The 69,926-nt window shown below is 50.8% G+C and overlaps 4 protein-coding genes across 5 annotated transcripts in view; 2 read left to right on the top strand and 2 right to left on the bottom strand.

Annotated features, from left to right (window-relative positions):
* CST3 (cystatin C) overlaps positions 1-1,241 on the top strand; it is a 3,810-nt gene extending 2,569 nt beyond the window's left edge. The window contains exons 2-3 of the mRNA XM_019927563.3: positions 240-353; positions 902-1,241. Coding sequence (XP_019783122.2) covers positions 240-353; positions 902-1,012 — 225 coding nt within the window. The 3' untranslated portion in view covers positions 1,013-1,241. The remainder of the gene's footprint in view (positions 1-239; positions 354-901) is intronic.
* A 27,772-nt stretch (positions 1,242-29,013) lies between these two features.
* On the top strand, positions 29,014-31,504 carry LOC117308180 (cystatin-9-like). The gene is made up of 3 exons (XM_033840244.2): positions 29,014-29,284; positions 30,479-30,605; positions 31,364-31,504. The coding sequence occupies exons 1-3, from the start codon at positions 29,043-29,045 to the stop codon at positions 31,454-31,456; spliced, it is 462 nt and encodes a 153-aa protein (XP_033696135.1). The 5' UTR covers positions 29,014-29,042; the 3' UTR covers positions 31,457-31,504.
* A 3,549-nt stretch (positions 31,505-35,053) lies between these two features.
* Positions 35,054-48,031, bottom strand: LOC117308179 (cystatin-13). Of its 2 annotated transcripts, none has more exons than XM_073793300.1 (4): positions 47,860-48,031; positions 46,565-46,885; positions 36,963-37,076; positions 35,054-35,224 (listed from the first exon to the last, which is right to left on the bottom strand). In XM_073793300.1, exons 2-4 carry the CDS (start codon positions 46,790-46,792, stop codon positions 35,141-35,143), a joined length of 426 nt encoding a protein of 141 aa, XP_073649401.1. In that variant the 5' UTR covers positions 46,793-46,885; positions 47,860-48,031; the 3' UTR covers positions 35,054-35,140. The 2 variants fall into 2 exon arrangements, with proteins under 2 accessions (XP_073649401.1, XP_033696134.1); XM_033840243.2 differs by having other exon boundaries at positions 46,565-46,882.
* Positions 48,032-57,784: 9,753 nt separating this feature from the next.
* CST8 (cystatin 8) lies at positions 57,785-69,692 on the bottom strand. The gene is given in 7 exon segments (XM_073793244.1): positions 57,785-57,868; positions 61,699-61,765; positions 61,767-61,807; positions 65,120-65,160; positions 65,163-65,186; positions 65,189-65,325; positions 69,673-69,692. Coding segments are annotated over 7 exon segments (414 nt in total).
* Positions 69,693-69,926: the final 234 nt, after the last annotated feature.

The raw sequence follows: 69,926 nt of genomic DNA, 5'->3' as shown, positions 1-69,926 counted from the left end.
ACCCAGTTAGAGCGTTGGTCCCTGGCTTCCCCCTCTGTGTCCCTGTGGGAGATGCCTTGTTGGAGCAGCTGGTAAACAAGTTCCGGGGAGGGCCTGGGGCACAGCGGCCGTCAGGAGGCGGCTGTGCTTCCTGGGTGTGGCTCTGGCAGCCTGTGAACGCGGGGAGCGGTGGGAAGAAGGTAACCACGTGTGTGCAGCCGGCAGGTGTTGGTAAGGGTGTGTGCTCTCTCCGTGTCCAGGTTGTGTCCGGGATGAACTACTTCTTGGACGTGGAGATTGGCCGAACCACGTGTACAAAGTCCCAGGACAACTTGGACAACTGTCCCTTCCATGACCAGCCACAACTGAAAAAGGTTCGTGCCTGATGGGAGCAGGGGTTGGGGTGCCCATGGGGGCGCATCGCGGGTGCCTGCCGGGGCTGTGAGGGGAAGGGTATGTGTGTGCACGTGACTGCTCTGGCTTTATGGGGTTTTAGCTGGGGAATTGGGGCACCGTCTGCTTTGGGGATTGTTGCCTGCGGGATGGAGGACCCAGCTGCGGGTGTTTGCTGGGAAGGGAGAAAGGGCCCTTTAATCCCAGCCTCGCGCCCCCATCCCCGGGCAGATTAGAGGGAATTGGAGGCCTGTAACCGGCCCACCATGCCACCTGCTCACCAAAGGCCAGACTCTCCCAGGGGCTTGGCTGGTTCTCAGGGGTCTCGGCCCCAGGGAGGGCTGCACTCCTTTGTCACCCCTCCCGGGCCCCACCTCTGCAGGGGCTTTCCTGGACCTGGGTCCCAGCCCCTGGGTCCTCCCCTCTGGTCCTGTCTCAGTGCCAGCCTGCTGGGGGTGGGGGCTGGGGCCAGTGCACTTGCCTCTTTAAGTGTAACCCTGACCAACCATCCCTCTCTTCCCTTTCGCAGCAAAAGCTTTGCAACTTCCACGTTCACGTCGTCCCCTGGTTGAACACCATCTCCCTGATGAATTTCAGCTGCCAGGATGAATCGGGGACTGGGCATCAGGCAGGCCGCTGACTGCCTCTCACTCACGCCCCCCCAGAGCGCTCACACCTCCCTCCGATGGGTGACCCGCCTGGTGGATGTGCCCTCCGTGTGCCGTCCCAGCAGACACGCAGAGAAGGCTCCTTGGGCATTTTTGGTACGGCTAAGGGGCTCTAACTCATTTCTTTCTTCTAATTGCTTTCCAAGTGAACCAAATGCCCTCGCTCTGCTATTTTACTCAATAAAAAAGTAACAGCAGCTACTCCTCGAGTTGCTCACTGTCTCGGGCGGTGCAGCGGGAAGGATCTAGGCAGTTACTTTATGAAGGCACCCCGTCTCGCTGGCTCTGAGGGCAGGCAATGGGGAGGGGCGGGGAGCGGGCGTGGCAGGCGAGCTGGGCCTTCAGCTCTCGTACTCCTGATAATCGGACAAGGGAGAGGAGGGGGGACCTAAGCTGCTGACCCCAGAGACTCAGCTGCTGTGTCTGCAAATGAGTCAGACTGTGTGCTGGGGCTGGACAGGAGGCTGGGGAGGTGATGGAGCCTGAGACCTGAGTCACCCTCCGAGGGGCTGCACGTGTGCTGAGCTGATCAGACTCCTGGGATGACTCTCACTGGTCACGTTCCCTAGAAGCAAAATAATGATTTAACGTCTACCTCTTTCCACAAACAACTTCGGGTACCTACGAAAAAACAAAGACCAAAAGTATGTGTAACTGATGGAGTGAGGGAATACGGGTCAGAATCAAGGTCAAACAAGGTCGGAATTGGGAATTCAATAGCGTGAGAGCAGGCCTTCTCTGATACATTTCGGGAGCCGTGGAATCCACAAGGATTTTGCCGATTTACACCCCTCCTTCTGTTCTCTGGGCTCCTAGATAAAACGGGTCTTAGCGCAGAACTCCACGTAAGGGGTGTAGAACTTGAGACACATAGTGGGCCTTCTTCTTTCCCTAAGGACTGTATAATTAATAGGCAATGTCCCCTCTTAGTGTCACCATCGTTCTGCAGCAGAGTGGATATTTAGTGCCCCAAGCTGGGAACAACGCCGCTCCCTGCACTGTCCTCAACGTTGACCGTTCACTACCGAGGGTGACGCTTCCTCTGTTCCCAGATGCCCACCATGCTCATGTCAGCGTTGCCCAGCCCTCCTGTCGTGTTGCAGTGACCACAGAAGGCGAAGGGACAAAGGGAGCTCACCTAGATGACTCCAAGGCTGGCACCTCAGGTGCCACAGCTGCACCTGCAGAGCTAGAACCGGGACACCAGGAAGAGGGTGGGGACCGTCCCCTTCCACCTGCCGCCCCCTGACTCACCGGGCCCCAAGGACTTCCCCCCCCGCCCCGCCGCCCCCCATCTCTGTCTTCACCGAGCGCACAGCAGAGCCTTCTCACCCCAGACTTGACTTAACAGAAGGGCTTTGGGATTCAAGGAGTGAGGCGCTGTCTGCAGGCCTGGCACTGGCCAGGTTTGGGCCTGGGGCTGGGCCCTGCAGGGGATCCTGGGACTTGTGGACACAGAAGTGGTGGCCTGGGGCAAAGGCCTCCCTGCAGAGACTCTCCTCCTGGGTGGAACATCTTGCCTTTCCACAAGCAGCCAGCAGCTAGGCCGATTTCCCATAAAGTCATCCCTTTGTGACGCTTCCAATGCCCTGTTCGTCGTGGAAGTCTGGGCAGCGGCGTCGGGGTGTGCTCTTCTTGGCTCACCTGCTTCTCCCACCACCTAGCCCCCGCTTCCGCAGCCCACACTGCAGGGTTCAGGCCGGTGCCACCCCAGGTGGGACAGGGGGTGGGACAGTGTGACTGGGAGGCCTCACTGACCAGGAGGTCACCCAGACCGGTGTGTCTAGGTAGGAAGCACAGACCCTGAAACTTTCATCTGCACAGTTGTACTTTGTTTTTTTTTTTCTTTTTGCGGTACGCGGGCCTCTCACTGTTGTGGCCTCTCCCGTTGCGGAGCACAGGCTCCGGACGCGCAGACATTGCGCAGCAATGGCTCACGGGCCCAGCCGCTCCGCGGCATGTGGGATCTTCCCGGACCGGGGCACGAACCCGCGTCCCCTGCATCGGCAGGCGGACTCTCAACCACTGCGCCACCAGGGAAGCCCTGCACAGTTGTACTTTTATGCTTGTTTATTTTAAACGTAAATATAAGTGTGGTTAAAAAGCAGAATTCAACTGAGTGAGTTTGAAGGTCTTGGCTTTATCCAATGGCTCATGAATGTGGCAGGATCGCATAGAGCAACCTGAAGGGCACGCAGAGGAGCCCTAGAGCATGCAAGCTGCTATAGAACGGAGGGTGGGTGAGGAGGTCAGCCAAAGAAAAGGGCTATTCTGGGCCTAGACATCTTTGGGAGGAAGGGGAGCAGGAAAGGCATGGGTTTTACCGTGCAGGCTGCCTCTTCTTCCTCCGGGGATGGGGAGGCCCCACGTGACAGGTGACCTCATCGTGCTGAGCAGAAAATCCCATGCTGTTCAGATGACATTTCTGGGGAAGGTCAAGACTGCACTTAGGTGAGGTGTTAAATCTAGGTTTTGTATCCTGGGTTTAGCACATGTGACGCCACCGGGGGGCTGTGGGTTTTCTCTTTGTGTATAATTGAAGTGAAACTATTCATGTAAGTAGATTTAGCACAGGGCGTGGCTCTGGATGAAGCTCATTGATCTAACTACATTTTATAGTGGTTTAAAACGTTGACACTCCTTGCATTGAGAGGTGGGGTCCGTAAGCTGCCTCTTCACTCTAGGTGGGCTTGTGACTCCTTCAACCGAAAACTGCAGAAGAAGTGGCCCTGTGACCTTCAAGCTGCAGAGGAAGCTTCCTTCCCCCAGCTCCCTCAGACACTTGCCTTGGGGGAAGCCATGGGGAGAGGTCCCCGGGGTGCCCACCGGACGGCCCCAGAGGAGCTCCCAGCCAAAGCCGGCATCACCGGCCGCCACGTGAGTGGGCCACCATGGATGTCCAGCCCACCTGGACATCCAGCCCTGGTTGTCACCTGATTGCAGTCACGAGACAGCCCCAAGCAAGAGAAAATGGTTCTTATACCGCACCTAGTGTTCAAGGGATGTGTCACATGGCGGTGGGTCCGGGGCAGGTGCGTGTGGAGAGCACACAGGCACAGAAGGGGTGATGCCCAGGGAGGCTGGGTGAATGTCCCACTGGCCACATGGCCTCCAGCTCCCGCTGTGTTGAGCCTCAGGTGTCATTCTGGGGTGGAGGGAGGGGCAGTAGAGCTCCTTCCTCGTGGGGTCGCGGGAATCCCGTGTGTTCATGTCTGTAAACACCTAGAACAGTGCACAACACACAAAGCCACTGAAGTTTGTCACATTAATGCATCTCAGGTCTCCAGTCAGAATGTCAACAGACTTTAGTTTTAGGTGGTGTCTTACAAGAGTCTAATGTCATTTTTTCAAATGAGGTGATTAGCCTTTTTTTTTCCTGTGAATTTTCCAAGAACTGCTTCAAAAGATGAGGTTTTTCGTTCCCACAGCATAGGGGGTCACTTTCTGTATCTCAGTGCTAAATCTAGCTGGTTCATTTTTCTGTGCCAACTACTGCATTTTAATACAATGTTTTCATATCCACTGGGTAAGAGCCATCCTCTTTATTCTTTTCTAAATTTGATTTCCAAATATGTTGTATTTATTTATTTCTAAATATGTTGTATTTATTTTTTTTAATTTTCAAACAGGTTCTGATCCTCTCTCGTGACTCTGGGCAGTGGCCACAGCTCCCCGTCAGTCCCGTGGACACAAGGGTGAACAACCGACACACTTACAACCATTCTGGACCCAGACAACCACTCTGTTTTTCACTTTCAGTACCGTATTCAATACATTACATGAGAGAGTCAACACTTCATTATAAAATAGGCTTTGTGTTAGATGGTTTTGCCCAACTGCAGGCTAATGTGAGTATTCTGAGCACATTTAAGGTGGGCTAGGCTAAACTCCAATGTTTGGTAGGTTAGGCGTATTAGATGCAGTTTTGACTTATGATATTTCAACTTACGATGAGTTTATCAGGCTGTAAGCCCGCTGTAGGTTGAGAAGGTCTGTATCCCCTTTCTGTGGATCATTTCTTGACTTATTTGATTCTAGCTGGTTTGGGTCGTGGAGACTCCGGCTCAGGCATGCTCTCCAAACCATGGGCATTGTTTTGTTTCTAATAATAATTTTTGTCTCCCTAATTCACTGTGTTCTCTTGGAAGTTTTAAATGCATGTGGGCAGCCATTGACCAGGCGATAGTTGGTCTCTTGCGGACTAAAAGACGAAAGAGAACAGGGGACATGACCGGCTCCAAGAATACGAGCTTGACATCCTCTCCTGTGAGCACCACACTGAGACCCAAGGAGGCAATGGTAACTGAGTCACACTAAGGCCAGTGGGGTTTTTTTTGTTTTGTTTTTTTTGTGGTACGCTGGCCTCTCCCTGTTGTGGCCTCTCCCGTTGCGGAGCACAGGCTCCGGACGTGCAGGCTCAGCAGCCATGGCTCACGGGTCCAGCCGCTCCTCGGCATGTGGGATCTTCCCGGACCGGGGCACGAAACTGCGTCCCCTGCATCGGCAGGCGGACTCTCAACCACTGCGCCACCAGGGAAGCCCAGGCCAGTGGTTTTGATCAAACCTCTGGAGTGGCCAAGAGGATGACCGGTGGCGGGGGGGGGGGGGGGGGACTGTGGAAATAAATATCTAGGCCCAAGACAGGGCTGTTCCTGCTGAAGATGCCACATCAGCAAACTGAACTTCAGGGTTCTTGTAAGTGCTTCACTTGACCAGAAACGCAGAATATCCAGTCAGCCAATCCGCAAATTCCAAGCCAACTCTGGCTCCACGTTTATTTCCTTGTTCCTTGATCTTTCTAAACAAGATCAGATATGCAGCCCTCGCCAATCATGCCCTGTCTCCACGTTGCTGCTTCCGACGCTCTATAAACTCGCTCTTGACCAAAATCCCTTGAGAAGAATGTGCCACTGTATTCCCCCAACCCATGGATTATTTTCCCCTGAATAAAGGGCATCAAACTTGTTCCTAAATTGTTTTAATTTTGTCATTTGACAATCTTGTCAAGAAATAGGAAAGACAACCCAAAGAATGGAAGAAAACATTTGGAAATCATCTATCTGATATGGAACGTGTATCCAGAATTCATAAGGAACTCTTACAACTCAATAAGAAGACAACTAACCCATTGTTAAATAAACAAATAAACCCCAATTTTAAAAATTAAAAAATAACACAATGAAATTTTTACTAAAACAAATAACTCAATTTAAAGATCCCAGAGGATCTGAACAGACATGTCTCCAAAGAAGACATGCAAATGGCCAATAAGCACATGAAAAATGCTCATCGTTAGCCACTAGGGAAACGCAAATCAAAATCAAACTGAGAGACCACTTCATACCCACTACATGGTTATAAGAAGAAAGACAAACAATAACAAATTAGAATCCTCACATATTGCTGGTGGGGATTAAAATGGTGCAACTGCAAAAGGTTAAATGTAGAGTTACCACATCACCCAGCAATTCTACTTCTCTGTTGATACTGATATAAATGAAAACGTGACCATAAAAAACTTATACATGAATTCTTATAGCAGCATTATTCACAGTTTCAAAAAATAGAAATAAAACCCCCAAATGTCTGTCAATTGATGAACGAGTAAACAAAATGTAATACATCTACACAACAGAACATGTTGGGCAATAAAAAGAAGGATGTACTGATCCATGCTACCACATGGATGAACCCTGAAAACATTATGCTATTTGAAAAAACTCAGCAAAAAAAAGACCACATATTGTATAATTCTGTTTATGTTAAACGGCCAAAAGAGGCAAATTTATGGAGACAGAATGTAGACTAGTGGTTGCCCAGGGTTGGGGGTGGCAGAGGGGTGGGAAGTGACTTACAGGTAGGGCGCGGCGTTGGGGGAATAATGAAAATGTTCTAAAATTAGATTGTGGAGATAGTCGCACAATTCTGTGACTATACTAAGAACCACTAAACTGTACACATTAAATGGCTGAATTGTGTGGTTTGTGAATTATGCTTGAATAAAGTTGTTTTTAGAAAATTCATCCCAAAGCTACAATTGACCCAAACCAAATGTTTTCTGCCCGTTCTCTTTCCCATCCCAAATAATTTCCGGCCACACTTCCAAGCCTCCACAAAATTAAATGAGTACAGTCAAACAACTGTACTCTAATGACCAGTCAACATAGACATTTCCAGCCCACCTGACCCCCATTATCTCATTCACAGGAAAAATCATATTCAAGATTAACTCCTCTTGCAAGATGAAGTCCTAAGAAATTAGAGTCCAAAGGGTTTAAAACCCCAACTAGAATGCCCTTGTTCTTGTGTGAGTTAGAGACCCAAATTCTTAAGTTAAAGTTCACCAAGGATCCTCCCCAAATTTTTATTTGGTTCAGGCTCAGCCAGGATCTCAGCCATTGAGGCTCCTGGTCTTGGTGCCTGGGTGAAGTCCAATTTCCTGAGCAACTAGAGCCCATTTCTCACTCTGATTGGGTGTAGGGGTTTTAAAGCAGCAATTCCCAACATGTAGTCCTTGCACCAGTAGCAGTAGCAACGCCAGCCGGGAATCTGTTAGGAATAAACATTCCTGGGCTCCAGCCCAGCCCTGCTGAGTCAGAGTCTGGGGTGGAGCCCAATAATCCATGTTAAGAAACTGTGGCAGGGCTTCCCTGGTGGCGCAGTGGTTGAGAGTCCGCCTGCCGATGCAGGGGACGCGGGTTCGTGCCCCGGTCTGGGAAGATCCCACATGCCACGGAACGGCTGGGCCCGTGAGCCATGGCCGCTGAGCCTGCGCATCCGGAGCCTGTGCTCCGCAACGGGAGAGGCCACAACAGTGAGAGGCCCGCATACCGCAAAAAAAAAAAAAAAAAGAAACTGTGGCAGGCAGCCCCCTGGCTGGTCCCCCTGATCTCCGTCTCCTGGGATTCATGCCCTTGTGTAATCCCTTTCCCCTGAGTATGGGCTGGACTCAGTGACTAGTTTTTAATGAAAGGACCACAGCAGAAGTGATGAGGCATCACTGACCAATCTTTCCATAACATCTGTAGACTGTGGCTTCCGCCTCGGGCACTCGATGGCTCACTGTGACCACGGGACACTCAGGCAGCCCCTGGAGAGACTCACAGACGAGGAGCCAAGACATGCCAGCAGCCACATGGAGGGGCTTGGAATCAGCCCCCCACCAGCCAAAGCAGTCAAGCCTCCATCTGAGACACATCTATGCTGACGGCCTGATGTAACCTCATGGTACCTTGGGCTGGAGGCAACCAGTTTGGCTGCACCTGGATTCCTGGGGCACAGAAACTGTGAGACAATCAATGCTCACTGTTTGAAGTTGCTAATTTGTTGCACAGCAACGGGTAACTAACTCACCAGCCCTGAGGGGATTCTGAAGCAGGCTAAAGTTGAGAACCACTGCTTCCCTGAAGGAATTGTCAGAGACCAACTGAATCAGATTTCTCACTCCTCCCCTTGCCCTTCAGCAAGGATCAGGAAAGTTGTTTTATTTTTCTTTGTTTTTTTTTTTTTGTGGTATGTGGGCCTCTCACTGTTGTGGCCTCTCCCGTGTGCTCCGGACGCGCAGGCTCAGCGGCCATGGCTCATGGGCCCAGCCGCTCCGCGGCATGTGGGATCTTCCCGGACCGGGGCACGAACCCGTGTCCCCTGCATCGGCAAGCGGACTCTCAACCACTGCGCCACCAGGGAAGCCCAGGAAAGTTTTTGATGGTCTTCTGCCCTTTCATTAAGGAGTCCTCTGGTTGCTTGTGGTTTTTTGTTTGGTTGGTTGCGCTTTTTAGTGCCAGAATAAGTCAACACGGCTGTGAATTTAGTTTTTCCCAAGCAATCTTGCAATCTCATGAGGTGCAAACTATGAGGAGGGATGTCGGGGAAAGAGGGCGGGGCACAGAGAAAAGAGGGCGGGGCACAGAGACGGGGTCGGTGGGAAGCCTGAGGGCAAGGCAACCACTTTAGGATTGGACTGCTAGGGATTTGAGCTCTCTCCCGTGCTTATCTTAGACCGTTCAGACTGAAAGTCTAAAGGCAAGTGCCACAGATCACTCCCCAAGTGAGCCCTGGCTATTGCTGGCTCCGTCCCCCTGCCCCGTCCCCATACTCACATCACTCTGTGGGGTCTCACAGCTTCTTTGCATTCCCAGGGATGCAAAAAGCTGAGAACCATTCTTTTCTTTTTTCAAATTAACGTCAACACACGAGCAACCCCTTCACGCTCCCTGCCACTGTCCAGGCCCCAGGAGCAGGTCACTGTGTCCCAGTTTTCCCAGGGCCTCCCTGTGGCTGGTCTGGTCACAGGTTTACATCACTGCCCTGAACCGGCCAGTATCAGGCTACCTGTCTGATCTCTGATGTGACAGGGGCAGCGGACACACGCAGGCATTGCCCCACCTCTGGTATCTGATGCTCGCTGCTCGCGTTTCAGTACTGCTAGAGGTCACCTTTTGACTTGAACCACTGTGCATGGATGCTGGACAGGTAGAGCCAAGTCTAGTTCTTTAGCCTGTGTTCACGTGGGTGGTGGGAGGCTTAAGAAAGAGGTTCACTTAGTTGAGAACAGCTGACCGGCCTGAAAATGTAAAGAAGGTGGAAAATGGATGGGATCAGTTTTCTGTTCCCCCAAAGGGAATGTTATCTCTGCACTGACTTTCCTGTGTGATGTTTCCAAAGTGCCAGTGCTGGGCATCTGTGGTTGATCCCCGAACAACACGAATTAAAGAAGTGGAAATTTGGCCGAGTTGACGGAACTGCCGCAGGAGACCCCAAACCGACTCTGAATGGACTCGTTTCAAGGAAAAGCAGCTGGCGTCTCCACCAGGGTAGCCGTGAAGGCAAAAAAGACACACTTGTCAGATTGGCAGCGTCTAAAGAGACTGTTTTGAAAAGAGCAGCGGTAAACACTGCCCAGAGCTGTCAAAATGAAAAGTCTGCAGGTTTCCACACAGCGTGAGAAAGTGGCCCGGGGGGGACAGCCCCAAAGGCCCAGGCAGAGGGGTTCCGGCCACGAGGGAGAAAGGGAGGCGCTTGGCTGGCGGACGATCACACGGATCTTCTCCCTGATTTCATCCCAGGATAGAACAAGAGCCCAGGGCTGCTGACTTGGGCGTGGAGCGGGGACGGTGGGGTTCCGGGAGCCCCAGTTCAGCGGGGCTGAGAGGCCACACAGCACAGCTGCCCACGCCCCTCATGGGAACCTGACCCCAAGCCACGTGCAGGAAGAGGGGAGGGGCTGGGAAAGCTGAGTACCTGCTGCGGGGTCAGAACACAGGGACTGTATCCCCCGAGCTCCCCAACACGTGGAATTGGAAGCTGGGAGGGCGAGTTTGGCTGTCAAAGCCTTTCAAAGAGGCAACCATCCTACTCGATTCTCCAGGATGAGTTTTCTTGAGCTCTGATCCCAGCGTGAATCAGACCAAGGCCAAGTAGCAACACCCCTAACCTGCATCCACCCCATCCCAGGGACCTGACAGGCAGTGACGGAGCCTGCAAAGCCCTCCTAGATAATAGTATTGGATGCACATTTCCCGAGTTGTTTTGCAGATGTAACCCCCTGTCCCGCAACAAATGGAAGATGTTCACTGCTTGATGACCAAGAGCACATAGCCCTAGGCCTCCTGGAGCCTAAGGACTGATCATGTTAACCCCTGTGACACCGCCCTGCTACCTCACCATCAGCCAATCAGAGAACTGCGCACAAGCTGATCACAGACCTGCAAGCCCCCTCCCTCACCCGGCTTTTAAAAGTGCTTTGCTGAAACCCTTCCGGGGAGCTCGAGGCTTTTTTAGGGCGTGAGCCACCTGGTCTCCTTGCCTGGCCCTGCAGTAAACCTTTCTCTGCTCCAAATTCTGACATTTCGGTTTGTTTGGCCTCACTGTGCGTAGGGCACACGAACGTGCATTGACAACCTTATACCCCGTCGCACAGCCCAGAACCCCAGTGCTCACAGCTGGTGACGAGGGTGGTCAGGACCATGCCTGGCTCCCAAGGGACTCTTGTCCCATGACCAGGGAGAAGCATGGGCGGCACAGAATAGCTTGTCAGCGCCTGGCTCTGCCAGGGTCTCTGCAGTGTCATCCACACATTACCTTGTTCATCTCATAACCAGCCTCCAGGCGGGTGCCGGGTGATTCGAAATCTGTGGTCATGGAAACAGAAGCTGACTTGAATCAGAAATGTGTCCCGGGCGGCGAGTAGGAAGAAGTGTAAATGAGGCCCCAGCTCAGAGGTGTCAGCCCCAGGGCCTCCACCACCACCACCACCACCACCACCACCACCACCCCCCCGCCCCGGCCTCCACCTCCCCCTGCCGGCTGGACCAGTGGAGGAGGTCTCACATCCTTTGTGGTAACATTTGTATTTTTCTTTCTTTTTGTCATTTTCAGATGCTGTTGTAGCTCTTCCTTTTCAGTTTAAATTTGCTGGAAGTCTAAATGGCATTCCTTAAGTGAACAAAACTCAGTCACGTGATACCTGCGCTAAGCAGGGCAGGGTGGGGCTGGGCCCCTGCAGAGGGGCTGTCCTGGCCCTGCTCCAGCTCATCCTGATACCGTCAAGGGCTCTTGGCCTTCCCCAATCAAAAGAAAGTGATCAGAGGCCAGAGAAGACATTCAGGCTGGCTTTGTTGGGGCCCCCGCTGCAGCAGGGGGGAGTGAAGACAAACAGGTTCCCTTGCTTGCCTGCTCCCTGAGCGGGGGCGAGCTTGTTCCTTATATGGCGTGAGGGTACGGGTGTGTCCAGGGGTCGGGCTGGAGGAGGTGTGGCCCGGGTGGTATGCCCACCCCTTAGGTGGTGGTGTGTGCTGGGGGCATGCGCAGTACCCTGCTTGTGCTCCAGGCTCTTCAAAAGTGGCAGTTGGGTTTTTTGGTCTCTGTATCTTTTGTCCAGAATTTGTCCCAAGTTCACAAGCATGCAGTTATTTTTAGTCCCATACAGTTTCTTTGTATTTTGTTGCTGGAGGACAGGTGTGTCCAGGTGCAAGCGCTGCAGCACTGCAGCGAAGGGTCCCGGGACCCAGCCTGTCTCATTCTCTCCTGAGAGACCCTACACCCTTATTCTTAAGGGTAAGGGGCTAACGGCTTCTTCTTCTGAAACTTCTTCGTGCTGGGCAGGGGCCGCAGACCCTAGCCTACCCAGAGGTGTAGAAGTCCCTTGCTGACTCTTCCAAGGACCTGTAGGGACCTGAGCCACTTTCCACTGCAATGGGCTGAACTCCTCGAGCCATCATGAGCCTTACTTCAAACTGCTGCAGCCTAGAAGACACAACTCAAACGAAAGGTTAAATAAGGGCCATAAAGGAGAAGAACGACAGCCGCCATTAAAGGGCCTAGAAAGGGAAGGAACCCGGTTAACTCCGGGAGGGCTTCCTTAACTGTTGACCAGACAGGGGAGATGTCACCCCTGCCAAGAAGCCATTCTGCTTGGGTGTATGTTTTTGTTAATCTCAGGGTTAATGTTTAACATGTTTCTCTATTTTTAGAACGGAAGGTCTGGACCTGTTGGTCCCAGGTCTCCTTCTTGGACTGTAAAGTCTGAGTCACAGGTTTACAACAGTAGGGAAGACAACTGAGCACTAGACGAAATACAGCATAAATAGTACGACTGAAAGGAAAAGGTTATAAGAAAAGGAAAATCTCCTGCCAGAAGGTTTTTAAACCTTGTGGGATCCAAGAGAACAAACTAGAGAACCCGTTTTTAACTTCCCCACCCATATTGAAGAGCGAGGATTGGTGGTTAATTGTCTGCTGAAGCCAGGTGGCTTTTTGTCGAATTTTCTCAATGTTCTTTGCTACATGGTATGGGCCTCAGGGCTGCTTTCTTTGCCTCCCGATCTGCCCTGTGGTTCCCTTGGGTAATCTGAGAATTTTCCTTTTGATGCCCATGGAGGTGAATGACTGCTACTAGTTTTGGTTTCTTTGAGCCGCTTCTGTGAGATGTAAAATCTTAGCCCCATCTTCTACAGGGGAATTTTTTGCGTTTAAAAGTCCTCTTTCTTTCCAGATAGCTGCGTGGGCATGTAAAACAAGGAAGGCATATTTTGAGTCTGTATATATATTTATAATTTCTTTCCCCTAAGTTTAAGCCTCGAGTTAGGGCTATTAGCTCAGCCTTATGGGCTGAAGTGGTAGGTGGCAAAGGTTTTGCTTCTGTAACACTATAAGCACTCACAAGGGCACACCCTGCCCTCCTGACTCCATCGTTAATGCAACTATTGCCATCAGTAAACCATTCTTCCTCAAGGTTTTCTATGTCCTGGTCTGTTAGATCAAGCCTACAGGCATAAACCTGGTCAAAGATTTCAAGGCAAGAATGTGTTAGCTCTGGGCTTTCCGCAGGCATTAGTATGGCTGGGTCGAGGGTGTCACAAGTTTTGAGGGTTACCTCTGGGGAGTCAAGGAGTAAAGCCTGGTTCTTAGTTAGGTGGCCTCCAGTTAGCCAGTGGTGGCCTTTAATTTCCAGAATCCCTTGTACTTGATGAGGGGTCTGGACTTCCAGAGGCGGTCCAAAGGTAAGCTTACTAGCTTCTTCCACGAATAAAGCAATGGCAGCTACCGCCCAGAGGCAGCCTGGCCAACCTCAGCTCACAGAATCTAGTTGTTTGGAAAAATAACCTATAGAAGCCGAGGAACTTCTAGCTTTTGCACAAGGACCCCCCAGAGCTGTCCCCTGTTTTTCAGCTACGTACAAGATAAATGTTTTTTTTTTTTTTTTTTAAATTAGGGACACCCAGAACAGGAGCTCTGGTGAGGGCCTGTTTGATATTATTAGAAGCTTTTCCTCGTTCCCCAGTCCAAAGTAATGGTTCTGTATCTGGGCCTTTAGTGGCTTCATATAGAGGCTTAGCCATCAGTCTGAATCCTGGAATCCAAATTCTGCAAAATCCTGCCATGCCTAACTCAGAAGATTCTTTTTGTCTTTGGGGCGCTTAGGCATAATATAGCTTCTTTTCTAAGCTTCTTTTCTATCTGGAGCTAACTGCCTACTTCCAGGGTTTATAATATATCCCAGATATTTAACTTGTTGTTTTGAGATTTGTGCTTTTTTCTGGGAGATTTTGTAGCCCCGGGGCCACAAGGAAATGAATAACTTCAATGATATTCTGCTCTGAGGCCTCCATGGTGGGACTACTTGTTCCTATGTCACCTACATACTACAGAATGGCCCCTTCTTTTAGGTGTTATTTCCCTTGGTTCTTTTCCTAGGGCCTAGGAGAACAAGTATGGGCTGTCCTGAAGCCCCTGAGGCAATACTGTCCAGGTATATTGTTGCATTTGGCCTGAGTGGAGGTTAGTCCACTCAAAGGCAAACAGAGACTGTGATGAGGGATGAACTGGGATGCAAAAGAAGGCATCCTTGAGGTCAAACACTGTAAACCATGCGGCAACTCCAGGAATCGGGACTAGTATATTAAAAGGATCGGCCACAAGGGAGTGTATAGGGACCACTGCCTCATTTACTGCTCTAAGGTCTTGCACCCTTCAATATTCCCCACTTGGCTTTACAATTGGCAGAATAGGGGTATTGCATGGAGGCTGACAGCTCATCAGGAGGCCATGTGTTAAGAATCTATCTACGAGGGGTTGCAAACCTTTTTGCTTCCAGCTTTATGGGATATTGTCTCTTGTTAGGATAAGTGTCTTCTGGCTTAAGTCTCATTTTTACAGGTTGGGCATTTATAGCCTTCCCAGGGATTCCTTTGTCCTAAACTACAGGGTTTACTGCATGTGGGATATGGCTGGGACTAGGCCCTTGTTCTTCCAGCTGGTTTGTCTCAGTCAGAGTCAAGAAAAGGGGCTGCTCGGGGCCTCCTAACCAGAGTATGGCTCTAAGGGAGCCCAGAAGGTCTGTTCCAATGGTGGGGTAGGACACTCAGGCACAACTAAAAAGCCAAGTGAGATCAAATGCTGTTCAAATTGGCAAGTGAGAGGCCCAGTGAAGTAACAGGTGCAAGGCTTTCCGTTGGCACCAGTCACAGTAGAGCTTTTGAAGAGGCCCAGAATGAGAGATCAGGACAGAGTAAGTGGCGCCCGCATCAATTAAAAAATTGATTTCCTTACCTGCCATGTCAAGGACCACCTGGGGCTCCTCGATAAAGATGGACATCTCACTGCGGGGGAGCCGCCAGAATCCCTGGACCACCTCAGGCGTCTATCATGGCCGTCTCGGGAGTGGGAGCCCCCCTTCCCCTTTGGGACTGGGGACAGTCCCACTTCTGATGACCTATTCTTTTGCAGACTAGGGATGGACCAGGAGGTTCTTTCTGGCACTTTTGGGCCCAGTGGCTGGTTGACTTACATTTGAAGCATTCCCCCTTGCTGGTTTTACCTCCAGGCAGATGGTCAAACTTCCTTGGCCCCCTTGGGTTGTCCTGCGGTTGTAAGACATGGCTGAAAGCTATGGCCATCAGTTTAGCTTGAGCCCTGGCCTGCCTGTTTTCACATCAGTTTCTCTCTTCCTCCTCTGCTTGATCTCGTTTATCAAATGCCTCAAAGGCCACCTCTAGGAGTTGGGGCATGGGGTTTGTGGGCCTAATTGTAACTTTTGGAGTTTCTGCCTAATATCAGGGATGGACTGGCTGATAAAATGTTTTCCCAGCAGAGATTGACCCTTAGGAGTAGATGGATCAATGTTAGCAAATTTTCTAAAATGCTTCACAAGCCGTCCCTGAAAGAGGGCTGAATTTTCTTTTTCTTCTTGGGTCACTCCTTTAACCTTTTCATAATTAACTGGCTTTTTGATACACTTTCTCATCCCTTCTAATACACATTGGATCATGCGGTTCCTAGCTTCTGTTTCCTCCTGGGAATTATAATTCCAATGGGGCTCCTGATTTGGGACTGCGTCTCCACCCATAACAAAGTGTTCCTGTTGGTCCCTGGCAAGCTGGTCGCTGTGCCTTTGGGCTGCTGCCCAAATTCTCTGTTTTTCCTCAGGGGTACAGCAAGTAGATAGAACAGTTTGGACACCCTTCCAAGTTAAAGGCCAGAGTTAGGGCTGAAACCCTTCAGCAAACTTACTGTCATCTTCAGAAAATCGGCACAGTCTCTGTTTGCATTGGGCTAAGTCAGTTGAAGAGAAGGACACGTGTACTCTGTCCCTTTGCCATTTCCCTAAGAGGGCACATTTTCCTGATCCTGGGTGACAGGAAGTTTCACTACGAGTTACCCTGGAGGGACCAGTCTCTCCCTCCTGGGGTAGTGGAGGGTATAAAGGGACATAGGGAGACGGAGCACGGGATTGGTCAGAAGGATCTGAAGAAGTAGGTGGCTCTGGAGAAGCAGGGGAAACTTGGTTTCCTCCCTGAGAATTGGGAAAGGTTAGAAGGGGATCATCTAAAATGGTAAGGGTGCTTTCTGATTCCCCAGGCTTTTGATTACACGAGCTGCTTAGAGCGGGATTTTGGTAAAGGACCATGAACATACCCTTGAACATAAGGAACCTCAGTTCATTTTCTCATCTTGTGACAGTAAAGATCCAATTGCAAGATGGTATTGTAACTTAGAGACCCATTTTCAGCCCATTTTTTCCCATTCCCTCCAACTTGTGTAAAGGCCAGGCAGTGTTCCAGTAGAATTTAAGTTTTTCCCTTTCCAGCCTATTTTTTTTTAATTTCCAATTTTTAAGAATACATTCCAGAGGTGTCTCTTCTGGCTTAGAAGAGGATCCTCCCATGTTGAGTAAACTGCAACCGAGAGCGCTCCTGGAGATAAAGTTCAGCGTCCCAGAGACATTTACTAGGAGGCTTCTGTCGGAAGGGTATCAGAGTGTCCTCTGAATTCCCTTCTTACCTAATAGGATGTTGAGTATCCTCTACTCTCCCATCAATTCCTAACCAGACGTCTCTCCGGTCGACCCAGTCCCTCGTTCGAGGGGTCCCCAATAGGGGCCATTTGAACCAATGCCAGTGCGTTTCCAGGTCTCCTTGAGGGGGATCTGTTGTCTATAAAGCTTGTGTCCTATAACAATTTTCCCTATGTTGGGGTGTATTCCTCGAGATTGAGCATCTATAAAGCCTAGGCTGTGGGCTGCTTGGACCAGCCCAGTAGGTAGTCTGTAACAGTGTATGGAGGTCCTAGAGGTGCAAAAAGGAACTCCTAGAGGAACTGGAGTTGGGTACAATGGAAAATGCCACAGGGTGTCAGGACCTGAGGGCCTAGAGGTGGGAGTATTCCCACAGGGGATTTTTTTGGACATAGAGTAAGGTGCGAGACTAGACAGCAGAAGAACCCAAAACCCTTTCCCCTATCTGTTTAGCAGCTGTGATAAAATTGGGGAGAGCCTGATGATTCCATCTGACATAGGCAACAGCGAGTTTGGACAATGTTTCCCATGTAATTTAACATACAAAACGGACCCAATTAGTTTAGGATCTCTCTCTATATATTTTAAAATATTTACTTATTTATTTATTTTGGCTGCACTGGGTCTTAGTTGTGGCATGCAGGGTCTTTGTTGCGGCATGCGGACTTCTTAGTTGCAGCATGCTGACTCTTAGTTGCAGCATGTGGACTTCTTAGTCATGGCATGCAAACCCTTAGTTGTGGCATGCATGCAGGATCTAGTTCCCCAACCAGGGGTCGAACCTGGGTCCCCTGCATTGGGAGCGCAGAGTCTTACCCACTGGACCAGCAGGGAAGTCCCAGGATCTCTCTTTAGGATCTGTCTCAAAGGGCTCCAGGGGCCCTTTGAAGCACCCCAAAGTTAGTTGGAGGTCAAAGGAACTTTAGTTAGAATTTGATATTTGGGAAGTCTGTCAAAAATCTCAAAAAGTTTTAAAACACCTGGTCAGATAGAATCAGAAGTCTCTGTGAAACAATTATTCCTTGAGCTAAGGTGAAAAAGAAGATTTCAAAAATAAATACAGATCACTTAGAGGCACAGAGACTCACAAAACCTGGTATCAAAAGCAGCATTCCAGGAAAACTTTGTTCTCTTATGAGAGAGAGACCAAATCCAGTCTTGCGTCAGCCTACTCTTAATAAAATCCATTTACTAATTAAATTTAATCCAACCTTAGAAAACCCTGACCACATACAAAATTCTTCTCTCAATGTTCCTCTTCTGCAAACCTTCTCCAAGTTTCTGTAGCCATACTTCATCCCTTATTCTTTCCATCTAGAAATAACCAGCTTTAGGACAAAAATCACGCTTTTTCCTATAACAAAATAATTTCCATTCCTCATACTTTCTTTTCTGAAAACACACATCCTACTTTCCTTAAGCAACTATGAACTGTCTTTTTCATTAGCATGCTATAGATCGGTAGGGAACATCTCAAGGTGGCACAAAACAGCTTTAGTTTCTCTCTCACAAGAAGACAAAAGTAGGCAAATTTATACCTGTTTAGCAAGTAATGTTCCAATATTTTACCTTATTTGAAATGGCCCAAATACTCAATGAATTCTTATCATTTAACTTAATTTAGTTTCAGTTTACCAAGATTTGGAGAGACTGTTTTAGATGGAAGCTTCCAAGACATAATTATTCCTATAGAGTTTACCAAAAAGCTCTCATCCCAGTTACATTTACTTAAAAATTTAATCACATCAGTTTATTTCCCTGTTGACAGATTTTATAACAGGAACAATACGTACTTATGGACTTCCAATAACCCTAGATACAATGAAAGTATTGTACTTAATGCTGATGACTCTAAAGATGGGTCTGTATTAATTAAATCCACAAACTTAAGCTAGACAAGTTAATTTCTAGAGAACCAGAGATCTCATAGTTTTTCCGCTTGAATTTAAAATGGCCCCTTTTTTCCCCTCAGTCTGGGGGACTACAGATGAATCTGGTAATTCCTGAGAGCCCAGGCAGAATAGTTACATTGCAAGAACAGAGAGAGATGCAAGCCCTTCCAGCTCAGGTAGAAAGAATAGTTACATTGCAAAGGAACAGGAGAGAGATGCAAGCCTCTTGAGTCCAGGTAGAACAGTTACGTTGCAAGAGCAGAGGAGGGAAAATGCAAGCTCCTTTCTTTTCTTTTTGTTCTCTAAAATCCCGCTAAGTAACCCAAGGCTGGAGTCTCAGGCAATGTGGGCTGCGTTTGTATTTCAAGGCTTAAATGCTCCACTGTGCCCACAATTTTGGCAGAGAGTTGCAGGAGCAGCTGGACAGACAAAACTGAGACAGGCTTGGACCTGGGACCCTTTGCTGCAGTGCTGCAGTGCTTGCACCTGGACACACCTGTCCTCCAGCAACAAAATACAAAGAAACGGCATGGGGCTAAAAGTAACTATGTGCATGCGCAGTTGGGGCAAATTCTGGACAACGATACAAAGAGACCAAAAAACCCAACTGCCCCGTTTGAAGAGAACAAACAGGGTACTGTGCATGCCCCCTGCACACACCACCACCTAAGGGGTGGGCAGATCACCTAAGCCATGCCTCCAGCCCCACCCCTGGACACAACCGTACCCTCACCCCATGTAAGGAACAAGCTCGCCCCCCTTCTGGGAGCGAGCGAGCAGGAGGACCTGTTGTTTGTTCTCCCTCCTCCTTGCTGCAGCAGGGGCCCTAATAAAGCCTTGCCTGAACTTCTTGTCTGGCCTCTGATCAGTTTCTACTGATTGAGGACATGAACCCTGGTCAGTAACGTAGTTTGTGGCGCCCAATGTGGGGCACTTGTCCCCTTCTGGGAGAGGATCTGGGCACCTCCAGGACCAGCGAACATTGCTTCCCCGTGGGTGACACGTGGCCGCCTGAACCTCTTGTTTCAGCATCATTGCCTTTGGCAAGTCTGACTTCCTGGCCCCTGGGGGCCTCAGTAGCCTCATTCAGGCAATGCTTTCCCTCCCCTCCCCCTTTTCCTTTTCCCTCTTCTGAAATCTCTCTACTTGTCTCTCTATGTCCCATCCTTCCAAGAGAGTGGACGTCAGGCAGCTATAGTATCACTCGTCTCAGGTTGTGAGACCTGCTCCCTCCGGCTGGCAGCAGCTCACCTTGATGGGTGACAGGCAGAGGTGGGAGAGGCTCGCCTCACACTGTGCAGACTTTGGTCCAGTGGGCTCTCCCTGACGGCAGATTTATGAGAGTGATAGAGGTTCAAACCTCATATGGCAGAGTGGCTGGAAGTCCTATCATCCCAACGTTCTCACCTTTACTTTCCTGCCGCCAAGAGAAGTCCCACTGGGAACAGGCTGATTTCTATATACTGGTGTATGCGGGGTTGAGAGTCCCACCTGTGGCTTGCTGTCCCACGGACGGGGTACAACTGGCTGGTTTCCGGGTTTGATCACCCCAGTGGGCATTGAACAGGTCCTCCCTCCTTCACTGGCCCTTCCGGAAGCGTGCAGGTTGGTGTCTGAATACAGACCCACAGAGGGGCGGGTTGAAATGGCAATCTCTCTCTTTCTGTCTCTTTCTCTTTTTTCAGTCTTTTCTGTCCCTCCTCCCTTTACCTCTCCCTTGGTCCTCATACCTGCATTCCCATCTCCTTCATCCTAAAAACTTCTTGTTTGTGTCTTTAAGTTTTGTGATTGGCATCTTTGTTTGTGATGTAGTTCTGTCTGTCCAGCTGCTCCTGCAAGTCTCTGCCAACATTGTGGGCAGTGGAACATTTAAGCCTTGAAATACGAACAGCCCACATTGCCTGAGACGCCAGCCTTGGGTTACTTAGTGGGATTTTAAAGAACAAAAAGAAAAGATAGGAGCTTGCACTTTCCCTCCTCTGTTCTTGCAACGTAACTGTTCTACCTGGGCTCAGGGGTCTTACACCTCTCTCCTGTTCCTTTGCAATGTAACTATTCTTTCTACCTGAGCTGGAAGGGCTTGCATCTCTCTCTGCTTTTGCAGTGTAGCTGTTCTACCTGGGCTCTCAGGAACTACCTGATTCATCTGTAGTCCCCCAGACTGAGGGGAAAAAAAAGGGGGCCATTTTAAATTCAAGCAGGAAAACTATGAGATCTCTGGTTCCGTAGAAATTAACTTGTTTAGCTTAAGCTCGTGGATTTAATTAATACAGACCCATCTTTAGAGTCATCAGCATTAAGTACAATACTTTCATTGTATCTAGGGTTACTGGAAGTCAGTAAGTGCATATCTTTCCTGTTACAAAATCTGTCAGCAGGGAAAATAACCTGATATGATTGAAATTTTAAGTAATGTAACTGGGATAAGAGCTTTTTGGTAAAGTCTAGAAATAATTATGTTTTGGAAATGTCAATCTAAAACAAAACAGTCTCTCCAAATTTTGGTAAATTTAAAACTAAATTAAATTAAATGATAGGAATTAATCGAATATCCAGGTCATTTCAAATGAGATAAAATATCGGAACATTGATTGCTAAACAGGTCTAAATTTGCCTACTCTTGTCTTCTTGTGAGAGAGAAGTTAAGCTGTGAGTTGCCACCTTGAGATGTTCTCTACCAATTTATGGAATGCTAATGAAAAAGACAGTTCATAGTTGCTTAAGGAAAGTAGGATGTGTGTTTTCAGAAAAGAAGGTATGAAGAATGGAAACACATTCTGTTAAAGGAAAAAGGGTGATTTTGTCCTAGAGCTGCCTATTTCTGAATGGGAAAAGAATAAGGGACGAAGTATGGCTACAGAAAGTTGCTGAAGGTTTGCAGAAGAGGAACATTGCGAAAGAATTTTGTATGTGGTCAGGGTTTTCTAAGGTTGGATTAAATTTAATTAGGTAAATGGATTTTATTTACAGTAGGCTGATGCAAGATTTAGTTTCTCTCTCTCTCTTATGAGAATATAGTTTTCCTAGGAATAGGTTCAAAGTTAGCCTCCACCTCTGCCCCACAAGGCATTTACCCCCTTCGGGAAGTAGCTGACGGAAATGGAGGGATTACTAGAGTGCATGTCCCCTTCTCGAAGGGAGACTTAGCAATCTGTAAGGAGAAGTTTGGCAGGTTCTCAGAGAACCCTGACAAGTTTAGGGATGAATTTATCAGGCTGGGATTGACATTCTTTCTCACCTGGCAGGACATCATGGTCATTCTGGCCCACTGTTGCACCCCAGATGAAAAGGAGCATATACTGAGAAAGGCCAGGGGACACACAGATGACCTACTGGCCACCCATCCACATCACTAAATGTATCAGGTGGGTGGGGATGCAATCCAGGAACATGGCCCACACTGGGCCTATGAAGATTGTGTAGGCCAGGCCAGGATGAGACATTATATTACTTGTCTCTCAGAAGGCATGAAAAGGTGTGTGGTGAAGCCTGTACATGATGATAAGGTCTGAGAAGTTACACAGGAAAAAGGTGAAAAGCCGGCAGTCTTCTTGAGCTGGTGACAGGCATTCAGGAGATACACCAATACAGACCCGAGGCCACAGAAGGGAGGACGCTATTGGCCGTGCATGTTGTCACCCGGGCTACTCCTGATAGCAGGAGAAAATTACAAAAGCTTGAGGCTGGGCCCCAAACCCCGTTGTCAGCCTTGGTAGAGGAGACCTTCAAGGTCAGTAACAACTGAGACTTAACGGAGGATAAGGATAATCTTTATCCAATAAGGATAAGAGGCTGATGAAGAAAAGGGAGCTTTTGGCTGCTCTGATTCGCCCACCACCTCGAGGGGCCCGAGCCAGTGTGCCTTCTGTCGGAAAAGGGGGGCACTGGAAGGGGAAATGTCCTGAGCGTCCTCCTGTGGGAGGCCCAAGGGGCAACCCCGACCTGCCCCAGTCCCTTGTGAATCTCCCGGATGAGAGATTCCCGCACACCAGCTGAAGGGGCCCGAGTGCCTGCCCAGCTCCAGATCCCACTGGGTCCATCCTCGTTACGCCAGCGACACTTCAGGTCACCCTCCACGTGGCAGTTAGGAGAACCGAACTTCTTGTAGACACTGGAGCCGCCTGCTCTGTGCTGACTTGGGCAGCTGGCCCCCTCTGCCACCGTGACTGTACTGTGATGGGCGTTGATGGACGGCCAAAGGTAAGGCGATGTATATCTCCGCTCGCCTGTGGAGTCGGCTCCATTGATGTTACTCACTCCTTTTTGTATATGTCAGCATACCCTGTCGCTCTCCTCAAGAGAGATTTGCTCAATAAGTTGGGAGCTGGTGTGTTCTTAGGACAGGGTGAGGTCCAAGGAGGTAAAGAATCCAGACAGAGAATGCATGTGTTAGTAGCCCCAGACGACCCAGCTGCTGGGCATCAAAATATTCCCCAAGAAATCAGAGAACAGGTAGATCCTGCAGCTTGGGCTACCTCGGTGCCAGGAAGGGCAAAATGTGTTCCCCCCGTAAAAATAAGCTTAAGGCCTGGGGGAAATACCCCTGGAAGAGGTAATATCCTTTAAAGCCCAAGGCCCTGAGGGGAATCTAACTGCTGCTCAGCAAATTCCTAAAACATGAATTCCTAAAACATGAACTGCTGCTCAGCAAATTCCTAAAACATGAACTCATTCCTAAAACTGCAATCCCCTCGCAGCATCTGATCCTCCTAGTACAGAAGCCTAACGGGGAGCAGAGCGGGGAGCGTCGGTTTGTGCAAGACTTCTGAGCAGTGAATGAGGCCATCATTCCTGTTCATTCACTGGTGCCAAACCCATAGACCCTCCTCGCCCAGGTGCCAGGGAGCGCTCAGTATTTCTCTGTGTTGGACCTCAAGGATGCATTTTCCTGTATTCCCCTACATCCAGACTCTCATTACCTTTTTGCCTTTGAGGGGAGGGACCCTGACCCCCTGGAGGCTGCCCAATATACATGGACGTTGCTTCCGCAGGGTTTTCGGAACAGCCCCTATCTTTTTGGAAGTGCGTTAGCAAGGGAACTGAGGGAACTGAGCCTTGAGAAGGGAACTCTGTTACAATATGTTGATGATTTATTAAGGAGTGAAATCAAACAAGATTCATATCAAAATACTGTTAGGGTCCTAAATTTTCTGGCAAAAAGGGGATCTATAGTCTCTCCAATCAAGGCTCATTTATGGAACAAGCTTGACCCTCGCCCCCTTGGGGAGTGGCAAGCAAGGCAACCTGTTGTTTGCTTCCCCCCCCCCCCACTGCTGCAGCAGGGGCCCCAGCAAAGCCTTGCCTGAGTTTCTTGTCTGCCCTCTGATCAATTTCTATTGATTAAGGAGACCAAGAGCCCTGGTCGATAACAAAACTACATAAAACAGAGATACCAGTGACAAAAACCTAAAGACACAAGAAGTTTTCAGGATAAAGGGGATGGGAGTGAAGGTATAAGGACCAAGGGAGAGGTAAAGGGAGGAGGGACAAAAAAGACTGAAAAAGAGAAAGAGACAGCAAGAAAATAAAGGTGAGAATACTGGGATGATAGGACTTCCAGCCACTCCACGATATGAAGTTTGAACATGTACCACGCTCATAAATCTCCCATCAGGAAGAGCCCGCTTGACCAAGGTCTGCACGGTGTGAGGCGAGCCTCTCCCACCTCTACCTGTCACCCGTCAAGGTGAGCCGCTGCTGGCCAGAGGGAGCAGGTCTCACAATCTGAGAGGAGCGATGCTGTAGCTGCCTGACGTCCAATCTCTCAGAAGGATAGGACAGAGAGAGAAGCAGAGAGATTTCAGGAGAGGGAAAGGGACAAAGGGGAGGCGGAAGGCCTTGCCTGAAAATGAGGGTACTGAGGCCCCCAGGAGCCAGGAAGGCAGACTTACCAAACATGGTGACGCTGAAACAAGAGGTTCAGGTGGCCACGTGTCACCCATGGGGAAGCTGAATTCACTGGTCCTGGAGGTGTCCAGATCCTCACCCCAGAAGGGGACAAGTGCCCCATGTTGGGCACCGTAAATCTAATACCAGTCAGTGTTCTTGGCCTTCCCCGATCAATAGAAATTGATCAGAGTCCAGACAAGAAATTCAGGCAAGGCTTTATTGGGGCCCCTGCTGCAGCAAGGAGGAGGGAGAACAAACAACAGGTTCTCCTGCGTGCTCGCTCGGGGAGGTGGGGCGAGCTTGTTCCTTACATGGGGTGAGGGTAGGGGTGTGTCCAGGGGTTGGGCTGGAGGTGTGGCTTAGGTGGTCTGCCCACCCCTTAGGTGGTGGGGTGGGCAGGGGGCATGCGCAGTACCCTGCTTGTGCTCCAGGCTCTTCAAAAGTGGCAGTTGGATTTTTTGGTCTCTTTTGTCCAGAATTTGCCCTAACTGCATGCATGCAGTTATTTTTAGTCCCATGCCATTTCTTTGTATTTTGTTGCTGGAGGAGAGGTGTGTCCAGGTGCAAGCATCGCAGAACTGCAGCAAAGGGTCCCAGGTCCCAGCCTGTCTCAATTTCTCTGGCAGACGGTGGTCACGCAGCTCGGTCCTGGGGTTCTCTCTGCCCAGTTCTTCCTCTGACCATGTGGACCCTAGGCACATCCTTGTTTCCCAGCTCCTGGGGAGCCTGGGGAATCTTGGGCTATTTGGGTGGGGTCCCGAGGGGAGTGTTAAGCAGGAGGTGGTCTGGAAGCCAAGCATGTGATCCTGGGCAAGGAGGCGCAGACAGGAGGGGCCGGTCAGTCTGGGCAGTGAGTTCAGGGCACCAGATCCCCTGGAAGGACGGCTTTGAGCTGTGAGTTTGGGGGCGTTTGTCCGGAAGGATCATCGTGTGTCCCGTGTAGAGATGACCGACTGCTCACCCCTGCTCCCCAGAGAAGGGCTGGTGGTTGGTCCTGGCCATGGCCCAGACTCTCTGATCCTTGAAAGGGATGCTTCTGGCACACAGAGCTGGGCTTCACGGAATCAGGCCCATTTCAGTGAGTACTTCTGGAGAACTCCCTGTGAGACGCCCAGGGGGTGCTTGGTACCAGCAGCACGAACGTGGACATGACAGAAGCCCTGCCTCCCCTGGGAGACAGGCCAACCGGTGCCCATGATCCAGTCCAAGGAGACAGAGTTCTTCCGATGGGAGTCAGGACAGCTTTGGAAAAGAGGTGACACTTGGCCTGGGCCCTGAGGGATGAGTAGGAGTCTTCAGAGCAAAGGTAGCCCAATCCCAGGTAGAGGCAGGGCCAGGCAGAGGGCCCCCAGCAGGGATTGCACACCTTCTGGGTTTCCTGGGCCCCGGCTCTGTCTGTGCCCACGTCTCAGGGCCTCCCAGCCTAAGGCCCACATTCACCCTTCTTCCCTGGGCTCTTGTCTGGATGTGTCCGTAGCTCTCAGTCTGGGAAGGGAGACCACCAGACCACCAAGGACTCGGGGGCTCTGTACACATTTGTAAGGGCCAGTCGTGTCCACGTGCTGTGTCCCGGGCTGGCTGTGGCCATGCCGTCCTCTCCTGGGCTGCACTGAGAGGAGAGATGCTGTGCACAGGGGTCCACACCGTCCCTCGTATGAGAGTGTGTGTGGACACCCGCTTTGAATGCACAGGTCTGCTTGCCCTCAGGACATGCACAGGACAGACCCGTGTTTTTCAGGCTCCTCTGGTGACAAAGTGTGAGTGGCCACTGTGGGCATTGCTGGCCTCTGTCGAGATACTTGCTATCCATCCAGGTGTGTGTCAGGACTCACTCACGTCTCCACAGCCTGTTCCCCCCGAAAATCCACTGAGACGTTCCTACAATTGCTGAAAACCTCATCTCACTCCTACACCTGGATATTCACTCTCCGGCAAAAAAAGCCACGTCACTTCCGTTTCCTTTGCAGCTTTAGTGAACTTACAGCCATCTGAGAAAATGGACAACCTGTTGTGGATTTTTTTGGTTACATCACTTTATGGAAAATATGACTGACAGACAAAAGCTGCACACATCCAATGTGTACACTTAAGAGTTTGGAGGTTGGGATCCACGTGAGAAAGCTCCCGCTGTCCAGGCTATACACGGATCACCTTCACGTTTTTGTTTAATGTTTTTCTTTTCCGGTGTTGAGAGCACTTATTCAACATCTGACCTGTCAGCCCAGGTGCAAGTCCACGGCAGTGTCAGCTCCAGGCCCTATGTCGTAGAGTACACATCCAGAAATTGTCCATCTTGTAAGTAAGATTTATATCCTCTGACCAACATCCCCTCCAGTTGCCTCCTTCCAGCCCTGGGAGCCAGCATTCCACTTTCTGCTTTGAGTACTTTGGAGTCCTCATGAAAGTGGAATCAAGCAGTGTTTTGTCCTCTGTCTGGCTTCCGTCACTAAAATTTCCTCCTGGTCCATCCACATGAATGCAACATCCTTCTGCTTCGAGGTTGAATGGTGGTCCAGAGACACAACCTCTCTCGGGTTTTCCTGCACGTCTGGTTGCTTCTCACACCTGATCATATTGCCTTGCTTCTTTGTTGCAAACACCAAATGGCAAAACGACATCTTCCAGCCAGGACTGAGTCCTGTGCTTGGACACCAGGGAACGGTGACCATGGAAACTGCTTGGAAAAAAAAAAAAAAAATCACAGGGAATTCTCAGGCAGTCCAGTGGTTAGGGCTCTGAGCTTTCACTGCCGAGGGCCAGGCCAAGATCTCAGGGAGGAGTGGGGGGAGGATGAGATGTGAGCTGGTCTCGGGCACCTGGGCACCCCGAGGAGGGGAGGCCTGGGCAGGGTTCAGAGCCCCTGCTCCCGGGAAGACAGCAGCTCTAAGCAAGTCAGGCGGGGGTGGGGTGGGGGGACAGAAAGTCAGGGTCAAAGCCCCTTCTCTCCCCCCATAGGCACCGTCTACTCACTGATGCCGGGCTTCTAGAAACCCACCTTTTTCTCTGTCCCCAGGCGTGGTATCCTTACTCCTTCTCTGATCCAGTGTGGCCACCAGAAACCATTCTCAAGCCCCCAGCCCACACAAGTGAGTGACTTCCCATTGTGACTCTGCTGTGGCCACTCCCGGGGACCCTGAACTGTGCTACTCAACGTGTGGACCAGAGGCAGGGACAGCACCGTCCCCTGGGAACCGACTAAGAGGCACATTCTCCGGGCCTGAACAGACCTGCTGGGTCAGGATCCTGGAGGAGGGCAAGGCCCAGGGTAGGGGGCATCCACAGGCCTCTGGGGGATGCTGGGCCCCTCGGAAGTGCTCCAGTAGCTGCGGACAGAGGATAAAGGCCTGTTTTGGGGGCACAGAGGCAAAGTCTTGTCTGGAAAGAGTGTGCTGTGTCATCGTCCCAGAGCTGGTTTGTGCCCCAGCTGGAGGCTGTGACGGTCTCTTCCTCGGACGCAAACCCAGCACACAGGAGTCGTGTGCCTGCTGAGCTGTGGCCCCGAGGCGCCGAGACACTGGCATCTCCTGTGGGCTCAGCTCAGCCTCCTGAGCGCCTTGGCTTCCTCCCCTCTCTCTGCTTCCCCCTCACTCACTCTGCCTCCTCCGGTGACAGCCCCCGACAAGGGGGCACCCAGGCCCAGGGTGTGTCAGTGGCCACCCTCCGGTCACACCTCTGGAGGGAGGGCGTGTCCATCAGCTAGCCAGGCCCCAGGCTGAGAACCCAGGGCGGAGTGATTGTGTCATGGGAGACGCAGGGATTTGGCGAGAAGCTCCTGCTTCTAGGACCTGCAAGTCTTCTCCCCCAGCACCCGCCCAGGGGCTGGGGCGTCTGTGTTCCAGAACTCGAGGGGGCTGGGGGCCACGGGGGACAAGGACACACCTGCACTTGTCCAGACCTCGGCCCTCTGCTGCTTTCTTAGCGTGAATACACTTCCCCTCTGGGCAGGCCGCCTTCTGTCACCCACAAGCTGGCTCTGGGCCACTCATCCTCTTTGGCTCTGTCCCTCCTCTTCTCGCTGACCCGCACCTACTGCTGCGTCCAGAGACCCCCTTCCAATTCACCCCTTTGCAATTGTGTCCTTGATTCAGCGTCCGAAACTGGGACACACAACTCAGCCTCCCCTCCCACTGAGGTGCCGAGGTGGGTGTATGGCTGGGCTTCAGCTGCAGGGGTCCCTCCTCCACGGCTGGTCCTTCTCCACCCACCCTGCCTGGGTCTCGCTTCTCTTTCCTCAACAGGAGGCAATTTTATCAGCTTTGGATGGAGGAGGCAGGGTCACAAGAGGGAAGGGACAGGGTGTGATGCCAGAGGGGAGGACCAGGGCCAGGAGTATGTCCCGGAGCAGATGAACTGGCCCAATGTCCAGGGAGGCTGGGTGGGAGCCGGCGCAGGGAAGGGCGAAGCCTGGGTGTCCGGGCACCCACAGCCATGCTGTGTCAGCAGTGGACGTGCAGGTGGGCTCAGCCCTGGGCCCTGCTCCTGCTTCTCTTAGGTCCCCAGCTCGTGGTGACTCACGGCTGGCAGCCCCAAGGGGAAGGGAATGTTGAAGACCAGGCAACCTTGGAGCTTTACTTCCCTGCCACCGTGGAGTACGCCGTACATGTGTTCAACCAGAGGAGCCAGGACAGCAATGCCTACAAGGTGGTGCGAATCCTGAGGTCGTGGAAGGAGCCGGTAGGTACCACATCCTCCCCCCTCCTGCACGGGCCCACACCTGCTGCTAATGAGGGTCAGGAGGGGGTTGTCATCAAGGGATCTCTATCACCATTTGAAACCCATAATATAGAGGGATAAACTCTATTTGGTTAGTTTCAGCTTTTATAAAAAAAATAACTTGGGAATTTTTTAAACTGTCAGTCTACTCACATGTAAGGTGTGTTTTCAGTTTTCATCATTTCTGACCTTGTTTAATGAAGAATGACCAAATATGGAGTAAGAGGGGATGAAACCATTTAGTAAAAATAAAGAGCCAGACAGAAGATACTGGATTAGAGAGATTTAGACAAGATTTCATGGAAATAACATTAAAATAGGTTAGTTTAGGAAAAACAGAGAGAGAGAGATACACAGAGATGCCCACAGAGGGAGGGGGAGAGCGGCTCGGGAGTCACAGGCCCCGCTGGTCCTGAGGAGCCTCTGGGAGCTCACAGCCTCTCCTCTGACTCCACGTGTTCTGGGCTCCCTCTGGGTCCCCACCTACGTGGACCGAGTGTGATTTACACTCTTCCCAGATGGCATTCTTAACCCTAAAATGTTCCCCTAGCAATGCAGTCTCTACAGAATGCAACCAGGGGTGTGATTTTCACGTGGGCTGCAGACACGAACACCGAGAACACTCCGGAGGAGGGGCACTTCTGGTCCTGTGTGTGGCTGTGTGCGCGTGTGTGGTTGTGTGCGCGTGTGTGGTTGTGTGTGTGTGCTTTGTCTGAATGCTTGTGTGTGGTGGGGCGCTGGGGCGTCACTCCCTCTGCACCTCTGGGTTGAGTGATAGAAGGAAGGCAGAGGGCCCTCCACGCTGCTGGGCTTAACTCCGTGGACACTGGAGCTGGTCCTGGCTGGTCCTGCTGCCCTGCACCCTCCAGCTGGGCCTCTGTCTATGGTCTTTGGCCTGGAGTCCAAGACTGACTCTGGGTGTTGGAAATAAAGGCCGGATGGAGCCAGAAGACACTGTAAGGCTGAAGGACCAGGGAGTGGAGAAGAGGACAGAAACCTTCAGAGTGCACTTTGTGAGAGGGGTGGTATTTCATAGAGCCATCGTCCCAATCCTGTGAGTGCGCCTGTGTGCTTGTATTCTCGTGTGTGTGTGTGTGTGTGTGAATGTGTGTGTGGGGGGGTGGTGGTGCAGGGAATGGGTCCACTTCAAGGTCTGTACAAACGCAGGCAAATGGCATCGTGTTCTCCAGGGAGCTGCAGCTCGGCCCAACCAGGTGTGGGAAATTTGACGAAGACATTGACAACTGTCTGTTTCAAGCAAGTCCAGACGTGAACAATGTAAGATAGGCGACAGCAGCCCTCAGGTTACAAGGCTGTGGACGCTGCCTCGGGGCAGGGGGTGTGGGGAGTGATGACAATGTCGTTCCAAGGGACACGGAGGGGCATTTGCAGGACGGAGCCCAGCCAGGCAGGCCAGCCCCGGTCACTTGTACGCCCCTGGCCTGTCTAGCCGCTGCACCCCAGGTCACACTGGGGTCAGGTTGCTCCTGACCACTTGGGACCGGGTCACCTGGGCCAGAGACGGGAATGTGCCCTCCCTGGTGTTCACCCACCTCCCTTCCCTGCCTTCAGGAGAAGTGCGGAGGGGGGCGGCAACAACATCACCTGGGCTGAGTAGCCCCCCTCTCGGGTCCCCCTGCCACTGACCCAGAGCCCGAGGGGTGGAAGCTGAGGAGCCCCACTGCCCTCCCTCCCAGGCCCTGCCCTGGTGATAAGGCGGGTAAACCCCACCCCAGGACAAACCCGAGTTGGATCAGAGGCCCTGCTGGGACGCTGGGGTCATGGGTCACACTGGGACATCCTGGGGGACGGGTCCCTGGAGACCACAGAGCTGGAGAGGGGAGAATGACCCAGGTGCCTCTGGGGTTAGGAGAGAGTCCCAGGTCGGGAACATCCAGGACTGAGGGCCAGAGCCTGCGCCCCCAGCTGCCCACCCCAGGAAGGCAAGGTTGGGGGGGATGCTGGCTTTACAGCTGGAGCTACACGCTTCCCAAGGCCCCTCCCGCCACTCTCTGTCCCTGTGCTTTGTCCCGTAGACCATCACCTGCTTCTTTACAATCGACACTGAACCCTGGAGAACGAAGTTTCAACTCCTGAACAACACCTGCTCGGAGGGCTCTGCTGAATGAGACCACACCCTGCCGTGGCCCTTCAGTGGCTGAGCAGCTCTGGTTCTGTCCTCTGTATGAGCAGGTGTCTGGGTGTCACATCCGGGCAATGTGGACATTCCTCCCTGTCATTTCCTCCTGTAGAATTGGTCATTAAACGTCAGCACTGCAAGCAGCTTTGTGCCACCTGGTTCCAGAGGTTGGGTGCTGGGCAGCTGAGGCTGTCCTGCCAGCAGGGCAGCCGGCTGAGCCCAGGGGCTGGGTCTCTCCTCCGTGGACACCTGAGCCAGCCGCAGGTGCCACAAGGTAGGAGCACAGGTGCGTCTGAGCAGTGTCTCCAGGCTCAGCATCCCTGCCCCAGGGCGGCCATTCAGAGGTGGCTGTGCAGAAGCCCATGGCTGCCCTGGGACTCTTGGTAGCAGCCACGTGGACCTTCTCCATCCTTGCCTCCTCTCCTTGTGCTGCCCGCGATCACCTCCTGAATCAAAACCTGTTCTCAAGTGTGTGTCGCAGGGTCTCCTGGAGAGGGGACCCTTTGTGTGGTGTGAGGACTTCTTCAGGATGCGTCCTCCACACACACCTGGCTGGCTTCCCAGGCCCTGACTCCGGCAGAGCCAAGGGGAGCCCAGACACGGGCATCCGCGCTGTTGGTGGGCGTTGCTCAGCATAGGCAGAGCTGTGCTCTTGTCCCCCTGCCACCTGGGCCTGGACCAGGCAAGTTGCTCTCCAAGACCCTTCCCCACCCCTCCTCCTTCTCCCTCTGAGGCCTTTCCTGACTCCCGGCTGTTTCCGCCAAAGGAAGCTTAAAGGATCCTTTACGCACTGTGCTTCCCATCAGGTTTCCAAGGAATCGACGCCACAATTCTCCTTAAGCAACTCCTGGGAAAGGGTCTCCTCTGAGGTCACCCCAATGTGGGGAAGCTGCCCAGCCCTTCATGAGCTCACCCCTTTCCTGGGGCTGTGGAGGGACCCTGGGAGGGGCGTCAAACCCGGCTTCTGCCAGGGATGGTGTGCTGCCTGTCAGCCCACACGCGTGGGGCTTTGCCAGTGCATCTGCCCCTGGAGGGGAGCTGCAGGGCCTGGGTTTGTCCCGACACCACTATCCCTCACTAGTCCAGAAGGTAGGACACCTGCACTGCTTAGCTTGGTGAGCGCAGGTGTGGACTGAGGGACCTGTCCTGGTGGGAGGAGCCTCCTCCCTGACCCTGAGCACCTCTGCCTGGAATGGTGTGTGCTGGACCCCTTCCTCCCACTGGAATCTGTGCACTGAAGAATCAGGGAAGTGGGTTTCTGGCCCTGTTGTCCATCCCTGGGCAACACCTCGCCGGAGGCAGAGGCAGGATTGCTGGGCTCCAAGCGCAGCCCACAGCTAAGGCAGGCACCCCCCTCTCCTGAAACGAGAGACTAGTGGGGACTCTGCCCTCCCAGCTGCTGACCTGTCGGCCACAGGCTCTGGGTCACCAAGGCTTGCAGCTGGGCATCGAGAGGGCCATGAAAGGAAATGCAGCATCAGTGACCAAATGCCTTGCCTCCAAGTGTTCTGCTCTGTGCCCACTTTCCCATCTGCCAGGGGCACATTCGGACACTTTCCTCAGCTTTCCCACGTGTCAGGGTCCAGGCACAGCCCTGGGGCTCAATAAATAAGGACTCAACACAAAGGAATAAGCAGGTGGAGACTTTGAGAGGACTTTGCAGTTGCCCGGGCCTCTCCGGTGGACAGGAAGGGGCGGGGCTGTCTGGTTATGGACACAGGGTCACACCCAGAAGCTGGCCGTCCCTTCCCTATGTACTCCTCAGCCCACTCCCCCCGTCTGCACCTCCCCCAGCCCTGGTCCCCAGACTCCCAGGGAGCTAGAACGGCCGTGGGATTTGGACCCTAGTTTCCTCGTGGCGGTGGTCAGCCCGGGAAGCAACATGACCTGCTGGAAGGTGCAGTTGTGACTCTTTCTCTTTTTTCCCCCCCCAAATTCTTGATGATCTATGCTGGGGGGAGAGGGGTGAATGAAAAGGGCGAGGGAGATTAAGAGGTACAAAAGTCTAGTTATAAATGAGGTACAGGATGGAAGGTCCAGCATGGGGGCAGTCAATAACATTGTAATAACTCTGTATCAATAGGGGGACAGATAGTAACTAGACTTATCTTCGGGATCACTTTGTACAATAGAGGACTATTGTTGTGCAGTTGGAACTCACAGTGTTGTAGGTCAATTACACTGTAATTTATAAAAAAGAACTGAGGTATTTCTCCCCCAAGTCCTGCATTGGCGGAGGGCTCCTCTCAGGAGCGTCAGGCACCCTGCTGTCCAGCCCACCCCTCACAGATGCTCACCGCAGGCAAGTCCTGCCAGAGGAGGAGTCCCAGGGAGGGTTCACCTGTCAGCCAGGTGGGCTCCGACCTGCTCCTGTGTGGTTGTTGACACTTACCTGGCTGGCTGGCCCTCACCTGCACACCAGTGCTGTAGTTTCCACACCTACGTTTTGGAACGTACTTCCTTCTTGTCATGTTGACCCGCTTCACCATCTCAGCCCAGCCCTACACATACACACACACACAGACACACACACAGCGAGAGCCTGCCTCTTCCACGGCCTCTGCCGAACCGTATCTCCTGGTCATCACACCTTTAAGCCTCCCCTCCCACACTGAACCAGAGCTGATCTAGGTGACCAACAACACAAAGAGTTGATGGTGTGTCACATCTGAAGCCGGGTCACCGAGGGCGCTGTGGCTTCCCTCCCCGTCTCTTGGACACTCTGTCCAGAGGAACCGATCTCCCTTACCCAGCGCAGAGAGGCCAAGTGGAGAGGCCCGCACCGAGGATAGCAGAGACCACCTGCCGACAGCCAACGCCAGCCAGCAGCCAGGAGGGCAAGCCGCCTGGAGAGTGGGTTCTCCGGGGCCAAACTCACCTTCAGATGAGGGCAGTGCCGTCAGAGCCTGAGTGTGACCTCAGGATAGCTGACATCAGCCAAGCTACCCCAGACCCTTGGTGCACAGACACCACGGAGACATAAACACGTTGCTTAAGCACCAAGGGCGGGGTGATCAGTCAGGCGGCATTGGATTATACCTCTCACCCTGTGCGAGCGCACACACGCATGCACACACACACACACGTGCACAAAGGCAGCCTCCTCTCCATGGACCGTCACTCTTGCATTTTTCTGCCTCAATTCAAAACCCAAAGTAAAACACTAATCTCCAAATGATACCGCTAGCTCCCGGGTTGGATCGGGGTGGGGGGGGTAAAACTGTTTCTAAAACCATTTTGCTGTGTTTTCCAGAGCCCTGGGCAGGGAGATTTCTGTGGAAATCCATGGATGGACATTCTCAACGCATCTTCAGAGCCTTGCAGAAACTACCTACCAGCCTGAAGCGGTGGAGGGGTGGGTCTTCCTATTAGTTCCACACAAAGAGCTGTCAGCGAAAAGTGACTTGTGCCGAGTTTGGTGAAATACGGAAACAGGTTCGTGTTCTCTTCCATTCATTGGGAGCAGACTGCTCCTGCTGGTAAATGAGTTGACCGAGCAGAAGACACTACACAGCCCGGAACCACATCCTCAGCCTCCACGCCTGAAGAATGCACAGAAAAGCAAGAAGGCTACAAAATGAAGTCGATAGGTCAGATGTGTTATTTAAATGTTTTGGGAGTGTCTTTGCTTCTTTAAATGCTCATGAGAGCGGCAGAATGTGCTAGAAGACCATTAGACAGGCTGACATTCTTTCTTCAGCATATTGAGTTCAAAGTTCCAGGGTTTGGATGCCACAATAAAGGTGCAATGAAACATCTAAAAGAGACAAAAACAATAACCAGCTTGTAAGAACAATTGCAAAAAGCAAAAGTCAAAAAGCCCCAGAAGTTCCTATTTCCAGGTGCCAGGATTTGGCTTCAAGAGGGACAAGAGGCCGCCTGAGCCAGCCACACCTCTACAGATCCCCAAGCTGTTCGCCCAATGGCAGAGCAGCCAGCCTCATGACTGGGATGGACCCCCATCGGTTCACCTCCCTGAGAGCTGAAGCCATCACGGTTGTGGCTTCGTTTGCTCCATGTGGGCAAGAGTTGGAGCCCAGGACCAATTATCCTCAAGAAACCCTAGTGTCCAACTCTGGCCCTTCTCCAGACACGCCAACTTCCTGCGGCCCATGGAGACCCCACGCGGCGTGGAGGGCCCAGTGGGTCCTTCCCAGGGTATACAGCACCACAAGAATAGCCAGGGTCCTGCATGCCTTGGAAAGCGGTGTCAGAGTCTGGCCAGATTCCACCAGGGAAAGCTTGCAGCTGGGGAGCTGGGAGGAGACACAGGGCCTGCAGAGGGAGCGGGGCTCCAGGCTTCTGGGGTGGATGAGGTCACTGTGTCCCTCCTCTCACCTAAAATCTTTATTCAGTTAGAAGAAAAATATAAAGTACAAATAGCTCTTTATGGCAACACCCAGTAGAAGTGAAGTTGCATAAGATACACAGACTGAGGGGTCAAGTTGAGGGGAAATAGGACCAAGTGACCAGTAACCCAGACAGACCACGGAGGAACTGAGGCCAGGTCAGCGGGGTGTCCAGGCTGGAGGGGCATCAGGATGGGTGGAGCTGGTTCCTGGCAATGGCAGGGAGGGCAGGGAGGGCAGGGAGGGCAGGCAGTACGCTTACCAGAGGGTTAACTAATTGCTTAACTTGTGATCGCCAGGGTAACAGGAAACAATCGCAAGATAAAGGGATTGAAAACCCAATTATTAAAATCAACCATAGAGGATACTTTAGCACTGTATTAACATATTAAAAATCTTTAAGAGGTGAAAAAATATTGGACAAGGAATTCAACTTCTTGGAACTCTGCCCACAAGGCAACAACAATCAGATATACACACAAACAGAAATAAAGAAGAATATTCATTATGGCACTGTTCATAATAGCTAAAAATTAGAAAAACTTAAATAATAAATTCTCAGGGGGTGACTAAATAATATGTGGAAACACCATTAAACGAAGTCAAATAGTTTCATTACATAATGCCCTCAAATAATTTTACGGTTTTGGAAATCCTTAGATTTTATTATTAAATAAAAATCTAAATTGTGGAACAGTGTACAGTGTGATCCCCACTACACAAAAATACAAATGTAAAATATAGAAGAAACTAGGATGTATAAAACTAAGTTGACAGCAGTAAGCTTTCCATAAAGGTATTTTTAGTTGATTGTTTTTTTCTTCTGTAGTTGATTTTAAGCTACTTAATACTTTGGAAAATTTCTAAACTTTCTACCTTAAGTGAATAGGGCCTTTTACTATTTAAAACAGTATCAGGTTTTAAAATTTATTTTCCACGGAGCTCAGGTAGTTACCCTTTCTTCCTTTCTAAGTCTCAATAAATAAAGAAAACAGATAAGCTCGAATCTATAGGAGGTCAGAAATGGGGAATCTCTAGGAGTTCCATGATCCATGCAAGGGCAGAGACTGGGAGGAATCCTTGGAGGGTAACAGGTGATGTTGAGCAAGACAATCCAAGGCTGTTGAACTCTATCTTAGCACCTACCTTCTGCATTTTGGGATCCCGTTGTACTAAGCAGTTTTCATTTCCCCCTGAAGCTTTCTTGCACATTGTCCGGGCAATTTTGACTTCAAGAAGGTAATCCAAACTATCTGTGACCTGTCCATGAGTAATTTAAAGTTAGAGATCATAAAAGAATATGTGGTATCAATTGTCATTTCTGATAAACAAACATGTCATTGACTGCTTAGGGCAAAAGATGTCTTCTCACCTCCTTCCCTCCTACAGTTTTTTTTTTTTTTTTGGCCAGACCATTTTTCCTGGGAAAACTAATGGTTTGCTCATTGGAGCTCTAGAAATAAACAGCATTTTCATCGAAATCCACTGAGAGTGTATCGATTCCCTTTAAAGTTTTGGTATTTTTAGTCATCCTTGCCTTATTCCACGTCATATACCCTCCCAAATCCCTGACTTTCTGGGCATCTCCCCTCCCCTCCCCTCCCCATGCAGAGCTCCAGTCAGCGCTGTACTCAAGAAGGGTCTCACAGGGAAATGCAGATGAACAATGGCAAATGTCCACTCTCACGATTAAAGAACGAACAGGAAAACAAAGTTTACAAGACGTCAGGGAATCAACATGTGAATGAGAATGACCAAGTTAGTTAAACACCATAACTGAGCACAGAAAAATAAGAGATAATTTGGAAAATGCAGTAAACATTTTGGAAGTTCTAGAAAAGTCACCTGGGCATTAAACAAAATGGATGTAGGCAGAATTCTAAGTACAGTTTCATGAATATAAAGTATACTTAAAATTTTTCAGTTATGCATCTAAGTGTCTGAAAGGACACTTGTGGGGTGCCCCCAGGATTGACGAGTCCATGGGGGATGCAAGAAATCAGTGGTCACTTTCACTTTTTACTTCAACTACGTCCAAATGTACACCTAGCACATTTTTCATGACTGGATATTAAGTTTCTCTGCCTCAGCGCTGTTGGCATTTGGAGCTGGGTCCTTCTTGGCCATGGGGAGCCATGCTGTGCCCAGAGGGTGGTGACCCACATCCCTGGCCTCCACCCCCCCAACCTCAGTAGCAGCCCCTTCAGTTGTGATGACCAGAAACATCTCTGGGCATTGCCCAAAATGCCCTGTGGAGCAAAATCCATGCTCAGTTGAGAAGGAGTGCTTTAGCTTTGAGTTATATTTCCAAGTAAAAATTATCAAGAAAACAGATTTTCCCAAATCACACTCAACAACCACTGACCGACCACCAGCCCCGTCTTGATCCCCAATTGCCCAGGAAAGGGAGGCAGATGGGGATCCAGCTTCAGAGGCAGCCCCTCCCTCCTTTCATGGCCAGGCCTCTCTGACTCTCCTAGCCTCCTGTGACACCGTCCCCTCCTGGCTGGCTGCAATGTCCCATCACCTTCATCCCATCCAGCATCACTCAGAGGCAGCAGCATGTGTGGATTAAGAGCAGGCAGCCTGGGTTTAAATCTTGGCTCTTCTACTTAGTAGCTGTGTGACCCTGGGCAAGTTACTAAACCTCTCTGTGCCTGTTTCCTCCTATGTGAACTTGAAAACCTGAGTGCGCATGCAGAAAGCCACTGGATCTAGCACAAAGTAAACATGGCTCCAGGCTGCCATTGGCGGTCTTTCCTACCAGTCTTCACCGTGTGTGAAATCGGCAGCAGAACCCCAGCCAGCTATGAACTGGAGCAGGCGGCCACATGCTTTTTCTTCAAGGGCCAGAGAGGAAATATTCCAGGCTTTGCAGCACAAATACAGCCCAGAGGACCCTCAAAAAGTGTGTGTGGCTGTGTCTTAACAAAATTGTGTTTATGGACACTGAAGTTTCAATGTAAAGTAATTTTCATATGTCACAAAATAGTCTCCTTCTTTTGTTTCTTGTAATCATTTGTAGCTCACGGGATGTACAAATATGAGAAGTGGGCCAGATTTGACTTCAGGCTGTCAGTGGCCACTGCTGATAAAGATCTTTGCACTTTTAACTTAAATCATCCAATGGAATAGAGCAGTTTTCTTTCTATAGCACATGGGCATATGTTATTTTTATCCGAATTTTCACCCAGCATTTTTCTGTTTGCTTTCATTAGGAGTTACTTTTGTTTGGGGGGTGGTGCATTCTTCCTTACCCCCTTTCTTCAATATGTTTTCCAGCAGCTTGTAGCTGGAATGCCAAGGAGTTTTAAACACTTCTGTTCTAGCCTCTTTTGGAACCTGTTTCTACCTGATTCTTTTGCAACCTTACCTGCATTTGAGCTGACAGTCAACTAAGAAATAAAATGTACATTCCTGACCACTCCCTCCCATCAGGAAACTTGCACAAGCCTCTTAGATAGCCTCATCCACCAGAGGGAAGACAGCAGAAGCAAGAACTACAGTCCTGCAGCCTGTGGAACAAAAACCACATTCACAGAAAGATAGACAAGATGAAAAGGCAGAGAGCTATGTACCAGATGAAGGAACAAGATAAAATCCCAGAAAAACAACTAAATGAAGTGGAGATAGGCAACTTTCCAGAAAAAGAATTCAGAATAATGATAGTGAAGATGATCCAGGACCTCAGAAAAATAATGGCGGCAAAGATTGAGAAGATGCAAGAAATGCTTAACAAAGACCTAGAAGAATTGAAGAACAAACAGATGGAGATGAACAATACAATAACTGAAATGAAAAATACACTAGAAGGAATCAATAGCAGAATAACAGAGGCAGAAGAATGAATAAGTGACCTGGAAGACAGAATGGTGGAATTCACTGCTGCAGAACAGAATAAAGAAAAAAGAATGAAAAGAAATGAAGACAGCCTAAGAGACCTCTGGGACAACATTAAACACAACAACATTCACATTATAGGGGTCCCAGAAGGAGAAGAGAGAGAGAAATGACCTGAGAAAATATTTGAAGAGATTATAGTTGAAAACTTCCCTAACATGGGAAAGGAAAGAGCTACCCAAGTCCAGGAAGTGCAGAGAGTCCTGTACAGGATAAACCCAAGGAGAAACACACTGAGATACATAGTAATCAAACTGGCAAAAATTAAAGAAAAATTATTGAAAGCAGCAAGGGAAAAATGACAAATAACATACAAGGGAATTCCCATAAGCTTAACAGCTGATTTCTCAGCAGAAATTCTACAAGCCAGAAGAGGGTGGTATGATATACTTAAAGTGATGAAAGGGAAGAACCTACAACCAAGATTACTCTACCTGGCAAGGATCTCATTCAGATTTGATGGAGAAATCAAAAGCTTTACAGACAAGCAAAAGATAAGAGAATTCAGCACCACCAAACCAGCTCTACAAGAAATGCTAAAGGAACTTCTCTAAGTGGGAAACACAAGAGAAGAAAATGACCTACAAAAACAAACCCAAAACAATTAAGAAAATGGTAATAGGAACATACATATCAGTAATTACCTTAAATGTGAATGGATTAAATGCTCCAACCAAAAGACACAGGCTTGCTGAATGGATACAAAAACAATACCCATATATTTGCTGTCTACAAGAGACCCACTTCAGACCTAGAGACACATACAGACTGAAAGTGAGGGGATAGAAAAAGATATTCCTTGCAAATGGAAATCAAAAGAAAGCTGGAGTAGCAATACTCATATCAGGTAAAATAGACTTTTAAATAAAGAATGTTAAAGGAGACAAGGAAAGATACTACCTAATGATCAAGGGATCAATCCAAGAAGAAGATAAAACAATTATACATATATATGCACCCAACATAGGAGCACCTCAATACATAAGGCAACTGCTAACAGCTATAAAAAGGGAAAGCGACAGTAACACAGTAACAGTGGGGGACTTTAGCACCTCATTTACACCAATGGACAGATCATCCAAACAGAAAATTACTAAGGAAACACAAGCTTTAAATGACACAATAGACCAGGTAGATTTGATTGATATTTATAGGACATTCCATCCAATAAAAAACAGATTACACTTTCTTCTCAAGTGTGCACAAAACATTCTCCAGGAAAGATCACATCTTGGGTCACAAATCAAGCCTCAGTAAATTTAAAAAACTGAAATAATATCAAGCATCTTTTCTGACCAAAATGCTATTAGATTAGAAATCAAAGGAAAAAACAAAACACATGGAGGCTAAACAAGACGTTACTAAATAACCAAGAGATCACTGAAGAAATCAAAGAGGAAATCAAAAAATACCTAGAGACATATGACAATGAAAACACGATGATCCAAAACCTATGGGATGCAGCAAAAGCAGTTCTAAGAGGGAAGTTTATAGCAATACAAGCCTACCTCAAGAAACAAGAAAAATCTCAAATAAACAATCTAACCTTACACCTAAAGAAACTAGAGAAAGAAGAACAAACAAAACCCAAAGTTAGCAGAAGGAAAGAAATCATAAAGATCAGAGCAGAAATAAATGAAATACAAACAAAGAAAATAATAACAAATATCAATAAAACTAAAAGCTTTCTTGAGAAGACAGACAAAATTGATAAACCATTAGCCAGACTCATCAAGAAAAAGAGGGAGAAGACTCAAATCAATAAAATTAGAAATGAAAAAGGAGAAGTTACAACAGACACTGCAGAAATACAAAGGATCCTAAGAGACTACTACAAGCAACTCTATGCCAATAAAATGGACAACCTGGAAGAAATGGACAAATTCCTAGAAAGGTATAACCTTCCAAGACTGAACCAGCAAGAAATAGAAAATATGAACAGGCAAATCACAAGTAATGAAATTGAAACTGTGATTAAAAATCTTCCAACAAACAAAAGCCCAGGACCAGGTGGCTTCACAAGTGAATTCTATCAAACATTTAGAGAAGAGCTAACACCCATCCTTCTCAAACTCTTCTAAAAAATTGCACAAGAAGGAACACTTCCAAACTCATTCTATGAGGCCACCATCACCCTGATACCAAAACCAGACAAAGATACTACAAAAGAAAGAAAATTACAGACCAATATCACTGATGAATATAGATGCAAAAATCCTCAACAAAATACTAGCAAACAGAATCCAACAACACATTAAAAGGATCAAACACCATGATCAAGTGGGATTTATCCCAGGGATGCGAGGATTCTTCAATATACACAAATCAATCAATGCGATACACCATATTAACAAATTGAAGAATAAAAACGATTTGATCATCTCAATAGATGTAGAAAAAGCTTTTGACAAAATTCAACATCCATTTGTGATAGAAACTCTCCAGAAAGTAGGCATAGAGGGAACCTACCTCAACGTAATAAAGGCCATATATGACAAACCCACAGCAAACATCATCCTCAATGGTGAAAAACTGAAAGCATTTCATCTAAGATCAGGAACAAGAGAAGGATGTCCACTCTCACCACTATTATTCAACATAGGCTTGGAAGTCCTAGCCATGGCAATCAGAGAAGAAAACGAAATAAAAGGAATACAATTTGGAAAAGAAGAAGTAAAACTGTCACTGTTTGCAGATGACATGATACTATACATAGAGAATCCTAAAGATGCCACCAGGAAACTACTAGAGCTAATCAATGAATTCGGTAAAGTTGCAGGATACAAAATTAATGCACAGAAATCTCTTGCATTCCTATACACTAATGATGAAAAATCTGAAAGAGAAATTAAGGAAACACTCCCATTTATCACTGCAGCAAAAAGAATAAAATACCTAGGAATAAACCTACCTAGGGAGACAAAAGGCCTGTATGCAGAAAACTATAAGACACTGATGAAAGAAATTAAAGATGATACCAACAGATGGAGAGATATACCATATTCTTGGATTGGAAAAATCAATATTATGAAAATGACTTTACTACCCAAAGCAGTCTACAGATTCAATGCCATCCCTATCAAATTACCAATGGCATTCTTTTACAGAACTGAACAAAAAGTCTTAAAATTTGTATGGAGACACAAAAGATCCCGAATAACAAAAGCAGTCTTGAGGGAAAAAAACGGAGCTGGAGGAATCAGACTCCCTGACTTCAGACTATACTACAAAGCTGCAGTAATCAAGACAATATGGTACTGGCACTAAAACAGAAATATAGATCAATGGAACAAGATAGAAAGCCCAGAGATAAAGCCACACACCTATGGTCGACTAATCTATGACAAAGGAGGCAAGGATATACAATGGAGAAAGGACAGCCTCTTCAATAAGTGGTGCTGGGAAAACTGGACAGCTACATGTAAGAAATGAAATTAGAACACTCCCTAACACCATACACAAAAATAAACTCAAAATGGATTAGAGACCTAAATGTAAGACTGGACACTATAAAACTCTTAGAAGAAGACATAGGAAGAACACTCTTTGACATAAATCACGGCAAGATCTTTTTTGATCCACCTCCTAGAGTAACGGAAATAAAAACAAAAATAAACAAATGGGACCTAATGAAACTTAAAATCTTTTGCACAACAAAGGAAACCATAAGCAAGACGAAAAGACAGTCCTCAGAATGGGAAAAAATATTTGCAAACGAATCAATAGACAAAGGATTAATCTCCAAAATATATAAACAGCTCATGCAGCTCAATATTAACAAAACAACCCAATCCAAAAATGGGCAGAAAGCCTAAATAGACATTTCTCCAAAGAAGACATACAGATGGTCAAGATGCACATGAAAAGCTGTTCAACATCACTAATTATTAGAGAAATGCAAATCAAAACTACAATGAGGTTATCACCTCACACCAGTTAGAATGGGCATCATCAGAAAATCTACAAATAACAAACGCTGGAGAGGGTGTGGAGAAAAGGGAACCTTCTTGCACCATTGGTGGGAATGTAAATTGATACAGTCACTATGGAGAACAGTATGGAGGTTCCTTAAAAAACTAAAAATAGAATTACCCTATGACCCAGCAATCCCACTTATGGGCATATACCCAGAGAAAACCATAATTCAAAAAAACACATGTTGGGCTTCTCTGGTGGCACAGTGGTTGAGAGTCCGCCTGCTGATGCAGGGGACACAGGTTCATGCCCTGGTCTGGGAAGATCCCACATGCCATGGAGTGGCTGGGCCTGTGAGCCATGGCCGCTGAGCCTGCGCGTCCGGAGCCTGTGCTCTGCAATGGGAGAGGCCACAACAGTGAGAGGCCCCCGTACCACAAAAACAAAAAAACAAAAGAACAGACACATGCACCCCAATGTTCATTGCAGCAGTATTTACAATAGCCAGGTCATGGAAGCAACCTAAATGCCCACTGACAGATGAATGGATAAAGAAGATGTGGTACATACACAATGGAATATTACTCGGCCATAAAAAGAACGAAATTGGGTAGAGATGAGGATGGATCTAGAGACTGTCATACAGAGTGAAGTAAGTCAGAAAGAGAAAAACAAATATTGTATACTAACACATATATGTGGAACCTAGAAAAATGGTACAGATGAACTGGTTTGCAGGGAAGAAATTGAGACACAGATGTAGAGAACAAACATATGGACACCAAGGGGGGAAAGCGGCAGGGGGGTGGGACTGGTGGTGTGATGAATTGGGAGATTGGGATTGACATGTATACACTGATGTGTATAAAATTAATGACTAATAAGAACCTGCTGTGTAAAATAATAAATAAAATAAAATTCAAAAATTAAAAAAAAATAGAATAGAAAAGAGTCCTACATCTGCAGACCTACCTCATGCTTGGCAGGGGTGACACTGTGGTATAGTGTAGAAATAATGCCCTTTTTAATAACTGGTGCTATTTGGTTAAAATAAAAACAAAAAAAGAAAACCACACACACACAAAATGTACATTCGTGAAAAGAAGTAGCAAACACTATGAAATGATTCGTTAGTCTTGAGCTATGTGGGTCTTTGGTTTATTTTATTATTAAATACCTGCCTTTAAAGCAGAACCATCTATACCTATTTCTGTAAATGGAGAGCACAGATGAAAACATCCAAGAAAGTGGACTCATCGTGGGAAAGACGGGAACTTCACTAAGAACAGGTACCACATCTGAGCCCCCTGGGGCATTGACATCCATGAGGTCTTACTTCAGCCACCCATTGGGGACGCACATCCTGGACCAGGTGTCGTTGCCTGAAAACACAAACCACACAACTGGGGCCACACGGAGAACCAGCAGGAGCCCGGGGCCCTCAACTCGTGCAAGTGGCCAGGAGCCAGGGGTCCCGGCCTCTTAGGGGATCCAGACGCTGAGTGAAACTTCTGCCCACATAAGAAAACAGGAAACGGAGGCAGGTTGACGGTGGCTGGAGGGTGGGCAGCGCAGGTTAGAGGGCAGATGGGGCGAGTGGAGGAGGAAGAGGGGCAGAGGTGTAGGTCAGGCCGGCGTCACATGTAACCCGGGCCCAGTGGGGCCCCCTCACCCTCTGCCGACCCCTCTCATTGCTCACCCCTCCACCTCCCATCTCGGGCTCCTGCATAAACCTCAGGACAACCCTCTTTCTCAGGAAACACAGCGCTGGTTCAATGCACTCATCTTAGACATGGTCCGTGTTCAAAACCCTCCAACTGCCCTAAGAACATCCTTTACAGTATAATTTTAAATCCAAGAGACAATACAGGATCACATCTCGCATTTAACGTCATGTTTCTTAAGCCTCCTTTAGTGAGAACCGTTTCCTTCTTCTTCCCCGTCTTTCACAGCACTGATTTTTTTTTTTTTTTTCGGTACGCGGGCCTCTCACTGTTGTGGCCTCTCCCGTTGCGGAGCACAGGCTCCGGACGCGCAGGCTCAGCGGCCATGGCTCACGGGCCCAGCCGCTCCGCGGCATGTGGGATCTTCCCGGACCGGGGCACGAACCCGTGTCCCCTGCATCGGCAGGTGGACTCTCAACCACTGTGCCACCACCAGGGAAGCCCAGCACTGATATTTTTAAGCGGTCTTAGAGAATGCCGCATAATATGGACTCGTCTAATTGTCCCTCGAGATCACCCTCAGGCCTTTGGAGCAGGAACGCCGTATATAGGCAACGCTGTGTCCTTGCAGTGATGTCACATCAGAGGTACACGGTGTCAATTTGTCCCATGTGTCCTGGTTGTAATTAATTAACAAGCAACCCCTATAGCGGTCCACCCCCCTCCCTCCTCCTCCCCTCCCCCTCTCCCCCCGCACCAGGTGGAGGATTCATTGCTGATCTTCGACCTGAGTTAGTTATCACCATGGTGGTTGCAAAAGGTGATTTTCTAGTTTCATATTCTTTCACATCTCTAAGTAGGCATTTTTCTGTAGAAAAAGAGCCTTCCCTTCTGCCCTGGTTCCTTTTTACAGTGAAAGCTGGATGTGGAGTTTGTTCATTTGTTAAATGTGTTATAATCCATCCCTGTAGCCGCTTAGGTTGATGATATCAGCTCAAACTGTCCCAAACTTGACCCCTTCAGGAGCCCTTCTGGACTCTTACCTGTGTTTTCTGATGTGACTATAACTAAGTTTAAGTTATTTGAATGGATATATTATGTTTTACCCCAGAATGATAAAGGAGGAAGTTTCATTAACTTTCTTCCAAAAACCCCTAAAATAAAGTTCATAAATTTTGGCTCAGGTGTCTCTCAGCCGCTCTCCACGGACGACAGCCCTGCCACAAATGTGAGTGTGGGGACAGAGAACGGGGAGTGAAAGCCACCAACCTGCTCCTGGGACTTCAGAATCTGCAACACCTTGAAGGTGTACTCGTCCTTGCTGGCCTCGTTGTACTCCTTCATGGCGAACCACAGTGCCTGCTCCACGTATACGTAGGATTCGGAGATGTCTTGGAACTTCCTCACCACCTTTGATGAACCCCAGGCCTGGACACCTCTGGACGCGAGGGCCACCGTGGCCATCAGGAGCAGCAGGCCGGGGCGGAGCCTGGCCATGGTACCTCAGCCCAGGGGCGCGGCCGAGCCCCTCCTGTCCTCGCAAGGCTGGCCGGGCCCTGCTGCCTCTGCACCCGGCCCCTCCTAGCTCTGCTGCAGGCGGAGAGGGGAGAACAGCGGTTAACATCGCCTGCCTAAAAAAGAGGCTGCCTGCGACATGTGCGATTCGGTCCATTTTCCCATCTTGGATGCTTCCTTTCCGGAAGGACACACACCTCTGTGCACTCACGTGTGGGAGGGATGCACACACACGTGTACACACACACACGCCTGTCCCTGCCGGCTGGGTTGGGCCCTGTGGTAGGCACTGCACGTGCTGGGTGGCCTTTCATCATCAGAGCCCCGTGGGGCTGCGAAACCCTTTACACAGGAGGAAACGGCCACGGGGCTGCGTGTCTGTTTCAGACCGGGGCTGCCCTGCCTCAGTGTTACCCCCGCGTAGGAGGGATCACGGCTTGTAAAGTGCAGTTGCTTTAGAGGAACCCCTTCTGCCACAGAAGGTCACCAGGATTTGGCTCACAGGGCAGAGGCAGTGGTTAATGTGTCAGGTGCAGACAAGGAGCGGCCCCTCGAGACAAAGCAGGGTCGGTGGGTTGTGTTCGCCACAGAGAAGTGGGGACAGAGTGTCCAAGCTGAACAGAGGACGTGATGGCCAAACCAAGAGATGCCTGGTGTCCGTCAGGCTCTAGATACAGACACCCAGCACTGAACACTCCTGGGGTCTTCGCTCGGTTGCCCACCCAGGACACCGCTCTGACCCACATGCCCTCTGCCAGGAATCGCCAACCAAACCCAGGCCGCGAGAGGAGACCTTCCCGTGTGCCTCCCAGAGACGGGCCTGTGGGGAGGCTGATGCGTGAGGACACCGGGTCCCCTCCGCCCGCCGGCCTGGCCCGTGGTAACCTACCCGCTCCTGCCCGGCCTCCGTGCGATGGCAGCATTGATGTGACACGCATGGGATTGGAGCGGTTCAGACCCGCTCCGTGGCCTCTGGAGCAGTTGCCCAGACACACGGGACGGTTGCCCTGGGCCGTCTCCCATCCAGCATGGCTAAACCTGGGACCCACCTGAGCACCAAGCTCCTTTCCACGATGCTGCGGCCGAGCCCTGAGCTGGCCGCCGGCCGCAGGCGGTCTCTCTCCTTCCTCAGGACCCGAGCTCGGTGGCTCCTGCCTGCGGCCCGTTTGTCTCTGGCACGCTCAGTTCACAGCCATGTGCCTGCTCAGGGTGTCTGCTGGCGTTAGGGTACGTCTGCCCTCAGCTGTCCTCCCTGCCAGTGGTCACCTCTGGCCCCTTTGTGACGTAAGCCCTGCCCCACTGATGCTGCCCAGGTGACCAGCCCCTCTGTCAGGGGACCCTCTGCCCTCAGAAGCCCACAGGCTCACCAGGAGCCCCCAGCATCTGCCCCAAGTGCTGAGTCCCAGCTCCTGTCCCTTGGCTCCTGACTTTCTAAATTTCTGTGCTTTGGATGGGCAGCTGGAAGTGAAGTCACCTCCAGGGCTCTTTCCATCAGTGTCTTGTCATGTGGCCCCTCTTTGGCATCTTAGAGACACCAGACAGCCAGGCTCAGGGGACCTGGGGCCAGAGGCCCTCAGGTCGGGAGGCCAGGGGTGGTGCCGAGGACACGAAGCCGAAGGCTGGCAGCAGACTCAGGCGTGATGAGCCTCTGTGGGGTGAACAGAGGGCAGATCCCCCTTGGCCCGCCAGCCATTCCTCCCCATCTCCAGCCTTGTCCCGGGCAGGCTGCCCGGACGGTCGGGACTCCATCCCACTCTGCTTTTGGGGCCTGGCTCAGCCACAGAGAGGGGAGTCCCAAGAACTCAGAAGTTGGGAAATCACTACTTTTCTTTCCAGGATATTAAAAATACACATCAGCCCAAGGAGGCTCCTACCTGAGATCCGAAAGTAAACTCCAGACGGGGCCTGTGAGACCTGAGAGTCACCGGCTGGAGGGTCAAATGTGAGACAGAGTCCTGGGCTGGAAGTCAGGAGCCATTTCTGAGCTTGTAGAAAACACAGAAGCCAGATGGAGAAGAAGCATCGATCTGGCCACACACTTTGTACAGCACACACTCACACATGCTCTCGCCCCCCAAAGTCGACAGGTAAATGGGAACACGATATGTTATTTGGAAGATATTTGGCAAAGGGTTAAGTTCCCTTTTATGGGAAAAGCTCTTTTTTTTTAATTTTTATTTTTTTAACATCTTTATTGGAGTATAATTGCTTTACAATGGTGTGTTAGTTTCTGCTTTATAACAAAGTGAATCAGTTATACATATACATGTGTCCCCATATCTCTTCCCTCTTGCGTCTCCCTCCCTCCCACCCTCCCTAGCCCACCCCTCTATGTGGTCACAAAGCACCAAGCTGATCTCCCTGTGCTATGCAGCTGCTTTTAAGATCCGAAGGAAAAAGACAATTTCCTCACTTGTCTCGGCTCAAAGGGAGCCAAAGATATGAGCATATAGTATGTCCAGAAGCGAGTCCATTTCCCCTCTTGGCCCCATGAATCGTTTGAAAACTGTGGCCTGGGCTGAGGCCTCTCTCAACAGAAGTAGAGACAGCCCACATCTCTCCCTGGGAGCAGGCTGGGGTCCACCCAGCTGGTCCGGGAAAACTTCAAGGGCGGGGCAGGGTGCTGACGCTGCGATGGCTGTGGACCCACGGGGCTGAGTCCTGGGCTGGTCCTCAGGCCTCCACTGACTGACGGAGTACGGAGGGGAGACAGCCCCTGGGCCCTCTGGGCATGGCCCCGCTCCCTTCCATCCCCCGCAGCCGGCTTACCCCAGCTGCTTTGGGGTCATCGGCAATGGCAGATACTGACTGTTCCAGAAGCTATTGCCCCGAATGAAGCATCTCATTCTGCCCCTGATGGTGGGAACTGGGGTTCCAGGAGGGGCTGGCTGGTGCTTCTTACCCCGGCTGCCTTAAGGGGTGCGGCCAGAGGGCAGGTGGGACGCATGGGGCGCACTGCAGGGGCAGGGTGGTTTTGACACAACTTTACTGAAATATAATTCTCATACCATACAATTCAACCATTTAAATGTGCGATTCAATGGCTTTTAGTATCTTCACAGTTTTACATCCAAAATCACAATGAGCTTTCCCAGCAAGGCTGAACCAATACCCTCCCAATCTCCCTGCCTCCTTCCAATCCTAGGCAACCTCGAATCTGCTTTCTCTATAGATGTACCTATTCTGGACATTTCCTATAAATGGAATCATACTGTATATGTCTTGTGGTGTATGGCTTTCTCTTAGTATGTTTTCAAGGTTCACCCACGTTACAGCATGAATTGCTACTTCATTTCTTTTTATCACTGAATAACTTTCCTTCATGCATGTGTGTCCTGTGTTTCATCTATCCATTCACCAATTAGTGGACATGGGGGTTTTGACTACTTTTTGGCTATTATGACTAACGCTGCTACAAACTTTCATATTTGGGCTTTTGTGTGGACATATGCTTTTATTTCTCTTGGTACACAGGTCAGAGTGGAATTACTGGGTTACCTGAACTCTGTATTTAACTTTTTGAGGAACTGCTAGATGGTTTCCCAAAGGGGCTGCACCGTTTTACCTTCCCACCAGCGGTGTATGAGGGTTCCATTCCTCTACATCCTTGCCCGCACTGGTTACTATCTCTCTATTTATTTATTTACATTTTGGCTGCGTTGGGCTTAGTTGCAGCATGTGGGATCTTTTGCTGCGACGGATGGGTGGGATCTTCATCGCAGCACATGGACTTCTCTCTAGTTGTGGCGTGCAGGTTTTCTCTCCAGTTGCAGCACGCTGGCTCCAGAGCACGTGGACTCTGTAGTTTGCGGCAGGTGGGCTCTCTAGTTGAGGCGCTCGGGCTCAGTAGTTGTGGTGCGTGGACTTAGTTGCCCTGTGGCATGTGGGATCTTAGTTCCCTGACCAGGGATTGAACCCACGTCCCCTGCCTTGGAAGGCAGATTCTTTACCACTGGACCACCAGGGAAGTCCCATACTCTCTGTTTGTGATGATTGCCAGCCTAGTGGGTATGAAGGGAGACAAGTGGTTAGACTTTAACAAATGTGATGCAGAACATTTTAATTTCCATAATATCAAAGAGCTCTTGCAAGTAATTTTTAAAAAGACAAAAATCCAGTAGGAAACTTGGAGAAAAGCAATCAACACAGAAGTCACAGAAAAAGAAATATAAATGTCTTTAATACATGTGTGAAAATATGCTTAGCTTCCTTAACAACAGAAATTCAAATGAACCCAACCATGAAGTGTCACCATTCTCCTACACTTTGGAAAAAAGTTAAAAAACAATGACAGTGTCTGGTTGATAAGGCGCCTTCATCAGCATTGGTGGAGTAAGAATCCAATGTCTTTGCTCAGGGTGATTTAGCAATCTCTGCTAAACATTTCAAAGTTACATGGTCCTCAACACATCCACATGCAGGAGTTTGTCCCACAGAAGTATTTGCCTACATGCACAAAAGGGCATGGGGACACAGTTTTTTCTTGGCTGGAGTAGAGTAGTTATTACCTAAATTTTTCTGTCTTTGTAGACTGCCCCTATCCTGGACCTTCAGCTGGAGAGAGCAGGCTTGGGTTGGACAGAGGAAAAACACAACTGTTTACAAAATGACATCTTCACCAACTTTGTCAGCACAGATCAGTTTCGACATCCTGGGCAGGGTTTGGGGTGGGGGGACTTCCCGTGGGTACTTGGCGTGGAGGGAGCTTCGCAACCTGTATCAGAGGCTGTGCTTGGGGAGGGAGGGGGTTCACACTGACACGGGTCCCAGTCAGAAGCTTGGGGGTGCTGAGGGGTCAGCCGAGGGCCTTGGCCCCTGTCGCTCCACAGTTCTGGCCAGCAGCACCTTCTCCACTTCTTCACGTGGACCATTGCGTCTTTGTCGTTCTTGTATAAACCGTGGGAAGCAGATCAAGACAAGCCTTGGACTCCTACCCAGATCGATACAGGTGAACCCTCCTCGGCAGCAATTCTGGAGCCATTCGGGCTGCAGGGCCAGATAGCGTTACTGAAATAAGTTGTTTGGTGATTTATTTCCCCTTTCTGCAGGCCTCCGTCCCTCCACTCTGAACCACCCCCCCAGAGCTCTCCACTGTCCACCTAAAGTCATTCCGCACCTGCAGGATTGAGGGTCTGCCGGAGGCGGGGAGGCCGAGAGCTCTCCCTGGGAGAGGCCCCCATGAAAGGCTGTGCAGCTGAGGCCCCAACTCCGCCATGAGGGAGCCCTGTTACGTTCAGGCCAACACCCTCGAAAGCAAAGAGCCTGGAAGGGAAAAGGCCCCATCACCTTTCTCCACAGCCACATTAGCTGGCTGCTTGCCAAGGCAGGTGCTGAGCGATGGCAGCAGAAGCTAGGACGGCGCCCAGCCCACCTGGACTCACAAGAGGCACCCCCGAGGGCCAGACACCTGGCTCCAGTCCTATGCCCGTCCTCACCCGCACTCAGCCCGGCTGTGTAACATAATTCCTGCCTGGTTCATCTCATTCGGCAGTTCTTCTTCTAGCAATGCCCTTAAGTCTTGCTCCAGGGGTGGCTGAATGGGGAAAGATCCTGCAGAAATCACCCTCATTGCATCACAAATCCCCTTTCGTCAAGAGGAAGGCCACGGTCCAGTCCCCAGCACTTTGGAGCAATCCCCTGATCTGCGGCCTGGCTCTGGGCCTCTCTCATGCGTGAAGTTTGCTGTGACACTGAGCAAGGTGAAGCTAGGTCCACCACACAGCCGGTTCCATCTTGGCAATGGTCACAGTCCCACATTCTTGCTTTTTCCACGGGCAAGGTGAGGGTGAGAGAGTGACGGCAGAAGGGGCTTCTCTGCGTGTGCGCAGGGGGCTGGCCTTGAGGCCTTGAGGTTCCCGGCCAGGAGGCGCAGTCAGGGTTCTGGAAGCAGAGCAAGCTGGGCACTGGGCATGTGTACACCTCGGGTCGAGCCCATCAAGTCTGACAGCTCGGGGGCCTGTCCCTGCAGTGTCCGTGGTGGGAGCCCATGTAGAGCCGGAGACCAGCTCATTGCCGTTGACAATTCTTTTCCTGAGAAAGGCCCCCAGGTTCACGTTCCTGTCCTCACGGGGGGATGGGTAAACGCTGCCGGCACGCCTAATGTCCAGATAAGAGCTGGGGACTCGCAGACCCAAGACCTCCCCATCCTCTATTCCAAGGACCCTCTGTTCTTTGGGCAAGAGCCTTGCAGTCTCTGTTTTGGCCCTGGCCTACTTTGAAGTTGCAACAATTAAACTCTGTGTCAGCCGAAGAACAAAAGTGACTGTAGAACTAATGCCTTTTAACTCTTTGGTGGGACAAGGCTGACAGTGAAAAGTGGGAGGAGGCAACAGAGGCCAGGGCTCAGGTCTCTGCTGCCAACTGTCCCTAAGGCCGCTAGCCGGCCTGACCTCAGCAGAAACCTGCAAATGTGTCAGCACGTGGATAGCAGAACCGTCAGCCTCCCCCGCTGTAACGGACGTACATGCAGCTGACCCAGCACATCGCCTGGTCCTACCGAGCCAGCAGGCATTCTGTCCTCCAAGATGAAGGCTAGCAAACTGAGGGCCCAGTTACACCGTGAGGGCTTTGAACTGGAAGGTGGCAGCGTTGGGACAAGAACTCCATCTTCTGTGCTGGCCTGTGGCTGTACCCCTGCCCTCGAGGTGGAACAGCCTACGGCTCAGACATGCTTGCGTCCGGGAGGTTGTCCCACAGCCGACCCTGCTCCTGGCCTCACTCCCCTGGCCGGGGGGCTCCGTGACTCAGCCAGGACTAGAGACTCGTTTCCTCGTGCTCAGACACGCTCATGCCCAAGAAGGGAGGCTGTTAGCTGGGACTGGTACCCAGGTAGCCAGGATCTGCCCGCAGGGACCGTAAAACGCTGTGGGGAGAGGGCCTGCCCCCTGCCAAGCCTGGCCCCGAGCTCCTCTGCAAGTACCTTGTTGTCCTGGGCCCCTCTGTCTTCTGTTCCCCGTGGCTTCCTGGGCTCCCATCCTTCCACGGCCCAGCCTGGGTCCACACATGCAGCCAGGAGTCAGGAGGCTGCCCGTCACGGGGGCAGCCCCACCGAGGGTGGGGACATGGTGTGTGAGTGCCCATGTGGAGTCTCCGCCGATGGGCAGGGGGCCCAGGGTGGGCCATGGGTGGGCAGAGCAGGTGGGCATAAAATGCTCGGGGCACAGTGGGCGCACAAAGGCACTGTCCGGTCCCCACCGGCATGGTCACCAGCCTGTAGAGGGGCCATCCAGGCCCTGCAAGTTGCCTCTCCTTCCAGATGATCCACACCAGTCTGCAGGAGGGGGTGGTTCCCCTGGGCGGGGGGAACTGAAGAGCCTCTGGCTGGCCCTAGGTGACATCCACGGCAGTGCGTTGACCTGGCCCTGCAGGCCCAGCAGTAGCCTGGTGATTGGGGCAGAGACGGGCTTCTGTGCCAGGTATGCTCAAGTGCACTTGATGGGCCGTTGACTATGGGAGGAGGGAAATGCCCTGCTCAGTTTGGCTTTGGGACAGCACTTGCGGGGTGGTCCTGGCTGAGACTGGAGACGCCAGGAGGGCAGACAGGAGGGGTTTATGGCCAGGCCGGTGCAGCGGCCTGCCTCTGTCCAGGACCTGCCAATGAATCAGGGAGCCCTCCACAGTGGACGTGAGGAGAGCTGGCAGGAGTGCCCTTCACCAAGGAAAGCAGCCTGTGGGCAAGGGACCCCCGGACCGCAGACGGCCTGTGTCACCCCCTGGGCCTCTGCTCCGGCTGCAGCCCCACTTCTGCTTACTCTCCTCTCCCCTGGTTGAGCCCGTCGGTCTCGGGAGAGGACGCAAATCTTTATCCCATGTGCCTTGGAAACAGATCAGCCTTGTTATTTCATTCCCGGGGTCGGAGGGGAACAGCTACTTTGCTAGCCTGGGTCCATCCTAGAGCTCCCACGTGGCCACCCCACCATCCCCTATGCAGGGTGGACACTGGTGGCCGCTCTGAACACTTCCAGTGCCCAGGCCTTGACCCTTTGTCCCTGACTCCTCTGGAGACCCTAGAAATGCACCTACTGTGTCTGCATGTACCTACCACATGGAAAGGGGAACACACCCACTAGGCGCACGTGGGTGGTGAGTCTGTGCCCCTCCCCATGGGCTCTCAGTCCAGCAGGGCCTGGGAGCCAGGCGGTCCCCACGCTGGCCTGGGTCAAGGCGAGCAGACCTGGGGTGTGGTCAGTGGTGCGGCACCCAGTGGACATGGCAGAGCTGGGACAGTGCTTACATCTCTGAGACCAGGACCAGGCTGCACTCTCTCCACAGCCCACCTGACCCTTTCCCAGGTTGGAGTCCCTGAGCTCCCTGCTGCTGCTACCCAGGTGATCCCCGGAGCACCCACCCCTGGTCCTGGCAGCTCTGGCCTCGTTTCCCACTGGCCTGTGGGGTCTCCACAGCCCGGTCCAGGATGGGGCTAAATGGATTCCTTGTTCTCGCAGAGGATGGCCATGACTGGTCACCAGCTGGAAAGGCCTTGGGTTCCCGCAAGGATAGGGGCAGGGCAGAGGGCGGGACCCCCAGAGCAGTCCTGAGGTTGGGCAGCCTCCGAGGCCACGTGACCAGTCTTGTTGGGCGGCATTTCCTTGATCTCTGTGGCCTTCCAGGGCCCCTTTGTTCCTGTGTCCCAGACTGAGGCGGACAGTGTTGGGTCCAGGGTGCAGGGGGGCTTCAGCAGAATGGAGTAGAGGCTGTAGGTCTGACCTCCCACCAGGGAAATGAGTGTGTGTGTGTGTGTGTGTGTGTGTGTGTGTGTGTGTGTGTGTGTGAGAGAGAGAGAGAGAGAGAGAGAGAGACCAGTAACAACATCTCAGCAGAAAGGACATGAAACCCAGCAAGGGAAAGCAAGGCCTGCCTAGCATTTTATTTCATGTGAAGAAAAAGAAAATGAAAAGAAGAGACTTGGAGAGACAGGTTAAAAAGAGGTGAAGTTAGATTAAATTTTGATATAAGTTAACACAAACTTAGAAATAGGCCCGTACGGGGTATCTCTGTCCACGTGGGAGGAACACCTGTACCAGCGGGGTGGCAGTCACCCCGCCCCCAGCACGTCCGGCTAGCCCCGCACTGTGCCCTGCCCGCTTGCTGCAGACACTGGATTCCTGCGGTTCCCACCCAACTGTCCGGAAGAAAGGACCATCCCAAGAGGTTGGTCCCAAAAGGCTGTCTTTCCTAAGGCGCCTCCATGTGCCTCACGAGCAGGGGGGGATGCGCAGCTGTGGTCTGACCTGAGCACCGGGGCTGGGCAGTGGGTCTGCTGCTCTGCAGGGAGCATCCCACCAGGGTATCTGGGGGGCACTTTTGGATGGAGCCCTACTGGCCTGAGGGGAAGAGTAGTTTTTAATCAGGATAAGTGTATTAGGTCCAAGTGATGTTAAGCCAGTTTCAGATCCAAATCCTGGGCCCTTACCTGGCAGAGGCTCCTGGGGTTGGGGGCAGAGCAGGAGTTGTGTCGGAGGAGAGCGGGGCACACATGGGTGGGCTGGGAAGAGAGACTAAGGGTGCTGACAGGGGGGAAGAGACAATCAGAGGAGAGGCAAGGGCTCTGCAAGGGGAATGCCACTTGTCCCCTGTCACCCCAGGTGGCATGGTGTCTCCAACCATGAGACCTTAATTTGGAGGAACCAGAGACAAAAGAAGTGGCCTTTGAGTCTCGAGGCCTCATTCTGCCTGGGGCAGGAATGCTGAATCCCTGCCACCCACCAGGCCCTGAGGTGAAGCCCTGAACGCTGGAAACACAGTTGGTCTCCCAAATTGTACCCAACACCACGTTTAAAACAGCCTATTTAGTTTTTAAAAATCTAATTGTGGTAAATACATATAACATCTCCCATCCAAACCATTTAAGTGTATAGTTCAGTAGTGTTGAGTATATTCACAGTGCTGTGCAACTGATCTCCACAAGCTTTTCATCCTGTGAAATTAAAACTCTATCCATTAAAGAATTCCCCCTCAGACACACCTTTTTTTGTTTTTGCGGTACGCGGGCCTCTCACTGTTGTGGCCTCTCCCGTTGCAGAGCACAGGCTCCGGACGCGCAGGCTCAGCGGCCATGGCTCACGGGCCTAGCCGCTCCGCGGCATGTGGGATCTTCCTGGACCGGGGCACGAACCCATGTCCCCTGCATCGGCAGGCGGACTCTCAACCACTGCGCCACCAGGGAAGCCCCAGACACACCTATTTTTAATGATTGCTTTCTTTGAGGGAGTTTTGTCTCCTGTTATCATCTCTGTTTGTGTACTTCCTTCTCCACATACCCCCATCTCTCCTCCGTCTCTCTCCATACACACACCTGCATTCGCACACCAGTACACACCTGCACACACCAGCACACACCTGCACATATGTGCACCCACAGACTCATGTGAACACTGAAGCTTCCTTTGAAGGCCTTATTGTCCTCACCCCTCTAGATCTGTGACCACTGTTGACATTTACATAAAAAGAAACACAAATTCTCCCAATTCACAGAGCCCCGAAGGGGAAGACTGCTGCTTCTGCCAGGGGGTCTCCCAGCTGCGTCCCCCTCATCTCCCACCGGTGACCCATCCACTCGGGACCCAGGGAGAAAGGGGCCTCAGGCCAAAGGAGGCTTCCAGAAGGAAACTGTGAGTACCCACTGCGTTCAGCCCTCTGTGGGGCGGGAGTGGGGCGATTACCAGATCAAAATGAGATTCCTTCCCAGGGGTGTGGTGGGAAATGGAATCAGACCGCACCCCACCCTCTGTGCTCAGTGACAAATGTTCCTTATTCCTGGGGGCGGGCCATCATGCCTGCTAAAGGCAAGTGGCCTCCCATGAGGCCAGGAAGGAGGACTTGGTCCTGCCCATCTTTCGTTACCACCTAACCTGAATCTAGAAAGCAGAACAGCAAGCAGGGGGACATGTATGAGGAAAGCGGGCTGGTAATGGCTCACAGGCCATTGCTGTTTCACAGACAAAGGAAGGGATGGTGGTAGGAGCTCCAGAGCCCCTAGGCCTCCACACACTTCTGCTTCGTCACGGTGAAATCGCTGTGCCATGGGAGTGCGCCCACCAGAAATGTGCACATTTGGCTCTGAAAAAGACAAATTCAGAAATTTGTCTCTGAAAAAGACCACCACGACAGCAAAGTCAGCAGTGTACCAAGAGGAAGAGAAAAAAAATGGCTCTGTTGCCAGGTGTCAGCTTAGGATACTACGTGTCAGCTTAGGAATATGTGGGAAGACGGGTCGGCACCCATCAAGGAATGCCCCCAGGAATCTGCCGGCTGGAGGCTGCAGACCTTTGTAGCCACCAGCAGGTACCTGGAGGGGTATCTGTCCCCGTCCCTCCCATGGATAGACAGCAAATATTAATCATCATCATATTCTGGTGGGAGATCAGATGTAACCTTGATTTTATTTTGAATTCTCTTTAATATTTTCTACAGTGTAGATTGTATGCTATTCTATGCCAGGTGTAAACTAACGTAGGTCATCTTAATAATCAAACAATGCCTTTTGTTCTAACAACGATGTCAGGATAAGAGCAATTTAGAGGGTTCTAGGACCTAACATATCTTTTATTCCAAAGACCCCTTCTCTCCCTTTCAAAATGTCATTGAGGGCTTCTCTGGTGGCACAGTGGTTAAGAATCCACCTGCCAATGCAGGGGACACGGGTTCGAGCCCTGGTCCGGGAAGATCCCACATGCCACGGAGCAACTAAACCCGTGCACCACAACTACTGAGCCTGTGCACCTAGAGCCTGAGCTCCACAACAAGAGAAGCCACGCAATGAGAAGCCTGCGCACCGCAACGGAAGAGTAACCCCTGCTCGCTGCAACTAGAGAAAGCCCGTGCACAGCAATGAAGATCCAACGCAGCCAAAAATAAATAAATAAATTTTTAGAAAACCACTGAAATGACAAATGAAATATTCTATGTGTGGGTGATAGACGGATGAGTGAGGGGAGAGATGGAGAGAGAGATGAACAGATCGGTAGCAACCCTGGAAAAACAGCAAAGGGCATCTTCAATAATTGGCTGGAAACACTGGGGCATTTCAGGAGCTAAGAGGCAAACGGTGTCAGAGAGAATGGCGTTAGGTCTCCACTGAGTTCTGGACACATGCAAAGGAGTATTATGGGGGCCTCATTGCCCACAAACCAACAAAATACCAAGTCAGAATGTTTTTATAGGCAAATTACATCAAGCCTTGAGAACCCAAAGCTCTTTTGGTCTTTAAACTGATCTAGATCACAGCAAAAAAAGGAAAGCCCCCATTCTCATTACACCAGACCACAGAAATCCTGAAACCAAAATATAGCTGAGAAATAAATTATAATCCAAACTTACCTACAAAATAGCCTTAAAAAAATACCAGCAAATTAAAAGCAGCTGCATAGTAAACAGTTACTGTCCCTAGTGCAGTGCTTTTCAGCATTCCTGTGACATGAAGTGTGTGGATGTCAGTACCCGGACATTCTGATTCAGTAGGTTTGGGGTCAGGCCATGGAACGTGTGTGTGCCCGTGTGTGCGTGTGTGCACCACACGCTCCAAGCCATTCTCTAGGGAAGTTTGACTGTTTAATATATAAAAGCAAAATTCCTAAATGAAAAGTGGCGCATCGATCCCTCTGTATTCTAAGAGACAAGTGCGGACACCGCCCATGCCACTGCTCCCTTCCAGCCTGGGCCCCACGGAGTGTCTCCACGAAGGGAGGAGGCAAGAAGAAGGGGCTGTCCTGCCTTCAACGAGGTGGTGACTGGAGAACAACCCCCCCCCACATGCACAAGCACGTCCACAATTGGCCTTCAGGAATCACACTCCGCACTCAGAGAGACCCAGAAATATGCCATAAAAGAGACGGGGATGCCAGGTGTGCATGTCCACAACAGGTTCAACAAAGCTAATCGTGTCAGAGGAATAAGGATAGTCCCCTGCCGTGTCCTTGTGCAGAAATCGTCCAGAAACCTTGCTGAAGATGCAGATTCACCCAACAAGCCTGCACACTGGTGACCTGTGTATCTGTCACCACCTTCAGTCAGTGTGGATGAGAACTAACCACGCCATTCAAAGAAAGTTATATTTATAGAAAACCAAAAAGACACGTGCTCCATATTCCAGACACGTAAGGATGACTCAATATTATTTGAATTTATTATAGTAATGGATCAAAGAAGAAAAAATTATTCAATACACTTGGTAGATACTGAAAGAATAATTGATAGAAGAAAACATTCTTAATTTAAAAACTAACTCTTGGGGCTTCCCTGGTGGCGCAGTGGTTGAGAGTCCGTCTGCCGTTGCAGGGGACGCGGGTTCGTGCCCCGGTCCGGGAAGATCCCACATGCCGTGGAGCGGCTGGGCCCGTGAGCCATGGCCGCTGAGCCTGTGCGTCCGTAGCCTGTGCTCCGCAACAGGAAAGGCCACAACAGTGAGAGAGGCCTGTGTACCGCAAAAACAAAAAGCAAAACACACACACACACACAAAATACTAACTCTTGGTAAAGAGAGAGTTGGAGGAGCTTCAGAAATCAATACTTGATACAATATTTAGTAATAAGGTATAAATACTGAAGAGAATCCCATTAATTCCCCAGGAATAAGAGAGAATGCCCAGCATTACTCCTCTTCAGCATTATTCCAAACACTTGGAAAGAAAAGAACAAAGTTTTCATTATCGATAAATGTGGGCTTTAAAACGTGTGCTTTAAAACAGAGATGGGCCATGGAAACCTTACAGAGAATAAAAGAGCTTCCTGAAGACAAGTTTCCTTAATTCTCTTTAATATTTTCTACAAACAGGTAAAAAGCAACAACTTTCCCTTATCCACAATGCTCCCAGTAGAAAATATAAACTTCAACCAACCATACTTGTACTACCAGGAAAAGATAAATAAAACTAACATAAAAGATAAGATGGCATCAGACACGCTCCCTGCTTGACTGTTTGTCCTTGAAGGGCCTCTATTGTGCTGGAAATGATGGAAATTGTTCATGGTGAGCTCACAGAGGCCGTTTTAGGCTCCTGTCGATGGGCCCTTGCAGTGCCCGTGCAGTGGCTGCCTGAAGCAGCGGTTCTGAGCATGGTCCCAAGGCCAGAGCAGCAGCCCCGGACCCCAGCCTGGGGAGCTCGTGAGGATTGCCAGTTCTTGGATTCCTCTCCAGACCTACTGAATCAGCCTCTTCAGCGGGAAACCGCGCCATCCAGGTGTGTCAAGGCCGCCAGGTGATTCTGACATGGCTCACGTGAAGGACCACGGGGGTGAAGGAAGGAGCCCACCTTCAGGGAGCCCGGGGCCTTCACCAACCTCAGAGGAAGCCCTTGGATGAGGCCCGGGCACTCCCACCCTGAGTCAGAAATACAGGCTTGAGGCCAAAAGCCCCCAGGCTCTGTCAGCCCTCTGCTGAGAGCCTGGGGCTCTTCCCTGACATTTGTGGAAATGATGGCTGAGCCTGGGAGGGTGGGGACACCACTTGGCCCCGGTCACTGCTTGATCTCCCGCACCCAGAATAGCGCCAAGTGCCAAGTAAGCTTTGATGAGCGGCTGAGTGAACGGACTCCCTTTTGTGCCTTCACAAGGATGAACGACTGTGGGGCTGGCAACAGCCGGGTGGTGCATCAGGGTCCAAGAGGGCAGACTCCCAGTGAATGTGTGTTAGCGAGTTTTCCTGCACCAGGAGCCTGGAGGGATGGAGTCCTTGCAATAAGAGTGACCTTGACAGCATCCTGTCCCTAGGACAAGGGGTCCTCCACATCCTGCTGCCCTGCACCCTCTGCTCTGAAGGCCACAGGGCTGACCACTCCTGGGGCGAAACACTGGGACTGATGCCGACCTCAAGGAGAGGGTCTGTGTACCCCAAGTTCTGCCTGGGGCTCAGAGCAGCCAAGACCATCGCAGGTAGTTGGTTTGTCACCTACCTTTTCCAGTTTGAAGTTTTCCTTAACCGTGCAGTTTTCATTACCATCTGGAAGCTTTCTGCAGCTGGGCTATTTCAGCATCAATAAAGTATTCCAGACGATCTGTGACCTGCGGATTAGCAATCATGCAGTTTGTTCCAAAAAGCTTTTTCTACTTTTTAAGTTTCAGCTAACCCTTAACAAACTGCTCTCACTCTCATTCTCTCTCCCTATCTCCTCCTCCCCTCTCCCCCTCTCCAAACCTATCTTTAGGGGATGGCCTATAACGCCCACCACACGCTGATACCACCACCTGGAGCTGGATGCCCTAGGGAAGGCGCCGTCCAGCCTGGGGCCTTCTTGAAGGCAACACCTTCTAGTTCCAGAACCTGGGCTCTCCTGGGCCCGGGATATTACCAGTTCACGTGTGCCCCATGAGAACAGGCCCCTCGACCACATAGGACCCCCTCCCTGAGTCCCTTCCCACACATAACCCCCTCAGATTCTGTCATCTGAAATCACCTGCCCTTTGGAACTTCCCCACCCAAGGCCCCTCCCACCACCCCAGGGGCCCATGTGGCCGGGGGTTTGTCTTCCTGTTCTCTAAGTGTTTAGGAAGCAGAACAGCTGTGATGGACAGGATTTGCTAACAGTTGAGTGAGGTAAATGCTGCCCATATGTCCGTGGAAATCTGCTCCCATCTGGTTTTAAAAGATTACAGCAGGATTTAGAGATGGCCAAGCCTGCCATCCGGAAAATCCTTCTCCTACCAGCTCTTGGAGTCACAGAAGGAATAAGGGCCGTCCTTCTGCAGTGACGTTCCAGGCTTCGCAGGTGGGGCCCCTAGACTGGCAGCATCAGCATCACCAGGGAACTTGATGGAAATGCAGGACCTCGACCTACTGAATCAGAAACTCCAGGGGTGGGCCCCGCAGTCTGTGTTGGAACAAACCTCCAGGTGATTCTGATGAACAGTGAGGTCAAAAAAAGATGACAGGGCTTCCCTGGTGGCGCAGTGGTTGAGAGTCTGCCTGTCGATGCAGGGGACGCGGGTTCGTGCCCCGGTCTGGGAAGATCCCACATGCCGTGGAGCGGCTGGGCCCGTGAGCCATGGCCGCTGAGCCTGCGCGTCCGGAGCCTGTGCTCCGCAACGGGAGAGGCCACAGCACTGAGAGGCCCGTGTACTGCAAAAAAAAAAAAAAAAAAGATGACAGCAGGAGATGAAAGGTGTGTCTGCAGCTTGGGTCCAGGTTCACCTGGACTCATGCTTTTCTGCCAGGCCTTCCCTCACTGCCAACTCCAGCCTTTAACGAGGTCGTATGACCTCTTAGTTTCTTTCCAAAGAACTAACAAGGGTGACCGGACTGTAGTGGGAGAAGCTGGTTAGCCAGCTGGCGGCCGACCCAGGGCTGAGACGGGGGCGTCGGGCACTAGAACGCGCACCCCTAACAGCCGTCCCCACTCCTCCTACCTCCCAGAGGTCCCGGACTCTCCACTCATCCGGCCACAGGAAGGAAGAGGATGGCTGTGTGCTGATTCCAGGGAAACGGGAACCTGAGAACTCACATCCCTTTCTGGAGGTGGGTTAACCAGAGTGACAGATTCAAAGCCCGTATCTGATTGCACGGATCCCAAGAACTGCATGACCTAATGTTTCTCTGGCTTTTCATCCTCCTAAGGAGGCCTGAAAGTCTTGCCCACAGCCTACGAGGCCTGGCTTGGCCTGGTCACTGCCCACCTGTCTGGCTGCTCACACTGGCTCCTTAGGGTTGCTGAAATGGGCCATGCTCCTTCTTCCCCTCCCCCACACCCCTAAACCCTCCCCACTCCCCTCCTGCAGCAGATGGTATGGGTGGGGCCCCAGGCACCGACCCACACTGTCACTTCCCAGGGTTCTCTGTTGCCAGCAGAAGCCAAAGGCTCCTGGAGCAGCTCTTAGCCTGAGAGTTGGTGGATGAGGAACCCAGCTCCTCTCCTGCAGGTGGCCCAGCTCTGCAGTGCTGCCCCCTCTCCCCAAGGCCCCAGGGACCCTGAGCCCAGATGCCCTTGGTTGTCACCTGCTCAGTGGCTCCCCTGCACTGGTCCCTTCCCTGCCCCCTCTCAATCCTCTCCAGGCTGCCTGCTGCTTCCTGGATGGCCTCTCAAATAAACCACTTCACTGGAACACTAGCACTAGGGTCTGCTTCTGGGGACCCCCCCAAGAACCACTGCCCACCAGCCTCCTTCCCCTGTAGCCCATCTGCCCTTGGGCTGCACTTTCATCTGTCCCTGGGGAGGTGGTGCGCAACCATGATTGTGTAGGGGACCCAGGTCCCACACAGGGATCCTCACTTAACTGGTGAGGGTGCGGCCAGTGCAGGAGGGGATGCACCAGCTGTCTAAGGAAGCCCACGGACGCCTGGCCCCGAGCACCACGCCACAGACAGCATCCCAGCTCTCAGGTCTGGCTTAGCGGTTTGTCTTCTAATTGATCCCCTGGCTCCCTAAAGGCTGTGATCACCTGTGTCCATCTCAGCCCCACCTAGAGCGGCTGGCACGGAAGGGCTGCATGCCCGTGACGCATGGGTACCAAAGGGGAGAACTGTGAAGGGGGTGTGGAAGTTACAGGACCCGGGAGCCTTAACTTCAAAGGGCGGCGGGGCTGCCCCTGACGGAGCGTGCAGCGATCAGCCTCGTGCGCTGGGAACACCGTGTTGACGGCTCACTTGTGCCGGGAGGCGGGGTCACGTGTGGACTGGCCCCTCTCCTGCCAACGGAGGCAGTGTGGAGTCCAACACCTGGGGTAAGTCTTTCTCAATGGCCTGCCTGCCGACTCTCTTTACAACTCATCCCTGTAAGCCTCCTGTGCAATTATGCCCCAACCACCCTACTGAGGCTGGAAGTCAGCGGAATTTCAATGCCGAGGGCTTCTTCTTGGACTTGGCGGGCGGGGCCGTGTGGAGCATCACCCACGTGGGAATCCAGCGAGCAAGGTCTCCCAGCCTTGGGCCACCCGAGGCCCTGCGAGGAGGGGTTCTGTGGACAGAATGTCTCCACTGCCACTAAAGAAATGTAGGACTGACAAAATGAAGGAATCTGGGAGGAGGCACTATATAAGCCTATCTATTCGATATCAATTCACATTCCACGGGATGTGGATAGATTGAATGTTGCCTGGGGCTGCATTATTACAAAATATTCATGGCGCTTAACTTGTCTCCCAGCCTTAGCAAACACGGATCACAGACGTGTGATTTGCAGTTTGGGAATTAACTGAGTTCACAGGTTGGGGCCCCTCGGACAGAGGTCGCAGCACGTGGAGAAAAGACGCTGGGCGTGGAGTCCGGCGCTCGAGTGTCCAGAACCGCTGGGTCCCAGTGATGTTTACACACCCTCTCTCTCAGCCTGGCTTCAATCTGTGCTGATGGGAAAAAATATGCAAATTGGGAGGAAGCACCCTTACCTGCAGCTGGACCTGCAGCACCTTGACCACCTGGAAGAGGATTTCTCCTTGCTCTCCTTATTGTATCCTGCACAGCGAACCACAGACACTGCTTCACGTTGCCACTTGAGGTGCTGATGGTCCTCGATTCCCTCAACACCTTGCCTGTGTTCTTGGATAGGAATGTGCTATCCACCAGGACCCCCAGAGTCTGGTCATGGTCCCTCCTTCCGGGGGCACAGGTGAACGTCCTCGTCCTCCCAGGGCTGGAGCTGTGGGTAGGGTGGGGTGACCGCGGATGCCACTACAGGTCCAGAGATCTTACCCTGAGAACATCAGCCCAGCTGGATGAAGACAGAACTGTCAGGGTCACCTGGTGGGGCTCCCCCTGTCTTCCAAGGAACCCTGCCCACGAGAAGCCAGTTCAGGAGTGCCCCCCCCCCCCCCCAGCATCCTACTCTTCTCCTCCTGGGTGGCTCTGTGGCTCCAGGCAGAGCGCTTAGAGCTGGCGGGCCTGCACCTACCCTGTGAGCCTCTCCTCCCACTCTGGTCTCTGTGTCTCAGGCCTGTAAGATGTGGCTGTGAAGGGTGTGGCTGCCCTGAGGTCTCCTGCCCTGGCCCTGTTTCCAGTCTGCTTCCCCTCCTGTGGAGTTGGGTGCCCCAGCCCGGGGTTCTCCCACAAACCCAGCACTTTCAGCTGCATCTAAGCCCTGCTCTGGGGCCTCCTCGTTCCTGAGCCCTGGTGTGTGGTCACCTTCTGAGTCCATGCCCTGCAGGGAGGTCCCACGTTGTGATGTAATCCCACACCAGTGACCGTATCTTGGTGCGGGTACCTCTCCCCTGCTGGCCACTGGCCCGTGGTCCTGGCAGCTCACACAGCAGGCACGCCCCTCCTGCTTCTGCCCTCGGGGCAGAGGGCCCACCCACACCGTGATCCTGGCTTCCTAAGTGCCTGGCCTCTGACTCCCTCCTCTGGAGCCCCAGCACTGCCCTCTGCTGACCCGTCCTCCGGGGAGCAGCGGCCACAGCCCACCCTGCGGCTCAGGCGTGCACCTTAGTGGGAGGGGGCGTGGGCACCCCTGGGCTCTTGGACGTTCCTGGAGGGACAGAGAGGTGGGCATTGGTCCCAGGATGTTAAGGTTCATGGGCTCCTGACACTGGGCTATGTATGGGAAACCGCTGCATACATCTGGCTGCTGGAACCATTGCTGGGTGGGAACCCTTCCTCCACGTTGTACTTAAACTGTCGGAGGTTTGGTTGTTTCTCATTTTCAGCTGCTACAAACAGTGCTGTAGTGGACAACACTTTTCTGATATCTTTGAAAAATTATGCAAGTATTTCTGTATAATAAAAGGCAGAGAGAGAATTGATGCAAAAACTTAACATGAATTTATATTTAGTATAAATGGCCGATTGCCGGTCACTTACTAGTACAGTTGACTCTTGAACAACGCAGGGGTGAGGGGCGCCGAGCCCCAGTGCAGTCGAAAATCCACGTGTAACATTTGACTCCCCCGAAACTTAAATGCTAATAGCCTACGTTTGACCAGAAGCCTTACCAATAATCTAAACAGGTGACTGACACATGTTTTTCATATTCGATGTATCATATAATGTATTCTTGCAGTAAAGTAAGCCAGAGAAAAGAAAATGTTATTAAGAAAATCATGAAAAAGAGGAAATTCATTTACAGTCCATATATGTATTTATTGAAAACAATCCATTTATATATAAGTGGACCCGCCCAGTTCAAGTCCGTGTTGTTCTGAGGTCAACTCTAATGTATTCATGATTTTTGAATTTTGCTGCATATTAAAAGCACCAGGGAAGTTTAAGAGGTTCCCACCTTTAGTAAATATACAAATGCACTATGATATGAATAGAAGAAGCCTATGACGTTGACTTAAAAACTAAAGAACTCTCAGCCATGTTGGAAAATGCTTATTAAAAGAAGTGATGCGCAGGATGCAAAACACTAAATACTGGTGAATATCTTTATTGCCTGTCTTTCCCCACGAGAAATAAAACGGACTTTCTAAGGGTAGGGAATCCTTCCTGTCATGCATCATGACGCCCCCAGAGCCTGGAGCCAGGCTGAACACAGAGAGGACATGTCAATATTTGTGGACTGAGTGAGAAATGCTTTTGCTTTGATGAAAAAAACATTCATTTCTGACTTTTCTTTATATTGTTTCAAGCATTACTTCAATCATTAGAAAAAAAGGAAAATAACCTTAGCAAAGGTATGATGGTGTGTAAACAAAAACAGGGTTAGAGCGAAGGGCAGTTCCTGTGCTCATGGCAGAAGATCGAAGAGGAACTGGGCCTGAGGGCTGACAATTTGTCACCTCTAGGGATTTGGCCACACATGCCCCTCTGCCCCTGGGATCAGGAGGCCTCAGGCACCATAGCACAAGGTCTGACCCAGGGGAGACCCCGCTTTGGGGGCAGATTAAGCTCCAGAGCCCACAGTGGCCTCTTCCTTGGGCCTCCACGTGCCTCCTGTGATCGGGGCACCTGGTCCCAGTGCTGTCATGGCCGAGAATGTAAAGCAGACAGGCCTTCTCCTACGCTCAGTGGTTCCCACAACCCAGTGACATAGGGGTGAGGGAGGGCCCTCGGGAGGGGAGCCCGTGCAGGCTGGCAGGCACCCGAGGCCCTACTGGGCCCCTCAGGCCGGGGTGTCATGGAGGGCAAACCCCAAGACCCAACCTGGCAGATGCAGAGCCCGCTTCGAGGGTCATCAGTGCATGGAGTCCCCTACCCCCCTGTCCTCCAAGGCTGGGCTGATGGAGCAACCCCACCAGCTGCCCCTCAGCCCTTTCCCCATGAACTACCAAGTTCAAAGCACCTGCTGGACTTTTGTCTGACTCTAGGGTGCATTTGAGGTTTTTGTGTGCTCGCCTTTTTTTTTCTGATGAAGCCTAGTTGCCCAAAGTCAGCTTAAGCATCATCTGTCTTGGTTTGTGGCACTCCTGGCATTGGTCCACGCATAGCTGTGTGACGCAGGGGACACCCGTGAATCCTTCACCCAAGCCGAGAGCTGGAATGTTCTCAGTCTCTGACACGTACTCCTCAGCCGCCCTGTGACCCCACTCTGGATGCTGTACTTCTCATCCCTGCCTTTACTCAGAGCTTCATCACCAGTGTCCGCAACCCCAACATGTCCAGTTCTGCTGGGTTTTGTACTTTGGGAAAAGGTGAGTATCCATCATGGCACATGAAGCCCTGGGACCTGGGCTGTCCGCTCAAGGTCATGGTACCAACTGTTGCACACGGAAGCATCCCTGTGGTCCTCAAGCCCTCCCTGGTTAAGACCAGCCCATCTGCACACTTTGCCCTGATTTCCCAGCCTCCCACCGCGTTGGGCCTGGCACATGGCTGGTTTCCACCTGTGCCGTGGAGGCGGAGTTGACAGCATCAGGATGAGGTGTGAAGATTCCTCCTACTCTCGGGTGGTCACTCAAGGTGAGGGGTGTCCTGGGGGCACCTAGCCTGAGAACACGTGATGTGGCAGCTCCTAGCGTCCGGCAACCTGGCCTAGGAACTATTAAAGGTCTAGCTATTTGGAAACAACTAGTCGGGGCCCCAGAACAGGTGGAACAGACCTGTCCCCACTCCAGGGTGAGCCCAGCTGTGCTGATCTGAAGGGAAGCCACGCAGCCACGCCTCTGGGTCAGCCTCAGACCCATGACTTGATAATGGACTCTTGCTGTGATGCACTGTTGAGGTCAAGGGGGGTTTGTAGTGCAGCTTTTCTGTGCCAAGAGCTGATCGGTGCACCAAAATTCACCACACTGAAGCGATACTTCTAGGGTTTGGATATTTTGTAGAAATATGTGGTTACTGTTGTTGATTTTGTAAAAGAACCAAATATTATGCCCCTAACACTCTCATAAGCCTTTGAACTTCACAAGCATGTGCAAACACACACACACACCATCAAAACGTTGATATTACCTAGAGAAGTTTAATTCTGGGCAGCTCTGAACATAATACTCCCCCTACCCTGCGTGCCCGTCAGGAAGGAGTAACGCTCACTGCTATGTGTCGCCGATTTTCTGAGGCTGCTTCTTATGGAGCAAGAGCTAATGGACACAAAATCTTTGCAATGTGTCTTCCTTTAATTTTGGAAAATGTATCTCCATTATTTCTTCAAATATTTCTATCTTTTTCCTTTTCTCTTCCTTCGGTGTTCCTAGGTTCGCAGTTCTACAGATGTTTGTACTTCAACTTCTGTCCTTAAATCACCCGACATTTCTCTCCCTTACCTTCTCATCCTTTCCTGCTGCCTCTGCACGCATTCCCCAGTGCTGAGACTTGGATTAAGGAGGGGTCTCAGCATGTGTGTCCCAAAGGGCCCTGCTTCTCCAAACCAGGTAATCCCAGAAAACATTCTGGGTTTTGTGGAAATCAAGAATTTCTAAACTAGTGTCCATTTTTCTATTGTGTGCTTCTACTGTGTATATTTTCACTCCCTACTGATTTGGGATGACTAGTGACTAGGCTAAATATGGAGGGGTTCCTCCAGGACACGGTGACACAGGACAGGCCACCCCTGGTTGTGACTGACCTTAGGGAGTGGGGCGTCATCCCCAACCTGCTAACATGGGTTCGCCAATGACAACAGTGGCAGGCATGAAATTCACCAGCCCCACCAAGACCCTCACACGGCCCAGGACCCTGAGCCTCAGCTCGGTGAATGGGCCATGGTTTTAACCACATATTCCCAGACAGCGGGAGCCAGAGGCAAGATATGGGCCACAAACAAACTATCCTCACTGCGGTTCACACACCTCGAAATACTGGGCTTCCTTAGAAAGCATT

Source organism: Tursiops truncatus, chromosome 15, assembly GCF_011762595.2.
Source record: "Tursiops truncatus isolate mTurTru1 chromosome 15, mTurTru1.mat.Y, whole genome shotgun sequence".
In the NCBI taxonomy this organism is placed as follows: domain Eukaryota; kingdom Metazoa; phylum Chordata; class Mammalia; order Artiodactyla; family Delphinidae; genus Tursiops; species Tursiops truncatus.
Note: the sequence above shows the minus strand (reverse complement) of the source record. Positions and strands in the feature narration are given on the sequence as shown.

Excerpts from the sequence above, each read along its gene's own strand:
- LOC117308180 (XM_033840244.2), top strand. The coding sequence starts at position 29,043 with ATGCTGTGTCAGCAGTGGACGTGCAGGTGGGCTCAGCCCTGGGCCCTG. Across the intron at positions 29,285-30,478 it reads ATCCTGAGGTCGTGGAAGGA|GTCTGTACAAACGCAGGCAA; the intron begins GCCGGTAGGTAC and ends GTCCACTTCAAG. Across the intron at positions 30,606-31,363 it reads CAAGTCCAGACGTGAACAAT|ACCATCACCTGCTTCTTTAC; the intron begins GTAAGATAGGCG and ends TTTGTCCCGTAG.
- LOC117308179 (XM_073793300.1), bottom strand. The coding sequence starts at position 46,792 with ATGGCCAGGCTCCGCCCCGGCCTGCTGCTCCTGATGGCCACGGTGGCC. Across the intron at positions 37,077-46,564 it reads TTCTGAAGTCCCAGGAGCAG|GTCACAGATAGTTTGGATTA; the intron begins GTTGGTGGCTTT and ends ACTCATGGACAG. Across the intron at positions 35,225-36,962 it reads GGGATCCCAAAATGCAGAAG|ATGTTTCATTGCACCTTTAT; the intron begins GTAGGTGCTAAG and ends TGTCTCTTTTAG.